Source organism: Helianthus annuus, chromosome 4 (assembly GCF_002127325.2).
Source record: "Helianthus annuus cultivar XRQ/B chromosome 4, HanXRQr2.0-SUNRISE, whole genome shotgun sequence".
Classification (NCBI taxonomy): domain Eukaryota; kingdom Viridiplantae; phylum Streptophyta; class Magnoliopsida; order Asterales; family Asteraceae; genus Helianthus; species Helianthus annuus.
In genome coordinates, this window is record NC_035436.2 from 72,719,801 (window position 1) to 72,791,889 (window position 72,089).

Below are 72,089 nucleotides of genomic sequence, written 5' to 3' on the forward strand. Positions count from 1 at the left end.
TTGGACCCCGCTACCAGGGGCTGCCGCCCCCGGACCCCCGCCAAGCTCGTAAAACGCAATGACTAAATCAACAACCCAGATCGTGAAAATGAAATTAAACAATTTCTTACATGGATCGAAGCCGATTTCTTCATCAATTGACGAAATTTGAATGATAGAAACACTTATCAACGCTCGAATCGAACGAATTGAGTGATTATCTCTAAAATCACCGGAAAAAACAAGTTTTTTTATGAAATTAAACTGGGTTTTTCTTCAAAAAAAAAAAAAAAGCTGAAGAACACGTTGATCGGGTGTTTGAATCATTGATTGGTGATGAAAATCGCACTATAATGTAGTGATTATTGAGATAGAAAGTGAAGAAATGGTTGAAGATAGTGGGTTTTGAAAATAGTGAGTTTTGAAATTACTGGGTTTTGAAAAGGAAGAAGAAAGGGTTGGATTGACTAAAATACCATTTTTCTTTATTTTAAGTGTTGCCATATGTCCTAATCCTATTGCTTCCTAAACTTCCTAGCCAAAATAAACTTCCTATTTGATCTTTACCCTACAAATAAAAATATATCAATTTAACTTAAAATATATAAAACAATAAAATAAATAAACTACCCTCTTCTTTAACAAAAATTAACCATTTTAATTTAAAATATATAAAACACTTAACTAAATAAAATTAAAAAAAAACTATTAACTATTATCCCTAAAAAACATAATATCCCACAAAAAGAAAAAGACATTTAACTGTTAAGAAATCTCCTCTTCTTCGTCTGATTCTTCCCCAAATCCAATAAATCTATTAATCCATAAATTCCAACAAGATCCATACCCAAAACCCCAAAAGAGATCCATAAATCCCAAAAATAGTCATCTCCAACGGTTACATTTCTTCTCTCTCTTCGGCAAGTTCTTAACCCAACCCATACCCCCCACCCTACCCGCACCACCGACCGCGGTGTGCGATAGCGGGTAGAGGCTACCCGTTGTGGCTTAACTGGGTGCCCCGAGTCCTCTAAGCATCAACAAATTTAATGTATGATAAGTGTAAATGTTACTAAAGTTAACTGGTTTAAAACCATTGGTCATTACATTGGTTACTTTATGGCAAAAAGGATACGATTAGGAAAAAAAAACAAGGGTAGTGGAGGAAACAAAAGATAAGTCAATAAGAAATCTAGATTTTTGCTCATGCATCTTTCCAACGTAGACTTTTATACAGTAAAAATAATAAAAACAAGAAGCAAAATGTGTTAAGTCAATTACATCTCAAATCACAAGAAAACTCAAAACACATCTCATTTTCGAAAGACATTGACCATTTCCTCTTACGAGCTCGAAAGACGGTGAATTTATATATATTATAATATATATGGATAAATAATCACCGACGATTTGATGATTATTGGTTTTGATCAGGACAGGAAGAATACAAAGAACAAACATCTAATTTACTTTTAGTTATTTCGTAAGGATTTTTCAACAGCTTCATCAATTTCAAACGGTTACATGGTTTATTCCTGCTATTTTTTTAGCTTCTCCATTTTTTTTTTATGATAAAAGGTTTTTTTTTTTTTACTTCAAACTCAAAACGATTACAAACTAATGGCAGGTAGACGAGCAACAAGCTGCGCCGCTTCTCCATTGATTCATTAAATGGTTAATTATATATATGACTTTTTTTTTGTTTAATGAGTTTTCGTAATGGATTATGATAATTTCACTACGTTTTTGCCTACCAAAGCTGTAAAGGCTTATGATGAACACAAAGAGCATGATGAGAATTCTATTATTCCACATATGTATTATGTTTGTATTTTTTGAACATCAAGAGTATAATGAACACGATGAACACAAAGAACACAATGTAATTCAACTGTTTTGATATATAGATCTACATCTTTCTTGTTTTAATGATTTTTGTATATTTCACTCTATAAATCTATATGATTAGGTTATCTACATACTAAAAGTGTTTATGGTATATTTCTTGTGTGTCGTATACAAAGAATCCCATACAATATATAGAGATAGCAAGGCTAACTAATCTCCTAATAATCTGGACCATAATAATCCTTTCCTAAAGTAAAACATATCTCTTCCGCTAATACTCCCCCTCAGGTTGAACGGGGGTCTGGACACACAGTCAAACTGGAATGAAAGCTTTGAAATAATTGTCTGGAAAGGCCTTTGGTGAAGATATCCGCATATTTGTAGGAGGCGGGCGCATATTTGTAGGAGGCGGGTACATGGAGAACACGAATGTGACCTAGACGAACCTTTTCTCGAACAAAAAGAATGTCGAGTTCCACGTGCTTGGTCCTTTGACGCTGAACTGGTTTTCAGATAAATAAACTGCTGAAACATTGTCGCGGTATACAAGAGTTGCACGGCGGATAGGGACATGTAGTTCTAGAAGTAGGTTACGTAGCCAACTTGTTTCAGCAACAACATTTGCGACCCCACGATATTCAGCTTCAGCACTTGAACGTGAGACTGTGGGTTGACGCTTCGATGACCAAGAGACAAGGTTATTTCCTAAGTATACACAGAAACCCGACGTAGAACGTCTAGTGTCTGGACAACCTCCCCAATTGGCATCCGAGTATGCTATAAGAGTAAAGCTGGTGGAGATTGATACATGGACTCCATAATGAATTGTTCCTTGAATGTATCTAAGGATTCTTTTCATGAATGCAAAATGTGATTCTCTCGGTGCATGCATAAGTAAACACACTTGTTGTACCGCATAAGATAAATCAGGGCGAGTGAATGTAAGATATTGAAGAGCCCCAGCAACACTGCGGTAGAGGGTGCCATCTTGTAAAAGAGGGCCGTCAGTGGCACTAAGTTTGGAGGATGTATTCACTGGTGTAGCACATGGCTTGCACAAGGACATGTTGGCACGATGAAGTATATCTCGAGCATACTGTGACTGAGAAAGAAACATATCATGAGAATTTCTTTGTACGAAAATACCCAGAAAACAGTGCAAATCGCCCATATCAGTCATGGCAAACTCACATGATAGGAGTTTAATAATGTGATGTAGAAGACCTGTAGAGGAGGCTGTTAAGATAATGTTATCTACATATAATAATAAGAAGGCCATGTTATCGCCGTGGCGATAAACAAATAAAGAACTGTCACATAAACTCCCCTTGAACCCATGCGAAGTAATAAATTTGGAGAACCGATTAAACCATGCTCTAGGCGCCTGTTTTAAACCGTACAAAGATTTACGTAGACGGCACACATAGTTGGGTTTAGACTGATCAATGAACCCTGGTGGCTGATGCATAAACACCGTTTCCTGTAGATTACCATGTAAGAAGGCGTTTTTGACATCTAATTGATGAATAGGCCATTGTCGAGATAACGCAATAGATCGAACTGTTTGGATTGTTGCCGGATTAACCACCGGACTAAACGAATCCATACGGTCAAGACCAACAGTTTGAGACTTCCCGTTCACCACAAGCCTATCTTTATAACGTTCAAGATTGCCGTTAGATTTGAACTTATGACGAAATAGCCACATACATCGAATGACCGGATGGGATTCCGAGTCAGGAACCAACTCCCATGTACCATTAGTTATTAAAGCATTATATTCATTGATCATAGCCGTTTGCCAATTCGGGTCGGTAAGGGCTTTAAGGTAAGAGGTTGGTAAAGGTGAGATGTCGGGTTGAGTAGCAGTGTGAAAAGTGTATTTAGGACTGGGCTTTGTGATGCCACCCTTCCCTCTGGTCGTCATGGGATGAGTGTTGGTGGGTTGTTGAGAAGGACCGAGTTGTTGTGGTTGGGATGTGGGTTGTGTGGCAGCGGTTGGTGACGATGGTGTGGGTGCTATGGGAATTGAAGTGGTGTGGGTGGTGCGGGATGGGGAAGTGGTTGGGGATGGTGGTGGTGGTGGGGTTGGGGGTGGGGGTGGGGGTGGTATAGGTGTGGATGTTACGGGAATAAAGGTATTGGTCAATGGTGTAGAGGTTGGAAATTGGAAACTGGATGGAAAGGAAGGTGCATCATCAAGGAATTGGTAGGCATTAGACGGTATGGGATCGGAAAATGGGAAGGAATTCTCGTCGAAGTCCACATGCCGGGAGATGTGAACACGACCAGTTAAAAGATCGAGACACCGGTAACCTCGGAAGTTTTCCAGGTAGCCTAGAAAAATACATCGACGAGATCGTGGGTGTAACTTGTGAGGTTTAATGGCCGCCATGTTGCGGTAGCATGCGCACCCAAATACTCGGAGATGGTCGTAGGTTGGATGACAATGATATAATGCGAAAGTCGGGGAGTTAAAATTAAGGCGTTTTGTAGGGATGATGTTGTGTAAATAAGTGGCAGTATTGAGAGCCTCCACCCAGTACATGGGCGGGAGGTGAGCATGAACGAGAAGAGCTCGGACGATGTCATTTAGACGTCGTATCATGCGTTCGGATCGACCATTTTGAGACGATGTTTGGGGACAAGAGAAGTGAAACACAAGACCATTAGAGTTTGCAAAATTATGAAAAGCATGGTTGTCAAACTCTCCCCCTAAATCACATTGAAAAGATTTTATATTTTTGTGAAATTGAGTTTGAACAAATTTGTGGAATTTGACAAAGGTAGTGAATGCTTCAGATTTAAATTTCAGTGGGTAGACCCACACGTAGTGTGAATAATTGTCAATCAAGACCATATAGTATTTATAGGATGTTTTACTTAATTGGTGAGGTCCAAAGGTCGCAATGAATGATATCAAACGGTGCATAAGTAAATGAATTTGACGAAACAAATGGAAGTCTTTTACTATTAGATAAGTGATAAGAATTGCAAAAACCAAATGAATTCTTATTGCAAGTAATCAAACTACGATTTGAAAGAAAATGTAAAATCTGGGAGCCGGGGTGGCCAAGGCGATCATGCCACTTATTTGATGATGACGATACAAGAAAAGCTTGAACCGGTGATGCAGAATGGATAGAGGTCGCCAGTGCTAACATGGTGTGAAAGGGGCAGTCCCGTCTTGAGATCCTTCAATGTAAAACCATTAGGGTCAAATTCAACATAAACATGGTTATCACGGGGGTAATTTTCTGACAGAAAGGAGGTTTTTAACGACACTGGGTGCATGAAGAATGTTGTTGAGTTTAAATGATTTATTAGGCTGTGTGTAAAAACCGTTCCCGGTACCCGTGATTGGCAAAGTTTGGCCATTACCGACAAATATATTTGCATTAATAGACTTAGATAAAGTAGTATGAATTTTATTAGTATCCGAAGTAATGTGGGATGACGCACCTGTATCCATATACCATTGAGGATCTTGTTGGTTGAAAGAGAGAGTACTGAGGGCTGCTCCAAGTTCAGTTGGGTTCAAAGGGTCAACATTGGACGGGCCTAGTTGTGTTGGATAAATGGGCTGAGGATGGTGTGGAGCCGCGAGCCCAAAGCCTGAAGCAGGTTGTTGTGGGTTGTAACCATTGTAAAATGCTTGTGGAGGTTGGGCTTGATTGAATTGCTGTGAAGGAGGTGTGTTGGGCCTAGTCCAGTTAGCCGTCCAAGGAGATTGCGCCGGATGAGGGCAAGGAGGTGGAGGTCCCCACCAACCGTACCCTTGACTCTGAGAGTTTGGAGCTGCACCTGATGCTGAAGAATAAGCATTTGGATTTGACTAGGTTTGTGGATAGTACCCGTTATTATTCCTGCCACGTCCACGACCACCGCAATAATTCCGGCCACGTCCCCGTCCTCTAGAGTATTGACGAGATTGAAATGGATCAAATTCTTGACCCGGGTGAGCCGAAGGAGGTGGTGGTGGAGCACCGATAGTGGGTTGCGACGTAGTGCTGTTACCCGGTGTCGGATTATTGTTACGTGTGGCCGCAAGGGCAGAGTGTTGTTGACGTGCTGCTTGTCTTCGCTGCTCTCGTTCAATCATATCACGTGCATTATCCCAGTTGGTGTTAGATTGATTGATGAACGATGCGACGGTGTCGTATTCCAGTGGAAGGCCCTGAACCATCTGCAAAACTAACCGCAATTCTGTCACAGGCTGATCGACATCTTTGAGTTGTTCTGCTATCTCCTTTAATTTCTGAAAATAATCATTCAGCGATTCACAGGAAGATAAAGTGGTAATAGTAAACGCATGTAATAGAGAAGAAGCTCGAGAGTTTTTGTTGTTTTGAAAAATTGACTGAAGCTTGTTCCAGGCCTGTTGGGCTGTTGTTTGATCCTCCAAAATTCTGACCAAAAGAGCATCTGATAGTGTTCCATATATCCATTGTAATACAATGGAATCGATCTTGGCCCAAGAGTCGTAACTCTCATCCGTTTCGGCTGGAGGTCCGGTGCCATCGATGTGTTGCAAAACTTCATAACCCTTGGCATGAAGCTTGAAGAGTTTAACCCATGCCGAATAGGTCACCTTGTAGCCGTCTAGGGTTCGCACCTTGTTTTGTATATTCGTGACAGAGTAGACAGGATGGAGATGTTTGGGTTCGGTCGTAACTGATGAAGAGGATGAATCATCTTTTCCTGTCATGATGCTGGAAAAAATAAAAAGGCGGTGGCTGTTTTTGTTTTAGGGTTTATGGATCTTATGCTCTGATACCATAATTGGTTGCATATATTTCAATCTAGTAATCTACATATATGTAAATGATCTTGTACGTGGTTGCATATATTGTTAGAACTTTTGAGATAGTTGATACTTGTGCTGGATTAGATTAGTAGTAGTTTGTAGCTAATTAGAATGTGCAAGGGCTTGTTTTGTAATTCTCTAATAGTAATGTTCCTGACCTAGTGTAGATAAGATTCCAGCAAATTTATAAATTTGCTGGCTGATCAGGAACACCATATATATAGCTCATGCCTTGTAACAAACTCAAGCTTTTGGCTCTTCAATGAATATTGGTGTTGTTACTTTCTCTTGTTGATCTTGTGCTCAAATATGATATCCAAGGTGTTTTATTCTTATATCTTATTGTTTGGATTCAATACAACACTTGTTGTATTCATTAATCCATTAGCTTCACCTTCATCTTTGATCTTTCTTAACTTTTCATATCTCAAACACCTAATCAATAGGTGTTATGGGTTAAAACAACCAACCACTGTGATCCGGATTCGTTTTGGGATCTACAATTTTGGTATCAGAGCCTTAGTGCTCTTGGTTATTGTGTTTTTGTTGAGATTTTTCATAGTTTTGAAGGTTTTTCAAAAGTTTCAAAGTTTTCAAATTTTTGGACCTCAAATGGATTGATTTGGTGTGTTTAATCGATAGGTTGTTGTTAATACATGATTAGGGAGTCATTTTGGACATTTTGATGTATCAAAACATGGTTTTTGAGCTGTTTTTGGGTGATTAGAGGGTTTAAGTTCGTGTTAAACCCTCTGTCCAGCGAAGTTAGCTTGAAGTCTGCGAACAATCTTTGAATGTGGCGAAATTAGTTTTTGAATATAGCGAAATTATTTTTGAAGATAGCGAACATAGCTTTGAACACAGCGAATTAAATCAAATCGCTGAGAAACTCATCGTAGAATCACTAATTTCGCCGATCATCATTCGAGCGAAATTACTGATCTTTAGCGAAATAGTGTCTAGTGTCCCTTGAGCGAACTTATCGAAGGCGACTTCGAGAACTGTGATACTGAACCACAGCGTTCTTATCACGGTTATCAGCGGAATTAACCTAACTATTGTCTGTGTTGTGTTTTGTCAGCGAAATTACCGTGATCGCTCGTGCAGGACTGCCCAAAATACTAGTGAAGGTCGAGGATCTATCAGCGAAGTTATTCAAGTGTCTTCGGTCATCGGCGAAATTAAGTTCATCACCGGTTGTCTGTGACTTGACAGCGAATTTATCGTCTGATCAGCTCCATTAACAAGCTAAGATGTCGTTGAATCAACTAAGTCCAATTGCTCAAGCGGAACTTGAGACTGGAACCACCACTCGTCCACCAAAGTTGAAAGGTGCTGAAGACTTTAGCACTTGGAAAACTCGCATTCAATCGTTCTTCGAGTACACGGACTACAATCTGTGGCTCTCTGTCACCGCTGGACCCCACATTCCAACAGTCGTTCGAGGAGATGCAGTAGTTGCTAACAATGATGCTACTACCTTTACTGATGAAGACAAGGCTCTTATCCAACGTGATCATCGTGCTCACGCTGCTTTAACCATGGCTCTATCAACCAACGACTGCAACATGTTTGAGGAACACCGAACTGCAAATGCACTCTGGAATGCATTAATTGAGTACTATGAAGGAAATGAAGAGTTGATCGAAAGCAAAAGAGACAAGGTGCAGAAACAGTATGACATGTTCTGTGGAGTTCGCGGAGAAAGCCTTTCTGACCACATCAGTCGTTTTCTGAATATGATGACCAAAATGAAGAAGGCGGGAAATCCTGTCACAAATCGTGCTGCAATAAAGAAGCTGCTAGATTCACTTCCCAAGGAATGGAGCCTACAATGCATGATGATCAAGAAGGATTTCCTCAACAATCCAAATCCTGTCACTTTGTCCGATCTGATCAATACCCTAAGAGCCTTTGAAATGGATGTCAACAAAAGAGAGATGAACACTGCTGGTTACCAACCAAAATCAACTCAAACCTCCGTTGGATTGAAAAATGTTGCATTCCTTGCTTCAGGGGGCACTACTCCACAAGCTTCCGACTTAATCTATGCGAACGCTTCCGCAAACGCATCAAAAGCTCCACAAGTTGTTGAGAAGACTATCACTGTTGACCCTCAAGCATTGAAAGTGTCCACTGAAAACGTGGCACTCTTCAACACATTTCTGAGCAGCTATGAAGCCCTGATGTCTGGGGAACTGAAAAAGGAGATGTTCACTGCTAAAGACATGTATCAGGTTGATCTAGATGATATGGAGGAAATGGATCTGAAATGGCAAATGGCCATGATCACTTTGAGGCTAAAGAAATTTCAAGATAAGACAGGGAAGCGGTTGGGTCTTGGAAAAGCTGGCTTTGACAAATCTAAAATCAGGTGCTACAACTGCAAGAATCTAGGACATTTCAAGCGTGATTGTCCTCTGTTGAAAGAAGGAAACAGTGAAACCACTCCTGCTGTTAGGCAAATCACAGTTGAAGAAAACAAGAACAATGCGTCTCCTAGCACGCCAAAAGCTTTAGTCGTCGAAGACTATGATTGGAGTGAAGAAATTACTGAAGCAAAGGAGCAAGTCAACAAAGCCCTGATGGCCAAAATCTCAGGTGAATCCTCTTCAAGGCAGTTTGAGAAGCAGACAGCTGGAATTCCAAAAGGAGACATTACTACTGACAAAGGTTTGAAAAGCATTCTAACTTCAGTGGAGCCTGAGAAGGAAGAGAAGTGTGGTCAAGCAGAGGAGCATGTTTCGAAAGAAGCACCTAAGAAGGACAAGGAAAAGGTCACAGCAGCCGCGATGAAAGCAGACTCATCAAAGGAGAAGGCTGACAAGGACTTGGTAAACAGTATTCCACTTAGTTTCAAAGAGAAATTATGCACACCTGCATGCGTTGATGTCGTGGCACATTACAAATTCTTAAATTTAGAATTTGAAAGACAAAAAGACAAAGCTTTAAAATTTAACAACGAGCTTAAAGAGAACGAGGCTGCATATCAGAGAAAGTTGAACTCAACTTTAGCTGAAATGCAAACTCTTAAAGAATTTGTGTTTAGAAAAGATTTTATGATTAATGATCTTACAGAAAGATTAGAAAAAGCTTTGAACGAAAAGAATAAATTACAAATTATAATAGATAAATGGAATGTCAGTCAAAAGGCCTTTACTGACATTAAAAACTGCCAACGATCAACGTTTGTGAAGGATGGGATTGGGTATAAGGATAGGCACGGAAACGAAAGAAAACTTTTCTTTCCTCCACATAGCAAAAACTATGTGCCCATGCCAACTCCTCATCCCGAAAACGATCTTATCAATGAAAAGGCCTCCGTTGAACAAAATGATTTTTGTGAAAATGAGACAACCGCTAACTGTTCTAAAAGCAATGCAAATCCCATTGTGTGTAAAGAAGATGTGTGCGATGAGGATGGAGACTGCAGCGGGTCTAAAATAGGAATTGGATATTCAGGCGACAGTTATTCGACCGTTAACTGGTTCGCCTGGAACTGTTCTAAGAAAAACAATGTTAAGGATGATTGTAATAGTTTAAGTAGGATGGATGACTGTAATGGCCGAGTGCCTAAATTTAAATCTTCGGATAACTGTAAGGGCCATGTGCCTACATTTGAGACCCGTGATCATGAACATTGTGTGTCTGAATGTCATGATTTGAATTATGCGTGTTGTGATGATAAAGTTGCCTGTAAATCTCCTGTATTTGTGCCAGAATTGAAAAAGAATAGTTTCGGAAAATTCCTCACAGAGGAAATTCCCGAATTTATTCCCTCTAGAACAGGTGTGATAGATTCAGAAAAGAGTGTCTCTGAAGATCATGGCAATGAAGTTTCAAACTCTACTGCCTCAGAAGACGAGCAAGGATCAGAAAGTTCAAGTGAAGATCAATCCACCAATGATGAAAGCTCCGAATGTTCAAGTTCTGAAACCATTGAAGATCAAGAGTCAGAAAGTCCAAACAAAGATCAAAGTTACTATGAGTCAAGTTACGAAGCAAGTGAAGAGCAAAGCTCAAGTGAGGACAACATGTCTGAAAGCTCATCCGATTCAGACAATGATGAAAAATACTCAGAAGATGAAAGCAGAGTGGACAAGAAAATGAAGAAAGCAGAAAGCTCAAGACTCTCATCACATACATCATCTTCTAACACCAAACGATCCAGACATAAAAGATGCTTTCGCTGTGGTCATTTGGGACATACAGCGAAACATTGTAAAACCAAGAAGTTTTCCAAACCAGAACATGATTTTCTTACAAACGTCACATATCATTTAAATTATCTTAAGAAATCTGTTAAAAATCTGGTGGAATCAACTGCCTATTTTTGGAAACAAAAAGAGGTCAATGTGGGTCAAAATCACGATAGAAGCCAGATGAAGCAAATTTGGGTTCCTAAATCTAGCTAATTTGTATATATTTTTTTTGTATATCAGAATAAACTGCAGAAATGGCTTCGGATGCTCATGGAATACATCTGGCATGTGGACAGCGGATGTTCGAGACACATGACTGGATTGAAGGAACTTCTGAAGAACTTTCGCTTCATTGATGGTGATTTCGTATCTTTCGCTGGAGACGAGAAAGGAGGAAAGATCGTTGGAGTTGGAGATGTAGTATCTGAAGCCCTCACGTTGGAGAACGTCAACTACGTTCCAGAATTGTGTTACAATCTTATGAGTGTCTCACAAGTCTGTGATAAAGGAATATCGGTGCTTTTCAATGACATGGAATGCTTGTTTCTGAAGCCCGGCTATGTTGTTCCAGCTGAAATGATCATGCTTACTGCTCCAAGACAAAACAACACATACGTGCTCAATATGAAGAATCCCAAGACAAACGACAATCTAACCTGCCTGATTTCTAAGGCATCAGAATCGGAGTCACTGCTTTGGCACAGGCGATTGGGGCATGTTAATTTTAAAAATATGAATAAACTCTCTAAGTTAAATCTAGTAAGAGGTCTTCCGGTTAAAGAATTCCCATTTTCTGAAAAATGTATAGCATGCGCCAAGGGAAAGCAACACAAGAAATCGCACAAGTCCAAAGCAGTGAATACGATTACTGCACCTCTTCAATTGATGCACATGGATCTTTTTGGTCCAATTAGTGTTAAAAGTCTTGCTAAAAGCTCTTACTGTTTGGTGATCACAAATGATTTCTCTCGGTTTTCTTGGGTCTATTTTCTTGAAGCAAAAAGCGAAACAGCTGAAGTTCTCAAAACATTCATCCCGCTGATTGAAAATGTGACCAAGCTGAAAGTGAAGTCGATCAGAAGCGACAACGGGTCCCAGTTCAAAAATCAGACCTTCATATCCTTCTGTGCTGAAAAGGGAATTCATCTCCAATACAGTGTGGCCAGAACTCCCCAACAAAATGGAGTCGCTGAACGCAAGAATAGAACGCTGATCGAAGCTGCATGAACCATGCTGGTGGACTCAAAGCTTCCAATCATCTTCTGGGCAGAAGCCGTAAATACGGCATGCTATGTTCTAAACAGGGTATTAATTGTAAAACCACACGGAAAGACTGCATACGAACTTCTTTTCAAAAGAAAGCCGCTCATTGACTTCTTCAGACCATTTGGCTGCTCGTGCACCCTTCTTAACACTCAGGAAAATCTCATCAAATTTGAAGTAGTGGGTGATATCTGCTACTTCATGGGGTATTCATCCACACAGAAGGCCTACCGTGTCTACAACAAAAGAACAAAGATGGTGATTGAATCCTACTATGTCGATTTTCAAGAAGGAAACTACACCAACACCGGAAGTACTCTTGATTGGTTCTATGATGTGGGTGTGATTTTCAACACCTTTGAAATTCCGGATGTAGTTCCAGAAACTGAGCCTATTGAAGACACTCAAGTTGAACCATTGTTTGACTCATCTGACATTGGTTTGACTCCATTTACCACCCGTCTATCTCCATCATCTGCTGATCCTATTCTGGCCGTGAATGAAGCAAATGGTGACACGTCGCCTGAGAACACCCAAGACAACGGTGCTTCTTCTTCACAGGTGAATGTGGATGAACCAACTCAAGAGGATGATCCACTAGTGATTTACGTGGATGAGCACTTCACCAATCTTCCGCAGCAGATTGAATCTATGACAAATGCCAGATACAAGACAAATAAAAATCATCCTCTTGAAAACGTCATCGGTGCAGTCGAAGAAGGAGTGCGTACACGCGAGCAGTCATCAAGCATCAACAAAGGGCTATTTGCAGCTTTTCTATCACAATCAGTTCCACGTGACATCGAAGACGCTATTCAAGACTCCAGTTGGGTTCAGGCAATGCAAGAAGAGCTATCTCAATTCAGGAAGCTTAAAGTTTGGGAACTAGTAGATTTACCTGAAGGAAAGTTTCCAATTGGGAACTAAATGGGTCTTCCAAAACAAGATGGATGATCGTGGAGTGGTAATCAAGAACAAGGCCCGACTGCAGGGTGTTGGGCAGGAAGAAGGAATCGACTACGAAGAAGTATTTGCTCCAGTTGCTCGACTGGAAGCAATCAGAATATTTCTGGCGTATGCATCATATAGAAATTTCAAAGTCTTCCAAATGGATGTCAAGAGTGCTTTTCTTTATGGGAAAGTAAAAGAAGAAGTGTATGTATGTCAGCCTCCAGGGTTCGAAGACCCTCATTTTCCAGGTCGATACTTCAAGTTGGACAAAGCGCTCTATGGTCTTCACCAAGCTCCACGTGCTTGGTACGAGACTTTGTCTACATACCTCTTAGAGTGTGGATACACCAGAGGAAAGATCGACATGACTCTCTTTACCAAAAAGATCGGGGAGGATGTAATGCTGGTTCAAATCTATGTCGATGATATTATCTTCGGGTCAACTAACGAGGCGCTGTGCAGAGAATTCGAGACCGTCATGAAGGCAAAATTCGAAATGAGCATGATGGGAGAGCTGAATTTCTTCTTAGGGCTAGAAGTGAAGCAAAAGGAGGATGGGATTCTTATTCATCAGGAAAACTACATTCGGGATATTCTCACGAAGTACAACATGAACGATTGTAAAGTTGCAAGCACCCCGTTCGCCTCTCAGACAGAGCTCACTCTAGATCCTCAAGGAAAACCAGTAAATAAATCCTTTTATCGCTCGATGATCGGTTCTCTGATGTACTTGACGGCTAGCAGGCCGGACATTATGTGGGCAGTGTGTCTTTGTGCTCGATTTCAGACAAATCCCAAGGAATCCCATGAAATTGATGTCAAGCGCATCTTCCGCTATCTCAAAGGAACTCCGAAACTAGGTCTTTGGTATCCTAAAGATAGTAATTTTGATCTTATTGCTTATTCTGACAGTGATCATGCAGGTTGTAAAGTAGATCGCAGGTCCGTATCAGGAGGATGTCAATTCTTGGGAAATCGTTTGATCTCATGGCAAAGCAAGAAGCAAACAACGGTGTCCACCTCGACCGCTCAAGCAGAATGCACCGCGGCCTATAGCTGCTGTTCACAAGTTCTCTGGATACAAAATCAGTTGCTGGATTATGGAATCAACATCATGAAGACTCCTATATTCATCGACAATGAAGCGTGTCTAGGAATTGTGAAGAATCCCATACACCACTCAAGAACAAAGCACATCGAGATTCGAATTCACGCAATTCGAGATGCTTATGAAAAGGGATATATTCAAGTGGTGCCAGTGGATACAACACAGCAGCGGGCCGACATCTTCACGAAAGCCTTCGATAAAACCCGATTCAACCAGTTGGTAACCTGGTTGGAAATGGTCAATTTCCTTGACTGGAAATGAATCTTGTGTTAAAAAAAACGTTTGTTGAAAGTAAAACAAGTATCGGTAAATGTCGCCCACCAAAAATATTTTCTTATTAAAATTTTATTTTCGGGCAAATGGACTCACGAGAATAAAGATTTTAGGGGGGATATATTCAGAAAATCCAAAAACGAATGCTTATGTCTAACTCCTGCTAGAGGAAGTGATAGAAAATTGCTAACACCTTGTCATTTCTTGCAAAAACAGAAAACAAAAGGAAATCAGGGTACCAAGCAACGATGTGTCGGTAGATTCAGCAACACCGACGAGTAAACTGCTGTTAGGGAGCAAAACATAATGTCTACACAAGAATTCTGGCTTTTCTCAGGCATTACGCATCTCAGTGGGTAACACGTTGCGGCATATGGCTTAATGGTCTTGAATCTTGCGTTGACAGATTGCCAAAATCTGAGATTTTGGGTCTTTATATTGGTATTTCATTCGGAGGATATCATAGGCGTTCTTCTGCTGCATCCAGATACATGCTGACCTAGACGCTATGATATTCTTTTAATAATAAGTGCCTTAAAAAAAAGGCCAAACCCTTACTAATAAGCGCCATTTTTGGCCAAAATCCATAATAAGCGCCATCTTTGGCCAAAATCCTTTGATAGATTAGTTTGGTAACTCTGCTGTACGGTGGTACTGACCTGTTCACCGAACTATCTATCTTAACCCTCGATAGCTCTTGGGATCTCTGTTGTACGAAAGTACAGACCTGATCTCCGTTCTATCGTTGAAGAGAATGAAACCAATATACTCACCCGTTATGAGGAATCTTTGTGCATACCTTGATCGCGGGGGTATGTCCTGATGTGGGACTCACGAGGGCGTAATGATTCTATTCTCAATAGCTTGTGTGGGGGCCATCGAAGACTTGTCAATATTACCGAAAACATGATAAAAGCGCTCTCCGAAGGCACGTTGAAAGAAGGATGCATGGATTTAAGTGGACAAGTATACTGGCAGTTTTTCTTGTGCCCTGGTTAGTAATTAATAATAATAATATATAAAGAATTTGGCGAGTGTTGGCAATATGATCTTCTGCAGGTAAGTTCGATGAGCATCGGATATTTCAAGAAAATTTGCATTAAATGGAACCTCCCAGAGCAAGAAATTTGAAGTTCGGAGTCAAAATGGCCCAAATTTTAGCAAAATTGTGAATATTTGGAAATAAATAATATTTCAATCGAAAATGGGCACGTTTTACGAGAAAGTTTGAAATCAACGAGCGAAATTAAAAATTGTTTGAAATCTAAGACTTGGTGGCGAAATTAAGATACCAGCGAAATTATAATTTCGCTGGTTATCAAAATTCGTATATATATACAGTTTTTTTTTAACCGTCAGTCAAAATTTTCAAACTTCTCATACTATTCAAAACGGCCTTCATCCTCTCCTTCTTGTTCATCATCGAACTCTTTAACATAATCGACACAAGATTCAGATTCAGTTAAGATTATCAGGTAATATCTTTCACTCAATCGCTACCCTCTCTTCGTGATCGGATTCGAGTTATGATTCCTGTTTAAATCAATGTGTGGGTTTTAGTCTAAGTTTTCTCTGTTTTGTTCTTGACATGTTTGAAATCTGTTATTGTTATGATGATTGTTTGTGGCCGATTTTCGTTACACTTCGGAACAACATGAGATTGCTTGAATCGCATAATGATGTGGGAAATCTGTGATTAAGTGGGTAAAACTGTTAGGGTTTTTAAGGAGGGTTTTATAAGAAAAGTTTGATGCCAGCGAACTTAATGATGAATGCAGCGAAGACAGCGGATTTAACCCTGGTCGCGGAAGATTAAAAGTCTCGAACGCGAGTTCGAGCACCCAGCAAAATAGACTAATTCTCCCGTGTAGCGATTTAGTCCGTTGTCCTCGCTGGTAGACCGTTTCCAAAAAGAAACTTTGTCATCGCTATGTTCGCTAGCTAATTTAGCACATGATCTGAGTAAGTTACCGACTAAGCTAAACCGGATCGCTAGCGAACTTGGTGAAGATGCAGTAACTAATCGGTCTGGTTCATCAGCGAAGACAGCGATGATCAATAGTCTCGAACGCGAGTTCGAGCATCCAGCCACATAGTCTAAATCGCTCGGGTAGCGATATAGTCTATTGTCTTCGCTGGCAGGTCGTTTCCGAAAAGAGACTTTGTCATCGCTATGTTCGCTAGCGAAATTAGGCTAGTCAGCGATGACCAATCTATGTTGCTGATCTAGTGTCCGATCTCGATAACCGGTACCAGCGAAGATATCACAGACCTGGCAGCGATATTAAGTCAAATTTTTTTTATTTTTTTTAATTGATGTAATATTATATTTAATTTAATCTTGTCTAAGGTCTGTAAATACTGTTTTGTGCATAGTTTCATGTGTAACTTCACCGTTCTAACTTGCCTCGTTTTGCGTGCCATGTGCAGTATGGTGAAGATCATCGAGTGGGATAAAACGCTGAAACATAATCAAAGCATCAACCTGGATGAAGTGCCTCTAGATTTTGAAGATGTAGCCAGATGGGTGCGTTCCACCAGAATTGGTCATGCTGTGGAGACAGCCGTTAATGTTTACAAGATTCACATACAAGAATTCTGGGAAAACGCAAAACCTGAAACTATCAACAACAAAAGAGGAATAGTGTCAATAGTTCGCAATAAAAGAGTAGAAGTAACTGAAGACAGGATCCGTCAGGTTCTGAAGCTGCTAGACAATGATCAAGATCCGTTACGCATGAGCAAAGATGATATTCTTATTGGTTTTCGAGGAATGGGCTACGCTGGAGATTTCAGTCAGAAGAAAGAAATTAAGAGAGGAGGACTCACCAGAGACTGGAGATTCATTGTTCATGTTATTTCTATGAGTTTGGCACACCGAAAGGGTGGTTTCGATGGTTTGAACTTAGAATGGTCGGCAGCTATGCTAAATCTGTGTCTTAATCAGAAGTTCAATCTCTCTGGCTTAATATTCAACTATATGCTTGAGAATGCAAGTGGAGCTACATGGGCGATGTATCCAAGATTCGTTCAGATGTGATCAATGACCAACACAAGGATCTTCCAAACGATGGAAATATTTATAAGTTCCACGTCTCCACTAGCCGTCAGTACACTGAGATAAAGACCAATGAATGGGTGCTGTTACATGATTGGATGTACCGAGCAGAGAGATTGCCAATAGTCAAGGAAGCTTATAAAAAGTACAAAGAAGCTGTTCGAGAAAAACAACAGCGAGCTGCTCAAGCTCAAGCCGAAGCAGCCTCAAAAGAAGAACGCGCTAAAGGAAAAAGGAAAGAAAAACAGGCGGCTGAAGACGAACCACCCAAAAAGAAAAGGGCGTCGGAAAGCACTGAACGATTTATGGAGGCAGGCATAAGGGCGGGCGAGTCAGAAGAACAACGCCAGCACATTAAAGATTTGAAAGCGATTCATGCCTTGCAAGAAAAGGAGAAAAGAGAAAAGAAGTTGAAGCGAAAAGAGATATCATCCTCAGAAAGACCAGAGACGGTGCCTGAGGAAATTCAAAGAATGAATGAATTTGTTGCCACCTTACTTGTTGATCCTGATGAAGTCCCAGCAAGTCAAGGCCCCTCCAAAGTGTCCCCTGTGAAGCCAACAAGGATTTCAAGGCCTCCAATACCTCCACAAAGGGTTCGTCCCTTTCAAGAACTCTATGACAAGCTAATCAAAGATACCGGGCCGTCAGTTGCAAAAGAAATCTGTCTGCTAAAGAATCAAGTAAACGACACAAACCTTCTGAGGGAAAAGATCAAGGATCAGAGGAAGAAAAACAAAGAAATGACTGCATACATGGCTAAGCAGTCCAAGTTCATCAGATTTCAGCAAGCAGGATTGGAGAAAATGTATAGAATGATGCGAAATATGTGCGAGAAAATGAAAGTCAAGCCCATGTTCACCTTCGAAGAAATCTTTGACTTCGACGCTTTCATAGAAGAAGAAACAGCTCGAAAGGAAAAGGAGGCTGAAGCTAAGAAAAAGCGTTTGGAATCGGTCAACAAAGTATCTGAGGGAAACGAAAGTGATGAAGAAGCCGTTGATCGAGATGATATGCCGGCAAAATTTCTCGATTGGGGTCTTGAAGATGAAGTTCTCTATGAACAAGAGAATGGAAAAACATTCGCTCCTGAACACCCTGAATGGTTCAAGAAGGAGAGAGAACGACTCCCGGATTTCTATCAAGTCATAACAGTGGAAAAGACTGAAGCCACTGATAAGATCATCAGCTGGATGTACGACAATCTTCGAGGGATGTTTGTGGTGAAAAGACGTGGTGGCGTTATGCAGTATTTTCAGACCGGCTTTGATCTTTTCTCTCTTCCTAGGTGGGATCTGTAGGAACTTGGTCGTCTAGACATATTAAACCCTGAAGAAAGAGGAATCGGGAGGGATTTCGAGCGAATAATTGCCAAAGAAAGTAACAAGGGTTTCCCGAATCATGCTCCTCAGCGTCCAAGACGCAGAGTGTCAAAAACCACCATCGATCCAGTAACCAGAAAGGGAAAAGTGACGTGGGTGATCAACCCAGCCACAGTTGTCACGAGGATTAAGCTCCCAGAAGAAATTCCTGTCGCCCTCAAGGATTTCAAGAAATGGTTTTACGACAGCAGGACCGGTGAAGCTGTAATAAGATCAAATGAAAATATGGATATTCGTATACTGGATCCAATGGATGTTTTTATGTTTGGGCTCTCAGATCTAACAGTGTTAAACGCTAGCCGTATAAACGTTGGAGCTGGCAATGCAAACATGGAGGAGGCAGCGTTATTTTAGAGAGCGGTGGAGCGAGCCTGGAGGTTGAAAAGAAAAATGCTGGATCTGGTTGATAAAATTGAGCAGAGGAAGGAAAAGGAAGTTAAGAAGAAGGAAGCTAGAAAGAAGAAGAAACACGAACGAAAGAAAGAAGGAACGTCTGCTTCTGCAACTGAACCCACCACTACATCACCACCTCCGGCCTCATCCACATATGAGGCCACTAAGGAGGACCAACCTATTTGTGAAGCCGTAATCATTCAAGAGACTCTGGAAGCACCAACTGAGACCGAGGCACCACCAGAAACAACAACTAACGAAGAAAATCCAATAGAGCCTGAGAAGCAAGCTACAGAGAATCCAGCCGCCACAACTGAAGAATGAAAAGACAAGTATGCAACGATCTAGGGGGGATATTGTTAGAACTTTTGAGATCGTTGATACTTGTGCTGGATTAGTTTAGTAGTAGTTTGTAGCTAATTAGAATGTGCAAGGGCTTGTTTTGTAATTCTCTAATAGTAATGTTCCTGACCTAGTGTAGATAAGATTCCAGCAAATTTATAAATTTGCTGGCTGATCAGGAACACCATATATAGCTCATGCCTTGTAACAAACTCAAGCTTTTGGCTCTTCAATGAATATTGGTGTTGTTACTTTCTCTTGTTGATCTTGTGCTCAAATCTGATATCCAAGGTGTTTTATTGTTATATCTTATTGTTTGGATTCAATACAACACTTGTTGTATTCATTAATCCATTAGCTTCACCTTCATCTTTGATCTTTCTTAACTTTTCATATCTCAAACACCTAATCAATAGGTGTTATGGGTTAAAACAACCAACCACTGTGATCCGGATTCGTTTTGGGATCTACATATATGTAATCTACATGGTTACATGTATGTAAAATAGTTCCGATCACTTATTGACCATACGATTTTGCTGTTTTTCCACCTTCAATTTCCTTAAGACTCTATCAATAAAACATGCAATCAGTTGTTTTTTCTATTGAGACCATGAGAAATTTAAACCCACAAACTTCCTCCTTTTTTGTTAAAATGCCCTTACATGATTTCAACCATAGATTAATACAGATTGGCGGTTGTGAATGGTTTTTCATTTTACCCAAAATTAGGGTTTCTCATGAACCATATGCGCATACCATTGGTTTTTAAAATGAAAATCACTTTCCGGCCATTCGATCTCTTTTCCCTAAAAATAGGGTTTCTCATGAACCATATGCACACACCCGTGTTTTTTTAAATGAAAATCACTTTCTAACCATTCTGTTTAGTAAAAAATTGGCACGATGACAAATTTGAACTTATCGCAAATTAAACATGTTTTATTTACCAATAAATACACTATGTTAATTCGCAATATTTTCATAACTAATGAAAACACATATTTGTAAGTGAAATTGAATACATGATAAATATACTGTGTATGCGCACCCACGAAGGTGTGTATATATTTCTATCTATACTAATAAAGTAAACCATTGGAGGGGGGGGGGGCACGTGTCACTCCCTCAATGAGTTTTAGTGTTTATTTTGACTAATTGACTTTTCCTTTTGATAAGATGCGGGATCCGAACCCGTATTCATTCACTCGCCTCTCTTCTCCATCAAACCCTAGCTCCTTTCTACCATGAAACCAAAACCCACAGACCAATAGCTTGCATCAGTCGATCGTGTTCTTCATCTGTTCTATTCTTCATATTTGATCGATCTTCAAATAGGTAATCCTTTGAAAGTTTTTCCGTTTATAAGTTGTGATATTGTTTTAGTTAACTGATTTATAGTTTCAAGAAATCTATGTTTTTGTTTGTCGCTTTATTCTTCTAAGAAAAGTGTTTGATTTAAATTAGTTGTTGATGTTTGTTGTTAAGATTATGTTTTCCAATCATAAACTTTAAAAACCTAATTATTCTTGTTTTCGTTTTAGGGTTTGAAATTGTGATATGTTGAATTCGATTAATGCTAAGTTGTACTCTATCATTTTAGGCCTATTTTTATGCAAAACATTGATGTAGTTTGAAGAACCCTAATTTCATAGGGTTTGTTACGGATTGTTAATGATGTCCTGTTTTTGATATTATCTTTCTTTAGGGGATTGTTATGTTCTTCATCCGAATATATTGAATGATCAAATGTTTTTATGCTTTTTATCGAAAACGTTTTTTCATGTTTATGTGATTTATTCAAATGTTGGTCGTCGGCTGAATATAATTGTTGTTATACTATTGAAATTGATTCAAGCATTTTTGTTATCAAAATTTTAATGGGAAAACTGGTTTGACAAGTTAACTACTTTTTCCCAAACTTATGGTAATATTGTCTTATAGTGGATTTTTTTCCACTGTGAATTTTGGCTTGGATGAATCATGGTCGCATAATTGGAGGAATCATCTATGTTACAATTTAGTATTTTTTATATGTTTGAAGTTGAGTGGGATTCTAAAACATTAATAGTACTCAATATAATGGCATCTAACCTGTGAATTGTTTTTAGGTTACAAATAAAGTTTAAAGTTGCCATTGGACCTATCATCAGCATTAGTATGCTACAACAGTATATTGATTAGTGTTCACGATTTTAATTTGAATATCTTGTCAATTTTTTCATTTAGGGTTTGTGGTTATTGATTCCGATATTGTATTTCATATTATTCTTAGGATTTGTTAGTGTTGTTATTAAATAACGTTTGATGCTAAGTATATTATTTTTTTTACCAAAATATATTATAATTCCTAGATGTTTATCATTTATCGGGTACGGTTAAATATTATAGTAGGTTACGTACAAGTTTATCTGTTACATCTATATTATTAATCTTTTGTTACATTCCTCTTATTGTGGTACATGTTAGTTTGTTGCTGATTTCGTAATGGCTTTCTTCAAAGTCTTGCGATTCCCTGAATTTGATCAATTGGTAATAGTAAGTTCGTAATCATGTTTATTTGTATTTTGACATGCAATTTAAAATTATTAACTGTAATAATTCAGGTTTTGCCTAAAGCTATGTTGAGAAGAACATGAGTGGTCCTTTTGTGAAGAAGAAGTTGATACTCAGGTTTGAGGGTAGGCGTTCATGGGCTCTTTCATTCGAGAAGGTATGTGATGGAGTATCGATTACAGATGGATGGCAAACTGTATTGGATCAGCTTGCATTGAAGATTGGTTGTTTGTTGGTCTTTACCCCTTTTTAGCCGTACAACCATTTTCTTCTAATGGCCTTTAATGTTGATTTTGATGTTCTGTGCAAAAAGACATCGAGGCTTTCAAATGTTTGTCTTGTGGATGATCCATTTGACAAAAATAGATCTTTTTGCTACATCATTCTAGATCGTTCTTGTAGTCGTGTTGTATGAATTATTTAATTTAGTATTTCCTTTAAGTAATATAAATGTTTAACACTAACTTTCTTTTGTATTTTATAGTTTTCGCCATCAGAAATTATTAGGGATCACCTTGGACTAAGTTGTTGCAATGTTGATTGCAAATTTTTGGTAGATGAAGAATATGCACAGAATATCAAGATCGAAAGGTCTGGGAATAAGTTTTTCTTCAGTCGGGACTGGGTTAAGGTTGTTCAACAAATCAAGATGAAGTTTGCTACTTTTGTTCTTTTTCAGTACATGGGTCAAAGAAAGTATAAGTTGATTGTTTTCATGAATGATAGCACTCAGCTCATTGTTTCACATCCACAAGCAAATCCAAAAGCTGCTCATGATATGGTAATAATATTATTTTAAATTTATATGTTTTCTTTTATTCTTACTGTAGCAATCGATTTTATACTAATTGTTGCATATTTCAAAGAATACCCTATGCAGGTTTATCATCAACTTATTCCACAAAATCATCAAGTCATTTCTACTTTTACCGTCATTGCAAGAAACAGATTTGTAATGATACTGCTTTACATTTAAATTTTCATTACTTATAACTAATTTACAGTTTGCTATCAATTATTGAATTAAACGAATTCTTAATAATTGCATTTTAGCGTTTTACCAACCAAAATGGCAAGAGTTGCAAGAGTAACAGTTTGACGAAGGATTAAAATAGGATATTTGTCTGGAGAAGTTGCTAGGGTGGATTTGAGGAAGGAGAAGGATGGTAGAAGAGGTCATCGTTATGCAATCCAAGGTTGGAGCCATTTCATTAAGAAAAATGTAATCGAAGACGGTGACAGATGCAACATTTTTTTCCTCATACTACAGGTATGGTTCATATCATAATGATTAGCAAGTAGTTTCATGGTGGTTACTTTAGACAATTAGGGTTTTTTATGGACAATTTTATTTTCTTTATGGTTTAGTGATAATATCAACTGATGAATGAGTTGATGAACAAAACTAACTTTATATTTTTGTATATTTTGACGTTTACTTGATATATATAATTGTTTTGTATACAAAGAAAATTTTGTATTTTTTTAATTTCATGGTTGTTATATCAACCGTAGTTATCATATGGTTTGAAATATATATAAACCTTACAATTAGCAGAAAGATTTATAGTTTGTTATCTTCAATTTAAACCGAGTTTTTTTTTTTTTTTTTTTTTATCTAAATTGAACCACTTTATAACATTTATTTTACCGTTCTTATTTTTGTTTAAGAAACAATTTTGGTTCTTTTTTCAATGTTTGATTGAATTTTATAAAAACATAACAGGTAATTTTGGTAATGAATAATTAATGATTACCATAACTATATAATTATATATATATATATGAAAACCTTTTTATATTAGTTGTTTCCAAAACAAAATATTAAAAAAAATTAGGTAAGTAAATTTTTACTAATATATACATTTACATATTATAAATTTATACATTGTTTCCATATTCGAGTTGTCAAGATTGTGTCAATAATGTTGTTGTAAAACCTAAACAGTTTGCTTCTTTACATATTGTAATCACCTTATACATATACATATACATATATATATATATATATATATATATATATATATATATATATATATATATATATATATACTAGTCGTTTACCTGCGCGATGCGGCGGGAAACATATCACTTAGGTTGGTGAGTTTAGGGCTATGTACGGGGCGGTTTGGTTTGGTTTTGTGCCATAACCAAAACCAAATTCGCGATGCAAAGGAAAACACAACACTTGTTAGTAATTCTAAGGGTATGCATGAGAATGTTCAGTTTAGTTGGGTCATAACTAAAATCTAAATCTTCGATTAAGATACTTCAAAACCTGTCATAGGGATTTAAAGAGTTTTAAAAGAATGTAAACAATCATGTTGCCTAGTTCTTTGTTTAAACAATCATGCATTTTCTCTCATTTGTTTTTCAAGCTATACCATTTCCAATCTCATTTACGCACCTTAACCTTAACATGTTGCCTAGTTCTTTGTTTATGACAAGAATTTTAATAACCAAAAGGAACCTAAAAAATATCACATGATAAAATCCAATACCAAACACACACAAACATGACTTGTAGTACAACGGCAAAATCAGGACTCAACCCCCTTTCATTTCCCTTTCTTTCATTTGATTTGAAGTTGGGTTAACCAAACTATATCGACCCTTACCAAAGCCACATAACTTAAGGCCGGTCTGAAGGAGGGGCAGGGTAGGCGACCACCTAAGACCTGCTCTTCCCATGGTCCGAAATTTTTTTAACATAACAAATGTCTAAATATATATTTTTTTTATTTTTTCTATATTTTAAGCTTTTTAATATGTTTTTTTAAAAAGGGAAAATGTCACATAAATGTAATAAAGTTTATCAAGTGTTTCAATTAAGTCATTCAAACTTTTCTTGTGTCTCTAAAGTAACTAAACTTTAATTTAATGTTCTAATGATGCGTAATTACCAGGTCATCAGGTTACTATTTATTTTTAATTTTTTTTGCATCTTTTTTAACCACCTAGAAATTAGGGATGAGTATAATACTAATAATATAATAATATAAAATATAATGTAAATTTGTATGTGTGCCATAGGTTTCTTTCAAACAAACGAGACTTGTTCTTTGATCTTGAAGATCACTACACCGCCGACAATTCGACGCCTTTCGCCAGCCACTCAACACCTTTCAAAAGATCCCCCGCCACCGGAATTGCCGGAATCCAGTTCTGAACCGTAGGGGCAGAATGCTCCGTCCGCCGCCCGCCATCGTCGGCTTTAAAACAGGTCCTTGCCGGAATCGGGCGTGATCGGTAGAAGTCTAGTCAAGGAGAGATAGTTTTTTTTAAACTTTGTGGTGGAAGAACCCTCACTGGTGGTGGCGGAATACGATGGTTGATGGTGGCACCGGCTTGCCGACGAAATGTAACGTAGGGGACTAATAAATGATGAATAAGGTGGGAAATTGATGTAAAAAATATAAAATAAAAAGAGGGAGAACTTATAGTATAGCCATGACGTTCTCCACTGTGTACGTAGGATGAAGAAGAAGCATAAGACCGCCCGTACTGGGGCGTGTTTTTTAAAAATTTTTCATTTAAAACGCTCTATAACGCCCCACATGCCACTACACCCGGCGTTATAGGGCGTTATTTTCGAGGAAAAAGTCGTCCGGCGTTTTAATTAAAACGCTTAAAATTGAGAGGGGGCCCACTTTTTGACCGTTGACAACGGTCATATTATTTATTATTTTTTTTAAATTTAAAATATTACCCACTATAAATATATACCCCACATTCTCACTTTTTTTTTTTTTATAAAAAACCCACTTTCTCTCCTACTTTCTCTCCCACTTTCTTCTAATTTTTATAAAAAAAACCCACTTTCTTCTAATTTTTATACAATCATGCATCCATACCGCCCCCCTTTTGGTGTCCCCGCAAGACCCACGAACCCGAACACAACACAACCCAACCGCAAACCCCGTACAACCTTCAAGACATGGACCCGAGCTTTTTAACTTACGCGACTTACTTGAGCGGCGCCCCTCCGTTTGTTCCTCCCACTTTCGGCTATGGTCAAGCCGGCGGGTCTCAACCGTCACAACCCGAAGCCGAACCCGATGTGGAAGTCGTACCGGAGACGCAACTCGAACCGGTGCAAGAAAAATCGAAACGCGGCAAAAGTTCGCATAAGAAGAAGGAAAAAGACGCACCGCGGCGTACAAAAAATATCATTAAATGGACGAAGGAAGAGGAATTCACGTTGACTCGGGCGTTTCTCGACATTTCGGAGGACGAAGATACCGGTAACTATTTTATATATATATTATTTTACTTATTTTGTTACTTTAATTTTTAACATACAACTTATAATTTTTTTTTAGCAAACTTTCAAACGGGCCCGGTTTTTTGGGATAGGGTTCGTGCACTCTTCTTTAGCACGTGGGGTCAAGGCGAACATCGGGACAAAGATTCCATTTCTAGCAAATAGACCGACATCAACAACAAGTGTCATGCGTTCCAAGAAGTCTTCCAACGTAACTACGATAATCGGCCGAGCGGTGAAGGTGCGTGGGGGTTTTAACGAAGACTTTGGAGGAGTTCGAGAGGACAAAATGCCCTTTCACGTACTATAAGTGTTGGGAGCTACTACGAAAAAGTCCAAAGTGGGCGGTAGTTAATCCAATGACGTCTAGTAGTAGACGTCGTGCTAAAAGGTCAAAAACATCATCCTCCGTTGACCCGTCAACTCCGACATCGGATGCCCGCAATGTTGATTTAAATGAGGCGGTGGACGTTGACGAGGGAATTCAAGAAGAGTTGGTCCGACCCACCGGTAGAAGAAAGGGAACCGGGAAAAAAACGGTCGAGTCGTCTTCCGATCTCGAGTTAAAGGAAGATTTCGAGGAGATGAACCGTCGTCTCCAAGACATTCGCGACCTCGGCCACCAACGTTATGAGATTATGAAGGAACGAGTGGCCGAAACCAAAAAAATTAACGAGATGCAAGAGGCGAGGCAAATGGAAAAGGACATTGAGTTTTTGTCCAAACCTATCGACCACCTACAAGGCAATGCGTTGATCCTTGCGCAAATGCGTCACCAAAAAGTTAGAGAAAAATATGGACTCTAGATCATGTTATTTTTTCTAAGTTTATTTTTTTTGTTTCGGTTTTTTTTTTCTGCTTTTTTTATTTTCTGTTTTTTTTTTCAGTTTTTTTTTTATTTTCTGTTTTTTTTCAGTTTTTTTTATTTTTATTTCAAGTAATGTAATTTTTTTTTAAATTAATGAAGTTTTTTATGTTTTAAATTAAAAAAAATAATTGTGAAATGATTGTGAAATGATTGAATGAGGGTTATTGGCATAATGCCCCACTACGCCACTTTTGCTATAATGCCCCATCGCTGATTAGGACGCCACGTGTCGGATAATGCCTCATGGTGGGGGCATTATACCACATTACCACTACACATGGTCTAATAAAAGGATGAAGAAGAAGCATAATAAACAGAAAAAGTCTTGTTAAAAAGATGACTAAATAAGTTTATGATTAAAGAAACAATCCAGTTAATCATGTCATTTATTTTTAGTGTTTGAGAATTGAGTCTTATAGGTTTTTTTCTAATCAAATTAAAAAAAATTAATTATAATAACGAAACCTGACACATCATCATTGTTACCTGTTAACCTGATAATTACATAGTATTAGAATATTAAATTAAATTTTAGGGACATTATAGAGAGACAAAAAAAGTTTCAGTGATTTAATCGGAACACTTAAAAAACTTGGTTACATTTCTACAAAGTTACCCCTTTTAAAAACCATATTTTAGGGGCTCGTTTTTTCTACTCGCACCGAACGCTCAAATTTTTGGGGATTATAGGAAGGTCCGTGAGACAACTAACTATCGAAAGATGCCTACACAACTACCATTAAATGACTTTGAAGTACCTTTGGAATGTAATATAGAAACAGAAAGTGTATAGGATGGTCTTTTATGCAAAAAGCCATATAGGGGCAATTTAGTTAATTTATCAGCTCCACATCTGAAAGGAGTATGATCTTTCATACCCTAACTTTTAATGCCATGTTGAAAACAAACTTTATATGTTCCTTAAAGTCCCATGCCTCATACAAACAACAAAAACCACCAAAGCATTCCACGGTCTCAATATATGGGTATCAAAAAAGCACCAAAGCATATTCCATTGTCTCAATATATAGGTGTTTGCATCAGCAATGTTAAGGGTCTACTGGCTCCCTACTTCAATAATTAAAACCTATGTATTAATTTATTGTATCATAGAAGTTACTAATGCACATTGAAACAACATAATTGGCATTCAAAATCCAATTTTAATAACTTTGAGTTACTCCAATCAGCCAAAAGCTAACAGACCTATAGATCGATTTCTCACATTTTCGTTGATGGCAACTAAAATACATTTTCTAAATTCTTCAGTATCTTAAATTAGAAAAAATGGATTGATAAGCCAACAGAAATCATGAATCCTCATTTCTCCATATGCATTAAAGTCGGTATTTTGATATATTTCTCACATTTTCAGGCTACTAAAATATATTTTCCTAATATCCCATCACACAGATTAACACCTTTAGGCTTTAGGGCCATGAGAAGCAATTTCAGGTGGAATAAGGTGTTGTTTGTTTTTTCAGAGGTAAAATGTCTGCAGTCTGCGGACCACATCTGCAGACATCTGCAGCAGAAGAGGTGGACCAAACCTCAACAGTCTGCCAGAAGAAGACTGTTTGTTTTTTTAACTTCTGCAAGCTGCTGAATGTCATACAAATTCTACACCGCCACCGCGATTGCACCACCATCTCTCTCTACATTCCGGTTTCCCTCTATGCTCTTTATTAATATATACGCATCAAAAATCTAATTTGATGATTCCAAATTTAAGTCATTCAATTAAACTTTATAGCTAAAACGAAATTCAAATTAAATTGGCAAGAGAATTGAAATGACATCACAGGCACAAATTCCAAATTATACAAGTTCATGTGTTTCAATTTAAAATCCATATCAGTAAACACGTAACTTCTATTTAGCAACAACAAGAAACAAAATATGAACCAGAAATTGAAAACGATTCTAATAGTTACTCGTCTTCATCGTTCTTTTTGCCGGCATCCTCACCATGTTCTTCAATTCATCTTCATCTTGTTCATTTATAACACTATAGTGTGTGTGAGATAGAGTAGAGAGAGAAATTTGGCAGAGACTTGTTTCCGGCAGCAGCTGTGACTACAGTATCCGGTCAGACGACGAAGATGGAAGCCGGATCGACGGCGACTAGGGTTCTGCCATGAACCTCAGAGGAGATGGTGTTGCAAGCTCCAGATCTGCCGAACGAACTTATATTCCAGATCCGTTGCCGTGAGGAGGGAGGGTGACGATGTGGTGTCGGACGGTGGGAGGGTGACGATGTGGTGGCGGCCGGTGGGAGGGTGCAGCCGGTGGGAGGGTGGGTGGCGGTAGTTTAGAAGATGGGGTAGAGGAGAAGGGTGGAGAGGTGCTAGGGTTTTGTGGAGAAGAGAGTCTGCAGACCCAAGAAGACCTTGATCCATGTCTGCACCAAAAAGAGGTCACACAGACCTTTTTTAATGAAAGGTCTTCGAGAAAACAAACACACTGCAGACTCAAACGTCTGCGCGTGGTCTGCGTGGGGCAGACATAAGAGGTCCTGAAGAGCCTTTCACGAAAAACAAACACCCCCTAAGAGGTGATAGTGATCCTAACATTAAGACATCTCCAACCAGAAGTGTGAACTGAATGATTTTTGAGAGCTTTAATCACTTGCAGGAAATAAGGATGCTTTCATTGGTCAGAGTATTCTTGACTTCTTGTCATTTAAAAAAAAAACACAAATTAGGTATTTGATCGATAAGGTCAACCCCAAGCAAGTAACACCACCCTCTTTCAACAATATATATAGTTTTTAAAACCACATTTTTGAACCATTTCGTTCACGGAAGTTCCTTTGTAATATAAGTTAACAATTAGGCTATTGTTTAATGATATATATTGTGTGTTGTAATAGAAGTTCCTTTGTATCCTAAGTGTATGTTTAATGTTTACAGGCTCAAATTAGGTTACTGTTTAATGGTATATATTGTGTGTTGTTATCGTTTTACTAAGTGGGTCGATACGACCCGTTCTGGTTCAAACCCTTGCTAAAAACATTAAACTGAGACATGTTTTGACACCTTAACCAACCTACCTATCTATATTCCACCTCTAGTTTCCAAGGATACAGATTCAGGAGTATGAAAGCTTATTATTAAACCATTTCAAGATGCTCCTCTCTATGGTCACAGGTTTCTTATTTCCTGTCCTTAAGGATTATAGTTCCTACAGAAAACAAATTAAAGGCCAACAATCAATACCAGTGTCAAATTGTGTTTGTGAATGCATGATTGATTTCTACTTTTATATGTAGTTATTGATCCTCCCCATCTATTAGATATATCCATACGAATTTGAAAATGAGAGTACATCTTACCAAGGTGGTGCATAGTGGAGAATATCACTTGCATTCTCAGAAGTTGAGATATATTTGTTTGTTGCAGGTTATAAAGCTAAAGCAAGAGGATTCTTCTGTACACCAAGGTAATCATGGACGCCATTGGTGTGAGCAGCATCTGGTTTATTTCGAATCACCGGAGCTCCGTAACGACAACCAAGCCTCAAACATCATGATATAACAGTTATGGATTTACTCGAGTAAGAACCTTAACCGCCGCTATTCACCACTGTTTTGACATCTCGAACCACCATTGCCGCCGCCTTGGGTGGCGGAACCCTAAATCGCCAGGTCAGAACCACCGAAAGCTTCACCTACAGTAGAAATAACATTTTATCAAAGAAGCGATTGCAAGACACCGACAGTGTGAGTCCACTAAATTGTCTGCAAGCTTTTGTTTCACATTGTCTTCCGTGCTGATGCATCCAATTTAACCTCGATGTGTACATTGTTCAAAACCCTTGAAAAAAAACTTCAAACAATATCAAAAAAACAAATTGCAAAACACAAAGTCGAGAACGAAACCATTACCTTCAACCCCTATTTATTGACACAGTTATATCCACTCAGATTGTTGTATATGCTCTGCCTGCAACCGTTCAAACCTGTTCTCTGTCATAGTACATCTCCATTAATTGGGTTTCAAAGAAACAAAACCCCTAGTTCTAAACATTAACGAACAACTACAACACATCATGACATCAAAATTCAAGAACGTAATATACAATACACAAAACACCAGAATGCAAACACATAAATACAAAATTATACAGCAATCCAACTTGTATAACAAAAACTATAACCTAACTATGATGAAACCCTAGAATTACATTGTTATTTATAAACATGATCAAATAATAAAATTCAACACTTACAAGGCCTTTCAAATCAATCGAGTGGTCCAGACATTGAACTGCAATTCTCAACAAAATAACTAAAAACTCAGAGTCGCATCATCAAACCACAAAAACTGCATCACAACGGGGAATATTAGCTGAATTCATGAAGAGACAATCGTAACTGGACAGTTTATCTTAAAATCATACCTTTAAGTTTGCAATAAAGATAGAACAACAACCGGCAATGACCTGAAAGAAAAATAAAATCGACCCAGGTATTAAACTCGCTCATGTAATCAAACATGTATCAAATCGCAATATGATAAATCAAACCACTAACCTGTAATCGTAGTTAAATCTTAAATTCGTGATAATAATAACGGCTAAGGATCTTAGATGTGAGATCTTCATTGGTCTCTTTTGGTTATGGATCTGCAAGGCGATGGATTGGGGAGGAAGTAGACTGAAAATGAAAAGAAGATGAGGTGTGGTTTTGGCAATGGAAGGAATCTTGTCTCAGTTTCCAGTTTCTGGGGGAATAAAACTTGTTTTAAAATTCAAACAAATTGTGGTGGAGCCAAAAGTGGGTGGCAGAGATCACGTGGGGGGCTAAAACTTGATTCAAAATTCAAAACCAACTAAGATGGAGCCAAAAGTGGCAGGTTCTTTATCCCGCCTACGTGTTTTGAAAAAGTGTTAAAAAGACTTTCAACACATTTGTGCTAAAATGCTTGTACAATGTGTTTGGTATGCTTGTACAATGTCAAATGACCAAAACTGCCCTTCCTATATGCTTATTAAAGTATATATATATATATATATATATATATATATATATATATAGGGAGCCGCTAAAATAGGAACCACCCCTAGTTGTAAGAACCGTGAGAACCACTCTCAATCAATCATATTATGCCAACATAAAGGATATTTTGGTCATTTACCCCATATGTCAAATCTCCCCAACCTCTCTCTTCATTTAATTTCACCAGAGATTTCTCTCTCTTCAAAATATAAACCCTTCATGTCTGTCATTTCTTATGCATCATCTTCTCATCCTCTCTCTCCTTATTTTCCTGCAACACACACACACACAAGCCACACCCATACACACTGCCCATTTCTATCTCCTGCGACACTCGGCGTCGGGTCTCCGGCCACTCACACACCTCCCGAACCACTCACCTTCCTATGCTACACACCATCCTAACTGCACCCATCTTTCTCCGATGAGATTTCCATGAAGCCAACAACGACTCCAGCAACCTGCCGGTGATGACGTTTCCAGCCACACTTATCCTTCCCCATCCACTCATTTCCCTCTTGCATACGCACTCTCTCTCTCTCTCTGGTCCACTCTCCTCTCTCCCTCTTCTGTAAATACAATCGGCCACCACGATGAATGGCGGCGGTGTCAACTGACAACATCATGGTGACGGGTAAGGTGATTGATCTTTTCGGGTTCAATTCTGGGTGTTGGGTCTCGGAGCAGGAAAGAGGCAGCAATAGACAACACATACATACTTCTTCAGTCACGAGTATGTTCACCTCTGATTATATTTTCATTCTTTGTAATGTTGATTTTTGGCATGAAAAGTATACATAAGAGGAGACAAACTGTTAGTGTAGACTACATATGCTTGTTGACATGTTGAGCTATTAATTTGGGGTTTTTCTGTACATAAACTTGCTGTGATTAAATTAGGAATTTGGAGTTGAGAATCTACAACCACCATCATCTCTCATCAGATCTCTCTTGATTTTTGATATTGAAGATGATGATGTCTATTGCTTCGGGTTCATGTTCGGTTCGGCTGTCGAGTTAGCGGGTCAGATTTCGGGTCGGTCAACAACGGTCAACAGACTCGGTTCGAAGTCCGCCGGCAATTGGTCAGAGATTGTTCGGGTTAAGCTTGGTTCGGTTATGGTTCAACGAGTCGGGTTAGATTGGTTATGGGTTCAGGTCAACAAAGTCAACCTTGGTCAGCGGCTCGGTTAACTGTGGTCAACGGCTTCGGTTCAGGTCTCGGGATTCGGGTCAGTTTTGGAATTCGGGCAGCTTCAATTTCGGGCTCGGTCTGTCACACCCCCAACACGCGGAGTACTACCGCTTGGGAGCGTGACTGACCAGGATCAAGCCACCAATCATATAGAACAATGTATATAGTAAAAGTAAATGTCATTAAACCAAACCCATCCATACGAAAGGTGTTCAAAACATAAGTAATAGTTCAACGTTTAGTGGAAGCAAATAAGTAAAAGCCCAATCATAAATAAGTATGTAATGTCATAACGTTCAATCATAGCATTCACGATCCTTGTCCACAACGACTTGCTCCTCCCTGTGCAAGCTCCATATGTACCTAAGGTCCTGCAAGGCATGCAGTAGAGAGTCAACAACTAGTTGAGCGAGTTCACAGAAAGTAAGTTCGTAGCAGTAATTCGTATGTTCATTTAGTGGGGGCTTCCCACGTATGTATGTACTAATAGTGGGGGTTTCCCATGATTATATTTATTACTAATGGGGGCTTCCCATGTTTATCCTTACTAGACTATTGTAACCATGTGTTCTTCTTAATCCGAGAACAGGAATACGTACAAGGTCACGTAGGTTTTACGTGAGTGCCCTTCCCCAAGGACAGTGGTACGCGTGGGGTTTACGTAGGTTTTATGTAAGTGTCCTTCCGACCCGGAAGATAGTAGTAGGTATGAGTTTACGTAGGTTTTACGTAAGTGTCCTCCCGACCCGGGAGACAGTGATAGATACTAGTTTACGTAGGTTTTACGTAAGTGTCCTGACTAACCTGAGGACGATGGTAGATAGTCTAGCAATAGTGTAAGTACGAGTAATTATCCATTTCAAACCTTCCAACCCAATTCCCAACCCGGGAATCCCATGGCTTGGCTGTGTGAACTCACCTTGGTTTGCTCGGTATGTTAAACTATGTGCTCACGGATAATCAATCACATCCTATAGTATGCATGTATACACAATCAGTTAAGTTCTCAAGGATTCACATGCAATATATGTCACGAAGTGTCTTTAAGCAATCATCGTCATGCAACACATAACAGTTATATTTCACGTTCATCAAATTATGCATCATATGGCAGAGTTCTTGGTCAATTCTAACGTAGTTAATCAATAACACACTTTACGGATCATCAGGCTAAACAACAGTTACCTGCTTTACATATCTGACGAATATAACACAGTTAACACTTAACAGGTTAATAACTTAACAGGTTAATCACTTATCAGACAACAAAACTCAGATCGTATGTTCATGCATAGGAGTCAGACCAAGAGATCATCCACCAAAAGTTCGGACTAGGCAATAATAGAAAAGTCGGATTCTAAATCAACAAAGCTCGGATCACGTGTTACAATTAAAGCTCGGACAACAAGCATAAGCATGAAAGTCGGACAACATGTATATTATTAAAAGTTCGGACCACCTTATTTGAACAAAAGTTCGGATCCCCTTGTGTTATACAAAAAGTCGGACTCCCCTATATATCACTCAAAGTTCGGACATCCTGTTAGGCATAAAACTCAGACTATCAAGCTTACAAAATTCGGACCCCAGTATCCCCCACAAAACTCGGACAAGGCTTTTTCCTTGTCAAAAAGGTCGGACCCTCACCAAGCACAAAGGCCGGACCCCTTACACCTTATGAAAGTCGGACTAGGTTAGCCACAAAAGTCTAATCATGCTAATTATTCATCAAGGTCGGACCTTGTGTCCAATTTACAAAAGTCGGACCTCTTTATCCAAATAAAAGTCGGACTAACCTACTTCTTTTAAAGTTCGGACCTTGTTAATACTTTACACAAAATTCGGACAAGTATCATCTTTAAAAGTAAGACAAGGCATTATGTTCAAAACTCGGATCAATCAAGCATGAAACTCAGACAATAGAAATCATGCAGTAACCAAAACCAAGTCTCAGTTTATCAACGTAACAGTTATGTTTTCTACGATCAAGCAAACCCTAATTTCATTCATATGTGTTGCAGTAAATCAAATCAACGATCAGCATTCTATCAAAATAGACACCTAACATTCAGCAAATGATTACACAACTGAACATTAACCGTTTCACAATGATCAAAATCAATCAAACACAGAACTATCACATGTAGAATTAGGGTTTCTATGAATCACATAATCAAGAATTGATAACAACAACAATCATTAAACAATTACCTTGGATTGATTCTAGATGGATTGAAAGACCAAGATTGATGCAAAAGACTTGTGCCAAAGATGAAGCAAATGATTGTAGGAAATGATCAGAGATTGTGGAAGTACGTGTATTGGATTTATGTGGTGATTAGTGAATGATTAGGGTTAAGAATGATTAGGATTCACTAATTACTCTATACACCGCTAAGTATCATATTTTACATAAGTACACCATCTCAAAATAGTTCACAGTTTCACCACCAAATTCATACATTTGACAAATCTTTCATAATTAACACATAACCATGCTCAATATACAATATACGTAACTGAATCAAAACGTTACAGTTTCACAGCAAACAAATTGTGCAAGTAAACCACTAAACAAACAATGAACGTGCAATAAATGTGAAAGTAAAACCTTGGAAACTCGAGTTGTCACATTATCCCCAACTTGAAAGAAATTTCGTCCCGAAATTTAGCATGCGGTTACTGAGGAAGCTAGGTAAGTTGTATTGTTTACTGGTTTTCCTGGGGTGTCACATCATCCCCCCGTTGATTTGGAATTTCGTCCCGAAATTCTGCAGTAGTAGCTTCAGCCTCAGTAGTGGTTGCACGGTTTTCGAATAACTGGGATACTTGAGTTCCATTTGATCTTCTCGCTCCCAGGTGTACTCTGGGCCACGACGGGAGTTCCAACAAACTCGTACAAGAGGTATTCTAGTTTTCTTGAGGACCTTGACATCTCGGTCCGTGATTTCAACTGGTTCCTCGACGAACTGCAACCGCTCGTCGATAGTGAGCTCCTTTAAAGGAACTATAAGGGTCTCATCTGACAGGCACTTCTTCAGATTCGACACGTGAAAAACATTGTGAACTGCACCGAGTTCGGCTGGTAAGTTTAGTCTGTAGGCCACTTTGCCTATTCTTTCTGCAATTTCGAACGGTCCGACATACCGCGGATTGAGTTTGCCCCGTTTGCCAAAGCGAACCACACCCTTCCAGGGTGAGACTTTGAGTAAAACCCGGTCCCTGACCTGAAATTCCAATGGCTTCCTACGCTTATCCGCGTAGCTTTTCTGACGGTCGCGAGCTGCCGCCATACGTTGTCGTATTTGTGCAATCTTTTCCGTGGTGTCCACTATAAGTTCTGGACCCGTGATTTGACTATCCCCCACCTCTGTCCAACAGAGAGGTGACCGGCATTTACGCCCGTACAATGCCTCGAATGGAGCGGCTTGTATGCTGGTGTGATAACTGTTGTTGTATGAGAACTCCACCAAAGGGAGATGTTTTTCCCAGCTGTTGCCGAAATCGATGACACATGCCCGAAGCATGTCTTCCAGAGTTTGAATCGTGCGCTCAGACTGCCCATCCGTCTGAGGGTGGTAAGCCGTGCTCATATCTAACCGAGAGCCAAAAGCCTTATGCATTGCTTGCCATAGTTCTGACGTGAATCGTGCATCGCGATCCGAAATGATAGAGGTGGGCACCCCGTGCCTTGAGACTACTTCTTTCAAATATATATCTACTAGTTTGGAAAACTTGTCTGTTTCTTTGATTGCCAGGAAATGAGCAGACTTGGTGAGTCGATCCACGATCACCAAAATAGTATCGTTCCCACGCTGAGATCTAGGTAGGCTTGTAACAAAATCCATGGAAATTTCCTCCCATTTCCACTGTGGTATCTTTGGTTGCTGAAGTAAGCCTGCTGGTTTCTGATACTCTGCCTTGACTCTTGCACAGGTCAAGCACTTGCTGACATAGGTAGCGATGTGGGCCTTCATGCTAGGCCACCAATATGTAGTTCTAAGATCGTGGTACATTTTATCCGAACCTGGGTGTACCGAGTAGCGAGACTTATGAGCTTCATCCATCACGAGTTCTCGTAAACCGCCATATAGTGGGACCCAGATACGTCCTGTTACATAGTAGGCGCCGTCTTCCTTCTGTTCTAATCGTTGCCTTGAGCCGCGTAAGGCTTCAGCCCTAACGTTTTCTGGTTTCAATGCTTCCACCTGAGCATCTCGTATTTGTGCAGGAAGATCAGACTGAATAGTGAGCTGCAAAGCTCGTACACGCCTAGGTAGAGGGTCTTTCCGACTGAGAGCGTCACCACAACATTGGCTTTGCCTGGATGGTACTTGATAGCGCATTCGTAATCATTAAGCAGTTCGACCCACCGTCGTTGACGCATGTTCAATTCCTTCTGCTTGAAGATATGCTCGAGACTCCTGTGATCGGTGTAGATAGTGCACTTGGTACCGTACAGGTAGTGTCGCCATATCTTGAGCGCGAAAACAGCAGCTCCCAGCTCTAAATCGTGCGTCGTGTAGTTCCGTTCATGAACTTTGAGTTGACGAGAAGCGTAGACAATAACTTTATCACGCTGCATCAATACACAACCAAGCCCCTGTATCGATGCGTCACAATAGACCACAAAATCATCCGTGCTCTCTGGCAATGAAAGAATAGGTGCGCTGTAAAGTCTATCCTTCAGATACTGAAAAGCCGTTTCTTGTGTATTACCCCAATGATAGGTAACACATTTCTGTGTCAACATTGTAAGCGGCTGTGCGATCTTGGAAACGTCTTTAATGAACCGTCTGTAGTAACCCGCCAAACCCAAGAATTTGCGTATTTCCGTTGGTGTACGCGGTGCAGGCCAGTTCCTGATCGAATCTACCTTGGATGGATCGACATGAATCCCATCCCTGTTCACCACATGGCCTAAGAAGTGGACTTCACGAAGCCAGAACTCGCATTTTGAAAACTTAGCGTACAGTTGTTCCTTTCGTAGAAGTTCCAAGATAAGCCGTAGATGTTGCTCGTGTTCCTCCTGACTCTTGGAGTAGACCAGGATGTCGTCGATGAAAACGATGACGAACTTGTCTAGATAGGGTTTGCACACCCTGTTCATTAGATCCATGAAAACTGCAGGCGCGTTCGTAAGCCCGAATGGCATGACTAGAAACTCGTAGTGACCGTAGCGAGTTCTGAATGCTGTTTTAGAGACGTCCTCATCCCGGACTCTCAGCTGATGATAACCTGACCTCAGATCAATCTTGGAGTAGTAGCTCGACCCTTGCAACTGGTCGAATAAGTCGTCAATACGTGGAAGAGGATAGCGGTTCTTCACTGTGACCTTGTTCAGTTCGCGGTAGTCTATGCACATCCTGAAGGTGCCATCCTTCTTTTTCACAAATAGTACTGGAGCTCCCCAAGGCGAAGAGCTTGGACGAATGAAGCCCTTATCCAAGAGCTCTTGTAGTTGCTTAGACAGTTCTTCCAGTTCGGTTGGAGCTAAACGATACGGTGCGCGAGCTATAGGTGCTGCTCCTGGAGCTAGCTCGACTTGAAACTCGACCTGACGATGAGGCGGTAGACCAGGTAAATCTTCAGGAAACACTTGAGGAAAATCGCGTACAACTGGAATATCCTCTATCCTTTTCTCTTTCGTCGATGCATCAGTAACTAGTGCCAAAATGGCAGTGTGACCTTTTCGTAAACATTTCTGAGCCTTGAGAAAGGAGATGATGCCAACTACTGCACCACTCTTGTCGCCTTGAACTTCGAGAGGTTCTTTACCAGAATGAGGAATGCGAATGATCTTCTCCTTACATAGGATCTCTGCTTGCTGCTTGGATAACCAATCCATACCAACAACGATGTCGAAACTACCCAGAACTATAGGAATGAGGTCGATGGAAAAAGTCTGACCAGCGAGGATAAGATTACAACCCTGAACTATGTGTGTGGCCTCTAGACTTTTTCCGTTAGCTAACTCTATGACATGTTTGGTGTTTAAGGGAGTGGGTGCACGTTTTAACATTTGACTGACATTAAGAGACACATAACTTGTATCCGCACCCGAATCAAACAAAACAGTAACGTAAAAGTCGTCGAGAAGAAACTTACCCATGACTACGTTAGGATCGTTCCTTGCGTCACCTCGACCCAGCACAAAAGCACGACCCCTAGCTTCATTGCCGTTATTGTTCCCACCGTTGTTGTTACCATTGCCTTGGTTGTTGTTGTTGTTGCGATTCTGGTTCTGGTTTAACTGGGGGCAATCACGCTTGAAATGACCTTCAGCCCCACACTGAAAACATCCCCTGTTGCCCCGCTGTTGTTGCTGTTGCGGGTTTTGTGGAGCTGGTAATTGCAGTTGCTGGTTCTGATTCGCAGGCCGTGGACTCCTACAGTCTTTGGCCTCGTGACCCATCTTGAGACACCTTTGGCAACGACCCTTGTTGCACTGGCCGCTGTGATGCCTGTTACAGTTGTGACACTTGGGGTGAGATCCTTGATATCTTTTCTGCCTGTGACCACCAGAAGATTGCTGACTAGGACTCTGGTAGTGATCAGTCTTCTGCTGTTGAGCCTGAGACTGAACTGTTGCTGAACCCTTGCTAGAATCCCCCTCCCACTTTCTTTTGTTGTCACTGGGGGTAGTAGGAGTAGCGGCTGATGTGGTAGTAGTAGTAGCGCTGATACGTTTGGGCAACTTGTTCTGTTCCACCGCCTGATCTGTGAGGCGACGAGCAAGACGCTGAATGTCTTGGATATTGTCGAGATTAGCCGATGTCACATGGCTCTGAATTTCTGATGCTAGACCCTTGAGGTACAACTCAATGCGCTTGATCGGAGGGTCCACCATGGTTGGACACAAGATGGCTAGTTCGTTCGACCGTTTCGTGTAAGCTTTGATTTCTGACCCTATCATTTTCAGATGGTAAAACTCATCTTCCAACTTGTGGATGTCATCCCGTGTGCAGTATTCCCTCTTGATAAGTTCCTTGAAATCGTTCCAAGGGGTGGCGTTAGCAGCTGCCAACCCTAAAATCTGAACTTGCGCGTTCCACCAAGTTAGCGCAATTCCTTCCAGCGTGCCAGTGGCGTACTTCACCCTGCGATCCTCAGGGCATTCACACATTTCAAATACCGACTCGAGCTTTTCGAACAATGGAGTAGTCCCACTGCTCCCTCTGTGCCACTGAATGTGTTTGGACGACAATCCATGAAGTTCTTGAATGTGCAGACAGGTTGTGGGGCGTGTTGACCTGCTTGTGCGGCTGCAAGTGCCGCAGCTACTTGTTCATTGATAAGAGCCGTCAACTGGGCTTGAGTCATGTTCACACGTCCAGACATGATCTTCATAGTAAAAGTAGAATAAGTGAGAATGGTTCGCGAGTAGTGCGATGACAGAAGAGTGTAAGCACATAGGTGTTCTCATGTAATGACGCATAGTAAGCAATGTATTCTAAGCATACTGCGAGCAAAGTTCTATGTAATTCTAGCATGTAGGCAATAAACATAAACCTTATTACCTAGGATATTGAGTCTTGCACGTGGAGCGAAGCGTCGTTGTGGGTCGTTGAGCACTGTACTGGTTATAGTCTGGTTTTAATAAAAACGTTTTCCCATATTAAAACCAAGTTCTCTATAACCAATGGCTCTGATACCAATCTGTTACACCCCCAAAATCCACACGCAGAGTACTACCGCTTGGGAGCGTGACTGACCAGGATCAAGCCACCAATCATATAGAACAATGTATATAGTAAAAGTAAATGTCATTAAACCAAACCCATCCATATGAAAGGTGTTCAAAACATAAGTAATAGTTCAACGTTTAGCGGAAGCAAATAAGTAAAAGCCCAATCATAAATAAGTATGTAATGTCATAACGTTCAATCATAGCATTCACGATCCTTGTCCACAACGACTTGCTCCTCCCTGTGCAAGCTCCATATGTACCTAAGGTCCTGCAAGGCATGCAGCAGAGAGTCAACAACTAGTTGAGCGAGTTCACAGAAAGTAAGTTCGTAGCAGTAATTCGTATGTTCATTTAGTGGGGGCTTCCCACGTATGTATGTACTAATAGTGGGGGTTTCCCATGATTATATTTATTACTAATGGGGGCTTCCCATGTTTATCCTTACTAGACTATTGTAACCATGTGTTCTTCTTAATCCGAGAACAGGAATACGTACAAGGTCACGTAGGTTTTACGTGAGTGCCCTTCCCCGAGGACAGTGGTACGCGTGGGGTTTACGTAGGTTTTACGTAAGTGTCCTTCCGACCCGGAAGACAGTAGTAGGTATGAGTTTACGTAGGTTTTACGTAAGTGTCCTCCCGACCCGGGAGACAGTGATAGATACTAGTTTACGTAGGTTTTACGTAAGTGTCCTGACTAACCTGAGGACAATGGTAGATAGTCTAGCAATAGTGTAAGTACAAGTAATTATCCATTTCAAACCTTCCAACCCAATTCCCAACCCGGGAATCCCATGCCTTGGCTGTGTGAACTCACCTTGGTTTGCTCGGTATGTTAAACTAAGTGCTCACGAATAATCAATCACGTCCTATAGTATGCATGTATACACAAACAGTTAAGTTCTCAAGGATTCGCATGCAATATATGTCACGAAGTGTCTTTAAGCAATCATCGTCATGCAACACATAACAGTTATATTTCACGTTCATCCAATTATGCATCATATGGCAGAGTTCTTGGTCAATTCTAACGTAGTTAATCAATAACACACTTTACGGATCATCAGGCTAAACAACAGTTACCTGCTTTACATATCTGACGAATATAACACAGTTAACACTTAACAAGTTAATAACTTAACATGTTAATCACTTATCAGACAACAAAACTCAGATCGTATGTTCATGCATAGGACTCGGACCAAGAGATCATCCACCAAAAGTTCGGACTAGGCAATAATAGAAAAGTCGGATTCTAAATCAACAAAGCTCGGATCATGTGTTACAATTAAAGCTCGGACAACAAGCATAAGCATGAAAGTCGGACAACATGTATATTATTAAAAGTTCGGACCACCTTATTTGAACAAAAGTTCGGATCCCCTTGTGTTATACAAAAAGTCAGACTCCCCCATATATCACTCAAAGTTCGGACATCCTGTTAGGCATAAAACTCAGACTATCAAGCTTACAAAATTCGGACCCCAGCATCCCCCACAAAACTCGGACAAGGCTTTTTCCTTGTCAAAAAGGTCGGACCCTCACCAAGCACAAAGGCCGGACCCCTTACACCTTACAAAAGTCGGACTAGGTTAGCCACAAAAGTCTGATCATGCTAATTATTCATCAAGGTCGGACCTTGTGTCCAATTTACAAAAGTCGGACCTCTTTATCCAAATAAAAGTCGGACTAACCTACTTCTTTTAAAGTTCGGACCTTGTTAATACTTTACACAAAATTCGGACAAGTATCATCTTTAAAAGTCAGACAAGGCATTATGTTCAAAACTCGGATCAATCAAGCATGAAACTCAGACAATAGAAATCATGCAGTAACCAAAACCAAGTCTCAGTTTATCAACGTAACAGTTACGTTTTCTACGATCAAGCAAACCCTAATTTCATTCATATGTGTTGCAGTAAATCAAATCAACAATCAGCATTCTATCAAAATAGACACCTAACATTCAGCAAATGATTACACAACTGAACATTAACCGTTTCACAATGATCAAAATCAATCAAACACAGAACTATCACATGTAGAATTAGGGTTTCTATGAATCACATAATAAGAATTGATAACAACAACAATCATTAAACAATTACCTTGGATTGATTCTAGATGGATTGAAAGACCAAGATTGATGCAAAAGACTTGTGCCAAAGATGAAGCAAATGATTGTAGGAGATGATCAGAGAATGTGGAAGTACGTGTATTGGTTTTGTGTGGTGATTAGTGAATGATTAGGGTTAAGAATGATTAGGATTCACTAATTACTCTATACACCCCTAAGTATCATATTTTACATAAGTACACCATCTCAAAATAGTTCACAGTTTCCCACCAAATTCATACATTTGACAAATCTTTCATAATTAACACATAACCATGCTCAATATACAATATACGTAACTGAATCAAAACGTTACAGTTTCACAGCAAACAAATTGTGCAAGTAAACCACTAAACAAACAATGAACGTGCAATAAATGCGAAAGTAAAACCTTGGAAACTCGAGTTGTCACACGGTCGAAGATTGGTAAATATTTTATGGCGCGATTTATTTCGTTATTTTTATAGTTCTATTTATTTTCGTGAAAACGAGCTCGAACCGATTCGATCAAAGTATTCATACGTTTTGATATAGTTGACAAAAATTGATATTGTGATTGATTATTGAATTTTGAAAATTATAACGACAACTTGTGTTGTCAGGGCGACCAAAAACAGAGGAAACTCTGCCCATTTTTTTGTAACGTAAAACGTAAACTTTTTAACGTAAAATGTAAATTTTTAAATAAATGTAAAACGTAAACTTTTTAACGTAAAGCGTAAAACGTAAAACGGAAACTTTTTAACGTAAAACGTAAACTTTTTAACGTAAAACGTAAAACGTAAACTTTTTTAACGGAAAACGTAAAACGTAAAAAGTTTAACGTAAAAAGTTTAAAAAGTTTAACGTAAAACGTAAACTTTTTTAACGTAAAACGTAAACTTTTTTAACGTAAAAAGTAAACTTTTATGTAACAACTATTTAACGTACAACGTAAAACTTTTCTACGTAAATTGTAAAACATAAAAAACCGTGATAAAACGACGTCTAAACAAGGGGCGTGAATACGGGCATAAAAAACGCCACGAAAAAAAACGGGACGTAAAAAACGCCGCGTTAAAACGGACGTAAAAAATGCCGCGTTAAAAAAATGATGCTTGAAAAAGCCAAGCATAAAAAATGGCGTGCAAAAACGACCCGTTAAAAAACGATGCATGAAAAAAGTAGGGCGTAGAAACGGAAAACGCAATTTTTTAACGTAAAACGGAAAACGTAATTTTTTAACGTAAAACGGAAAACGTAAATTTTTTAACGCAAAACGTAAAGTTTTTAATGTAAATGACGGCGCGTTAAAAAAAACGACGCCTGAAAAAGCCGGGCGTAAAAAAAACGGCTCTTCAAAACGTTTTTTTTAAACAGATCTTAAAAAAAATATAATAAAAATCTAATTTCAAAAAATTCTTTAACAAAAAAATCTGTTTCTTAATAAAAAAATAATTAAGACAAAAAAGTAATTAATGAATAGGACAAAAAAGGTAATTAAAAATTAATATACATAAAAAGACAAAAAAAAAAACAATTTTACTTATATACCCTTTAACAATAAAATATTAAAAACATAATAATAAGACAAAAAGTTTTTAATATTAATTTTATCTACTTTCAATCTCATCAATCCATCTTCTTGATCTAATGGCCAGAAAGTAGTTCTCGTGGTTCTTACAACTGGAGGTTGTTTTCATTTTAGCGGTCCTATATATATATATATATATATATATATATATATATATATATATATATATATATATATATATATATATATATATATATATATATAAAGTATATCGTACATTACGGGTTAACGTACTTTACGCACAACAACGTGTGTGATTTGTTCTATAACATGCGTGATTAATGTTTTCAATATGCGTGATTATTATGTTTCAACATTCGTGATTTTGGATTTTTAAGTTATAACGTGCGTGATTTTAAAATGAACGTGCGTAATTACCTGTCATACGTGATGTACGTTAAGCCGTAATGTACATTAACCTTCCTCTCTCTCTCTCTCTCTCTCTCTATATATATATATATATATATAGGACAAAGATCCGTTAGGAACCACCCTTTATTGCGAGAACCAATGTGAACACAACCAAAAATGCCTAAAAATAGCTAAAAAACACACAAATTTTTTTAATATTTTTTATATAAAAATCGCTACTTTTAGTAGCAAAAAAAAAATAAAATTTTTTGGCTACTAAAAGTAGCGATTTTAACATAAAAAATATTTAATTTTTTTTTTAGATTTTTATATATTTTTTTAGATTTTTTTTAGGTTTTTTGGGGGTTTAGTTTTTAGCATTTTAGCTTGGGGGTGGGGGGGGGTTAGGTTTTTTTAGGTTTTTTGGGGGTTTTAGTTTTTAGCATTTAGCTTGGGGGGGGGGGGGGGTTAGGTTTTATTTTTTTGGGAGGGGGGGGGGTTAGGTTTTTGGGGGTGGGGGGGTGGGGTTAGGTTTTTTTAGCTATTTTAGGTTGTGTTCACATTGGTTCTCGCGGTTCTCGCAATAAAGGTGGTTCTCGCATGAACCTTACCCTATATATATATATATAGTGGAGGATTCAAATGAGAAGAATTTTTTTGTAAGAAGAAAAAAGAAGAAGTTTCAACCAATAAGAATGCTTCATTTTACTTCATTTAATATTTGCATTTAATTTTAATATAAGGGTATATTGATAAACTTACAAAAATCATTAATTTGTATTTTTCTCCTTTAATAACTAACTAAATTAAATTTGTAACTCCATTTCAAAATATATATACTTTTTTCAAATTAAAAAAAAAAACTTAATTTAAAGTGTAGAATAAATTAGTAGTTGTGGAGGATTAATTACGAGTTGTGTAGGATATATTTCGAGGTGTGTAGGATAAATTTGGACTGTGTAGGATAAAATTCTATAATGTGTATGATATATGTAGGAAAATTTTGATATGTATAGGTTTTGCAGATTATATTTAGGATAATTAATGATTAGTTTACTAATTAATTAAAGAGTTAAAAATTAATGATATGAGTTATAAATGAAATAATATTTTACTACTATGCCCTTTCTTCTTTTTCTTTCCACATTAAATTTCTTCTCAAATGAACCCTCCCCTATATATATATATATATATATATATATATATATAGGATTAGGTTCAAGAGTGAACACTAGTGTAGTTTGCGAAATGAGTGAACTAATCCTGGCCATACACATGTGTAGATCAATGGTCAGGATTTGATGATGAAATACACTAGTGTATTTTATGAGTTGATGATAAAATCCTAGTCATACACGCATGTAAATCAATGGCCAGGATTTGTTCACTTAGTTCACAAATACACTAATGTTCACTCTAGAACCCCCACCCTATGTATATATAGGTCACTAACGTGCGTGCGGGTGTCTATATTTTTTAGTATATTTTTAGCTCTTTTTACTCGCCGATTCAAGTTTTAAATTTATAAAGCACGATATTCCACTATCAATCTACACACACGCTAGGGCAAGTGCACCCATCGCGGACGTAGTATAGTGATGGCAAGATACCGAGGTCGTCCAAGGACACAAGGGCTTTTAATACTGCCTTATCGTCAATGTCTAATCGAACCAAACTTTGAAGAAAAGTTTTTTTTTAAACTATAAAAAGATAAATTAAAAAGCAAAAACAAAATATAAGGAAAAATAGATAGACAAGAAAGAATCACTTGGTTTCGACTTATCTTTCACGTATCCTTTTGATGATTTCCGCACTTTGGGTATTTTAAGAAATTATCTTAGTTATAGTAGTAAGCCTCCCTTGTGAAGGCGACATTACCCTCAACCTAGTGGTCTGAGTCAGCAAGGATACAGTACCACTAGGTCGGATTGTTGAAGGATAATTAAGTAAGTTATTAATGCGAAAAGTGATGGGCCCCCTTCCAGGCAGCGATCACCCTCAACCCTTGGTCTGAGTCAGCAGGGATACAGTCTTTGCAGGGTTGGTTTAAAGTTTTAATAATAGTCTATAGATAACGGATTCAAGCTTTTGGCACTTCTCCCGTGGTGGGTAATGCCCGCCCCGACTCGTGAAGTGTTACTAAGCTTGAACCAGGTTCTCGCAGGATCTATACACTGAACGAGACATAAAATTTACCCAAACCCCTTCTAACCCCCTTTCAGACAATTAACGCACTTTATATAGACCGTAAAGACACGAATATGTGAATCAACAACATATGAAGAATGATTAGATAAATTTTCCTTCAATATAAAAAATTAGTTATTAAAGTCATTAATACATACCCAATTAAAAAGTTGCCAAATATTGGAAATCATAAAAGAAAATACATAAAATATTTGTCTTCACCAAGTGATGTAAGAGTTTAGCCAAGCATGGCCTTTGTTTGACAAAGACTCTTACTATCAATCTTGGATCATGAGACTACTACACACACTTAAATGATGAAAAATAGATGATGGTGGTGGATGAGGGTGTTGTAGTGGTGGTGGAGTGGTGGTAAGTGAGAGAGAAATGGTTTGCCAAGGGATGGTTTGGAATGGAATCAAGCACACCTATTTATAGCTGAAATCAGTAGCTTCACCACGACCCGTGCCCACCAGGCACGGCCCCGTGGTCATCCCTCTCTCTTCCTCATTAACTGCTTGTCAGATCTTATACTAACACGGCCCCGTGTGTCAACAGCACAGGGCGTGGCCAATGTACTTGCTATACTATCACAGATTCTGAAAATCTTTGAGTTGGCCACGCCCCGTGTTGGCTTAGAACAGCTCCAAGTTAGCTGCCAGATTTGTCCTTTGTTGTTATCTTTGCTTCTGCACAGCATCCAGCCTTGGACACGGCCCGGTGTCAAGTCTTCTGATCTTGCTATTCTTGTGGTTTGGATGTGAATTTGGGCATGGCGAGTTGCGTCAATTCCTCCTTCATTGTATTTATGTTGGTTTTTGCTGTCTTTTTGCTCCTTTTGCACATTTAAGCTCTTTTGACCATGTAAATTAAAAAGGAACAGAAAAACAAGATTTTCCATTATTAGTACTGAAAAGGGTTGATTTTACGCCATATTTGATATAATTTATATGTTGTATTTTAAGCACATCAAGTACCCCCACACTTGAATCTTTGCTTGTCCTCAAGCAAAACTCTATTACGTGGCTTACACACCCAAACTGAATAGGTATAAGAGAAGGTTTTGCTAGAAACATTTTCATCTTTTAAAACGCTTTCAACTACCTTACTTACCACCTCTGAATCACCAACATCATCAGATTTGGAGTAAGTTACGTCAATGTTATCTGGCAATTGATCAACCATGTTGAAAGCTTTTGCCAGCTTTTCGCCATCATAGAATGTAAACTTTTTCTCAAACGGTGGACCCTGATGATATTCTGAACCAATTCCTTTTTTGTTTTTCTCAGAATCATTATCATCCGGTTTAATGTTGAAAATACGTTCAAGAATGTATGAAGAAGCATGATAACTATGCAGTTTATTATTTTCTTTTTCTAATTCAGCCATTTTACATTTAAGCTCAGCAACTTTATCAATATATTGATTTACAACCTGTTGCTTTATTTTATATTTATTTTCAAGAAGTTGTGATGTTTCAGAATATTGTGCAAGTTTAGCTTGAAAACGTTTCATTTGACTTTTCACAGTTTCATAAGCTTCATTTTCTGTATGATATGAAATTTTCATTACATCATATTCTTTTTTCATTTCTTGAACCGCATTTTCTTTTAGTAAACATTGTTCACTATCTGCTGCACTTTTGTCTCAAAATCTCATTTTTTTCAAGAACTTTACATTTTCGTGTCAGCACTTCATCTTTTTGTTTCAAAACATTTTAATTTTCAAACATTTCTTTATATTTTTCTTTGAAAACTTTTTCAATTTTGGTAAATTCAATGTTTCTAGACCTTAAGTTTTCATCCTTTTGAGTACAGGCACTGCATGTTTCCATGCACTTCCTGCACTGTTCATCATTTGTATTATCAAATTGTTCATTGATTTTATCATTATTACCCATTGATTCTGTTGGTGCACTGATGTCTGTTAACTTCGTCTTTATAGAGTCTTGTATTGTATTGAATAGATCAGGGCACAGAAATCGAGAAATAGTATTTTAGGGTAATTCCGCACGAAATTACACTTGGTGTAATTTCGCACGGAATTAGGTGTTTCACACGGATTTAGTAATTCCGCACGGAATTAACTAATTCCGCATGAACTCTTAATTTCGCGTGAACCATTCAAGCGGAATTACAAGCCCTATAAATACTTATGTTGCCTGTTCATTTCATACGGAATTACTGTGTGTGTTTGAGAGCCGAGGTGCTGCCGAATTGTTATCAGAATTGTAAAAAGCTCAGAATCAATCAATAAGAAGATAATTAGAAAGGGACAAGCTGTGTTACGTCAATTACATTGATTCCGCCTTTGTTTTTTATGCTGAACTCTTCAGATTAACTCGTTAGGGTCACACGACGATCCAACTAGTGGTATCAGAGCTCAGGACGAGGAGTTCATACCAATTCAGCTTGATTTCACCGGATTCTCTCACTTCTACTCCTTCTTTTCTGATTTGAACTAGATTTAACAGTTGAAATGGCTTAAAATTCACATATATCACGTAAAACAAAGTTTTAACTAATCCTTGGAAGATTTAGACTTTAATTCGAACAGAATCTGATAAAAAGTATTAATTCCGCTTGAAAAGTTGTTCGAATATGCTGACATCATCCTAATCCCGTTTGAACTAGCTTTGTAATTCCGCACGGAATTATACATTTGGATTGATTTCGCTTGAAAAGTGCTGTTAATTTCGCTTGAAATTTAATTTCGTTTGAAACGTTCAAACGAAATTACTAATTCCGCTCCAAGAGATTAATTTCGTTTGAAATTAATCTAATTTCGCACGGAGTTAGATTCTCCTTGGTAATTTCATTTGAAACAGTGTGAACAAGTAATTCCGTGTGAAAGATTGATTCCGTTTGAAAGATAATTTCGTTTGAGTTCATAATTCCGTTCAAACTAATCTCGTTTGAAAGTGTTAAAATTTCAAAAAATTTTCTAAGTGTTGGTTGATTGTTTCAGGTACTTGAAAGATGGATGATTTCATGAATCCTTTCAGTGATATGTTTGCTTTTACTGGTGGTTCTGGAGATGCTACATCAAGCAACACGAATGAAACTACACCAACACCAAGTGCAAAGAAAACTCTCAATGATGCTTTGAGTGTAGAGAGTGCCTATGGGACATACAACAAACCCCCCAAGTTGATGGCTATTGAAGATTACAATAGGTGGGCTACAAGGTTTGACGAGTGGCTTCAAGCTTTTGCATATCCAAGCTGGAAGAGTTTAAAGAATGGTTACATTAGAGGAGGAAGGTTTGGTGAAAGTTTGACAGATAATGATGAGATTGAAAGATATGTTGCTGAACAAAAGTGCATCGCGTTGATTCATCAGTCTGTGAGAGATGATATAATTTCGTTGATTGAATATGATAATTCAAAAGATCTTTGGGAGAAACTGAGGGTAAAATTTGTAGGTAGTGCTGAGATAGTCAAAAACAAAAAGAAACTGTTAAGAAAAGAGTTTGATTTATTTGGTTGTTTAAAGAACGAGTCTGTTTCCAAGATGATTGAGAGATTCGGGCATCTGAAATTGGAGCTGGCAAGACATGGAATCACTTATACTCAAGACGAGTTGGTCGACAAATTGTTTGACTCGCTGCCAAATGAGCAAGACTGGCAATACTTTGCTTTGATGTTGAAGAACACCATCAAGCCGCCAGAAGTTTTGACAGTGGATCTGCTTATCGAAAGACTGGAGAGTCATGAGTTAGAAATCAAGAAATCCAGCAAAGTCAACAACTCATCTTATCAGCAGAATGTGGAGCTGTATTACAGAGGAAGCATGATTCCGAAATCTGCATCACCTAAGACAGCATTTTCCGCAGAAAATTCAAACACTGTGAATCATGAAACTCCTAGCAGTGGCTATCATGGTGGTTCATCGTCAAGTACTTCGAATCAGTCTGCATCAAAGAATCTGTTTCAATGCAACATTGCTGTGGATTTGAAGAACGCTCAAAATTTCAGTGAAGAATCTGCGAAACAACAAATGGTGTTTTTAGCCTCAGTGCTAGAATCGTACGAGAGTCTCGTGGCAGCCAAGATTGGAAACACTAGTCTGACTAAGGAAGACTACGATCAGATTGACCCTGAGGAGATGGAACTGATCGATATCAGATGGTGTATGGCTAGTGCAGTCCGGAGAGCGCAACGTTTCATGGAAATTACTGGAAGACATTCAATTGGAGGGCCGTCGACCAAGTTAGGATTTGATAAATCAAAGGTCATGTGCTTCAGGTGTAAACAAAAAGGTCATTTCAAACGTGAATGTCGAAACGCTCCTGCTGATGATACTGCAAATCCATTCCGCGAGGATTACTACAAAAGAGCGATCTATCATCAGAATAAATCAGAACCGCCCAGAATGAAGCAGCTTGAGGATGCCCCCAAAGAAAAATCAAGAGCTCTTGTTGTTATTCATGATGACGAAGGTTTTGATTGGAGTGAATTGTTACCAGAGGCAGATGCAGTAGGATACGCTTTCGTAGCAGAAAAAATTATTCCTTTCAAAGACACCAGAAATGAAGAAGAAAAATACCTCAGCAGAATACAAGATGATCAGATTATCTAAGGTATTCAGTGAAGCCAAGAGAGCAAAGAGATGGGATGCTGATAGAGAATGTTACCTTGATCCTCAAGGAAACATTGCTATTGATACGAAAACTCTTAGTCTAGAAGCTTTTAATGAGCAATTTGCTGAAGAAGAAGCCTTACAGAGAGAATGGTGAGGAGGTGGAGAAGAGAAAGAAAAAGAGAAAGAGTCGCAGCCTAAGAAGATTGATGATGGGATTATTGATACTTCACAAGAATTCACCGCTGAAAACTTGGGAAAGATGGCTGACAAAGTGCTTGCTGCAAAGGAACTTGAGGTAGACTCTAAGTTTGAAACTGAGTCTAAAAGCAAGGTCAGTCCAAACGTTTCAACAAGTGAGTCAGGTAAGAAAGGCAAAGGTGATAGTGACTGCAAAAGTTGCATGAAAAACTGCAAGTTTTGTAGTACACTCACTTACCTTAGTGATACAAAGGTTGAAGAACTGACAACAAGAGTCAGAAAGGTTGAAGATCAGATTCTAGACCGTGATAAAATGCTAAAAGCTTCAAATGATCGAGCTAAAAATTTAACTGAGAAAATTGAAAATGATAAAATTGAAGTAGAAAGAATTAAGAAAGAAAATGAAAAATTGATTCTTGAAAATCGTAAAATTTCAGAAAATTTTGAAAAACTAAAACCAACGATAAAAGATTCTGATGAAAGAAACGGTAAAACCAATAAAGAAAATGAGCATTTAACTGTAGTACTTATATTCAAAGAAGAGCAAATCAACCAACAACTGGATGAGATTGCTAAGTTGAAGCTTAAGGTTGAAGAAACCAAGATTGAGAATGAGCGCATCAATCTGAAACTAACCAGTTACAACTCCGCAAGCTTTGTTTTACAACACATTGTTCCCAAACCCATCGGGAAAAACAAAGCAGGCGAAGATGTTAACTTGGATGGAACTGGGGTTGGGTATCATCAGGTTCCACCGCCAGTGTTAAAAAATTTTTCAAAGAAAAAGTCCGGGTTGGTTAATGCTGAAGATGAAACAAATGAAATAAAACTTCCAGAGTCAATTGATGTTACATTTTCTTCATCATCATCTGATGATAGTGTTCAAACTGAGATTGTTAAAGGCATGGCTGAAAGTGTTTTGAAGTCTGATAGTGATTCAATTGAGGATGAAGAGTGTTTTCTGAACAATTACATTCCGAAACCAAAATCCAAAATCAACTTAAATGAAGAACCTACTCTTGTCATGTACAAGATGTCGGGATCGGATAAGTTGTATTCGGATTCTGAGTTTCCTCTGGAGAATGTTAATGTGGACAAATTGACAAACGTTTTCAAGTTGGTCGAAATTGATATGTCGGAAATTGAAAGTTTGAGTCAGACAAAGAGGCAAATGAATTTTGAAAAAGATAAAGCTTACTACAAGAAGTCTGTTGTTCCACCACGTTTTTATAACAACAATCGAAACAGATGGTCGGGTGGTAATCAGGGTGGTAAGAATTTTCAAAGAAGGAATGTTCAAAATTGAAGGTTTGCTGAGAAAAAGGTGTTTGTGACAAGTTAAAGTTCACTTTCTGATGAAGAATCTGAGATCTTTTCAAAATCATACAAAGAGTTCTTTGAGAAGAAGGTCTCACAGCCTCAGTCCGAAGGCACCAGTCGAGTAGTTGATACTCGAACTTGCTTTAAATGCAATCAAGTTGGACATATTGCACGAAAGTGTACCAACTTGAAGCCTAAGACTGAAGTTGTGATGAATCCAAGGAAGAAAGATGATGTGAAGGGAAAAGCTCCATTGATTGTCGAGAAAAAGGTTTTGAAAAATGAAAACATCAAAGTCAAAACTGAACCTGTTAAGAATATGGTAACTAAAAATGACAAGTTTTATAAACGGGTTGCATCGTCTCAACAAACATGGAAGCCAAAAGTTGCTGAGAAGAAGACAAGTTTTCAAAACCAAAGGTTTCTGAGATTGAAAAACAATCATCTTCTACCACACCGGTAAAGATGAATGTTCCTTTGGATTATTATGAGAAACTTGAACCACGAGAGGCTACTACTTTTGAAAAGAAAAATATTTCAAAGAAAGACCAACCATCTGTTCAACCTCAAAAAGATGAGTTTTTCTTATACAAAAAGGTTGAGGTTGGGTCAGAAGAAAGCTTAAAAATGAATGATAAAAATTTTCCACCATTGATCCTCAAAAGAACTGTCGTTAACGTTGAGTTACCTAAGTCAAAAGAGGCTTGGGTAGCATCCAAATCTAACTAAAGTGTTTGTGATATGTGCAGGAGCTTCCAAGATCCGTTTCGCGATGGATTATGGATAGTGGAGCTTCTAGGCACATGACTGGGAAAACAGCCCTGCTGTACGATGTTAGATATTTTAATGGAGGTTATGTAGGTTTCGCAGGCAATCAAGGAGGTCGAATAGTTGGTGAAGGAACGTTATCCAATGGGATTGTTACGTTTGAAATAGTGAATTACATCGTCGAGCTTGAGAATAATCTTCTGAGTATTTCTCAGATTTGTGATAGAATGTATACCACTCACTTTACTGACAAAGAATGTTTGATCTTGAAACCAGATTTTGTTATCCCCGAAGAATGGATTATTATGAGAGCACCAAGAGTCATTGATCTGTACGTGTTGGACATGAGTGTAGCAACTACTACCACGGGTCAGGCTCATTGTTTTGTGTCAAGAGCAACTGAGAAGGAATCGCAATTGTGGCACCGGAAGATGGGTCATATACATCTGAGGAAAATGAATCACTTGGTGCACAATGATTTAGTAAGGGGTGTTCATGTGAAAGGTTTTCATCTGGAAGGGGAGTGCATTAGTTGTGTCGAAGGCAAGCAGAAAAAGAAATCACACCCTCAAAAGAAAGTCAACTCAGTCTCAAGACCTCTAGAGAGACTTCATATGGATCTTTTTGGTCCAGTGAATGTCAAAAGCATAACTGGTGATCTCTATTGTCTTGTAGTAACTGACGATTATTCCAGATTCTCGTGGGTATCATTTTTGAAGTCGAAAGATGAGACGTTTGATAGTTTGATGGCGTTGTTCAGAAAAATTGAAAACCTGTACCAAAGGCGTATCAAAAGAATCAGAAGTGACAATGGTACTGAGTTCAAGAATAACAAGATGGAAGAATATTGTGATGAGAGAGGTATATTGCATGAGTTTAGTGCTCCTTACACTCCGCAGCAGAATGGAGTCGCTGAAAGAAAGAATAGGACGCTAATCGAAATGGCCAGGACGATGCTTGCTGATTCCAAACTACCTGTCAACTTTTGGGCAGAAGCAGTGTCAGCCGCATGCTATACGCTCAACCGGGTTCTCACAGTGAAGAAATTTAACAAGACGTGTTTTGAGCTAATGAACAACCGCAAGCCAAACCTAAAGTATCCTGAACCGTTTGGGTCTCCCTGTACTGTTCTAGAACCTTTTGGTAAATTTGGTCCAAAGAGCATCGAAGGGATATTTGTGGGTTACTCAAGTCCTCTAAGACGTGTCTTTGTTCCAACTTAGAGCGGATCATCGAAGCATCGAATGTTAAGTGTCAAGGTTACACAATGCCACCGCAGAATCCAGGCGATTCATGGCGTTTTCATTATGACACTTTGTGGGATTCGTTTGACATGGAAGAAGAAAAGGAAGAAGAAGAAGATTTCTTTGACAAGTTGGATATTCTGAGAGAGTATGAGTCTTCGTAGGAAAGGTTCCCAGCTGAGTATTCAAGGCGACCACAACAAACTTCAAATGATAATAAAGCAGGTCCAAGCAATGCTGGAGAACATGATGATATCCAACAAAATGAAGTTGCTCATGATAATCAGACGGCAGTCAATGATAATCAAGAATCTGATAGTATGCCAGTATTTGATCATGGTGATTCAGACTCTGAGGGGGAGCAAATCCATATTTCAAGTCAAACAAACCCAGTCAGTGAACAAGGTGCAAATCAGAATGTTACTAATCTGGAAGGTGAGGTAGATGTTCCAGGCGAGGTGATGCCAAGAACTCTTTCATACCATCCAGAAGAGCTGATTATTGTAGAGTTACAATCAGGCATCCGCACTAGACATCAAATTGACCAAGGCCTTACTTGTTTTTATTCTACAGTAGCTCCTTTACAAACTGAGTTTTCACTAAGTTGTTTTATTTCGCAGATCGAACCGCGAACATACAAAGAGGCGCTAACTGAAGATTCTTGGGTCAGTGCGATGCAGGAGGAACTGAGCCAGTTCGAGAAGTTAGGAGTGTGGAAGTTAGTAGATTTGCCTGATGGTCACAGGAAGATCAACACAAAATGGGTGTTTAAGTGTAAGAGAGACGATCGAGGGGTTATTATTCGAAACAAAGCTCGACTCGTAGTCCAGGGTTTCAGTCAACAGGAGGGTATAGATTTCACCGAAGTGTATGCTCCTGTGGCTCGACTAGAAGCGATCAGAATCTTCCTAGCATTTGCATCGTGGAAAAATTTCAAAGTTTATCAGCTAGATGTGAAATCGGCTTTTCTCTATGGGAAGGTAAAAGAGGACGTATATGTCGGACAGCCACCGGGCTTTTCCGATCCAATCCACAAAGACAAGGTCTACCTACTAGACAAAGCGCTGTATGGTTTACACCAGGCCCCGAGAGCTTGGTACGAGACATTGTCTCAACACCTGCTAGCCAGCAGCTTCATCCGTGGAAAAGTGGATGCCACTCTCTTCACCAAAGAGGTCGACGGACATCTTCTGATAGTTCAAATATACGTGGACGACATCATATTTGGTTCTACGAATGAGAATCTGCGCAAAGATTTCGAAAGAGTTATGAAGCAGAAATTCGAAATGTCATCGATGGGGGAGATGAAATTCTTCTTGGGACTTCAAGTTGATCAACTACCCGAGGGAATTTTCATACACCAGACAAAGTACGTTCATGATATTCTAGAGAAATTTGGGATGTCAGGTTCTACTCCAGCGTCAACCCCTTTCGCGACGAACCATGGGATAAACCCAGATCTCACCGGAGACAGGGTAGATGAAACGCTTTATCGTTCCATGATCGGATCGCTGATGTACTTAACTGCTTCAAGACCCGATATCATGTACCCAACGTGCCTCGCAGCAAGATTTCAATCTAACCCGAGAGCTTCGCACGTGGTGATTGTGAAACGGATATTACGCTACCTGAAAGGAACTCCATCATTGGGGTTATGGTATCCAAGAAAAGGCGATTTCATGCTCGAAGGGTATTCAGAGTCCGATTTCGGATGCTGCAAAGTTAACGCAAAATCAACAACAGCGGGTTGTCAGTTTTTCGGACCTCGTTTGGTCACCTGGCAATGTAAGAAGCAGACCTCTGTGGCTCTATCCACATGTGAAACCGAGTATGTATCTGCTAGCAGTTGCTGCTCTCAGATCTTGTGGATCTAGCAACAGATGCGCGACTACGGTTTGCAATTTCTTAACACCCCTATCTTTGTTGATAATGAGGCAGCGATTAATATTACGAAAAATCCAGTACATCACGCTAAAACTAAACACATAGAAATTCGTCATCACTTCATCCGAGATTGTTTCGAGAAGAAGTTGATACGAATTGAGAAAATCCACACTGACAATCAGAAAGCTGATTTACATACCAAAGCTTTTGATAAAACACGTTTTAAATATCTTTTAAAACTGAGTGGTATGATGCTTTTCTCGGTGTCGGATGGAATCATTGGCGTTGATGAAGGTACTGTTGTAGATGACGATGAGAAGCAATCTGCAATGGTTTGTCGATTTTTTACTTGTTTTGGTATTTAGGGGGAGTAGGTTATTTTCAGAAAATACAAAAACAGTAAAAATTCAAAAATCTAAAAACATGAGAAAATTTTAAAAATCCAAAAATAATATAAAACTGAAAAAGAGCTTGTGTAAAAAGGGAAAATGATAGTACATCGGCATGACAGTTACAGTACGCTAAAGATTTGTAAAGTATAAAGCGTTAAACAGTCTCGCTGATGATGTGCCGATAGGTTTTTACACATTTAGTAGGTTTGTTCAGGATATAAATATAAAAATTCAAACTTGCTTATTTCGTGGGGAACACTACTTGGATATATAGGTAACCCCTGAAATCTCGTTTGAAAGGTCCCTCTTTCTGAGATACTAGGTCTTTAAACTCAGTGATATCTGGGGTATTATTCCGGGACTTCTGATAATGCAGAAGCAATGGCCTAGTCCCCGAATAATACTTTCTGCATTGCTTGAAATATAGCGCCGCCCTTAGCATAAAAAATGATGGAACATTGAAAAATGCTAATCATGTGCTGTTGAAATAAAAGATCCTCTAAAGGGGACACACCAAAAGTCAAAGCCGTCATCTCTCTGCTGAACGGAAGTTCTGACCTGAGCTCTCACGGCCCTCGCAATTAACCCCTTACAGATATCATCTGTGGTATACTCACCTGTAAGACTGAATATTGGGAACTAGATACGGGAGTATATTCAAGAGGTGGGACACATGAATAAGTTTAAGTTCTTAATTCACCTAATTCGTATCCTGGACAGATTGAAAATTGTGTGAGAATTTAAGTGGATTAGCATATCGACAATCTAAGCGAATTGTTTAATTCTGAGTATGAAATTAAAGATTAACGGTACTAGTGACTTGTCTGATAGCTGATATGATTCCCTAACACGCTCACCAAAATATGTTTGTAAATAGTTTACTTTTATTGCATTCTATTCCAGTATTTCATTTCTAGTTTAGAAACTATATTGAAAATCCAAAAAGATTTTATTTCTGCTTTATTTTCCAATAAACGAAAGTAGAAAGTTGATTGTCAGATTCTCAAAGTTGAAGCAGATGCAGGAAGTTTCTGGACTGGAGGATGAGGAGAGCTTATCATGTTATAATATGTTTGTTGAAAAGTCAAAAGCAAGTTCATTAATTTGAAACTTGTTATTTTCAAAAAATGTTTTGAAAAAAAAATGATGAACTAAATCAGTTTTGTTTTTGTCTAAGATCAACCAAGGTCATTAAGTTGGACTTGGTAGATAAATTGAGTAATCAGGGTCATTAACTTGGACCTGAATACTTAAGTGGATTTCTAAAACTGATGAATAGGTAAAAGAAGTTAAAATGTGAATAGTTTGTAATGTTATATGTTTGAGTTACAGGAATCAAAATCCCCACGACAGAGAAAATGTCAAAGTTTGAACCAGAATTTAAGTCCCAGCTGATCGAGAAGGGGAGTCTGTGAAAGGGGGAGTCAGAATTCTAGATCAACATTTAAAGGGGAGATTGAAGGTTAGAGTTTGAAGATAGAAGATTGAAGGATGCTTTACAAGTTCAAGACAATTTAGGACAGAGAGTGATAAATCAAGACTAAAGACTGAAGACAGGATGCTAAAGACTTCATCAACATCCAATGGGGAGTCTGTTGGTGCACTGATGTCTGTTAACTTCGTTGTAGGATCGTGATCTGACCCGATTGAGTCGTTCAGAGGCGTTCTCCTATGTTTCAGGTGCGGAATAACAAGAAATGTAGGTAGAAATAGCTTGTTCTTCACTTTAATCTACTGTTTTATTGATTTGACAATGTTTACAGCTTAAACGTCACACCGGCAGCACTTCGGTATGGAAATCACACACTTACTAATGAGATCAGCTTATGGGGTATTTATAGTGCAGGTAGGTCCCCACATACGACATGTACGTATAAGCAGACCTGATCAAATAGGTTCCCATATACGGCATGTACGTATAAGCGGACCTAACCAGATAGGTTCCCATATACGGCATGTACACAAAAGCGGACCTCCTATGTCCGTATAAGCGGACCTACTCTCTAAATCACATATTCTCTCCAGTTTTCTCGTAAAACGCGCCCTAATCTATACAATACAATGCATAACATGATCCAAGATGAAATCAACAGATGTAGTGCACCAACAGACTCCCCCTCAGATGTTGATGGAGTCGTTCATCGATTCACGACTATGCTGTGTCTTCACATCTTTAGTCTTGATCAGCCTCTGGGCTTTTCTCTCTCTCTGTCTTCAGACTCCCCCTCTCGATTTACTGGCATTCCTTTGTTCTTCAGTAACATCTTCAGGATCGTTATCTGACCTTCACAGAATCAAGATTGATTTCCAGGATCGAAACTTGGCTTTTTCAATCAGAGGTCTTCAGGAATCGAGACCTGGCACTCTATCTTCAGATCCAAGATCGAAACCTGGCTATTCCTGCACATTCTTAACCCAGAAATAAAATTTCTAAATTTAACACTTTGTGTGCACCAATACTAACTCCCTCTCATATACAAGTGCACCAACTACAACTTTTCCTCAGATTACTTTCTCTAAGATGAACCACTTGTTGATTAATCAAAACAAAATTATTTTGACAATTTAGACGCACTCCACTCCCCCTCACAACAAGATCATCATGTCTAGCACTTTGGAATTTTGAAGATCAGCTTTCCAACATCAGTTGTCGAAAATCTTTTTGCTTTTTCAAAAATTTATGCTAAAACACACTTTAGATTTTCTGAAAGAAAGTAACTGACACCATTTGTAAAAGCACGAGAATGTAGAAATGAAATGTTTACAAACATATTTTTGTGAGTTCGTGTTAGAGGATCATATCAGTTTATGAGACATGTCACTAACACCGTTAAGCTTGATTACATTTTTAGTTCAAAACAATTCACCTAGATTGTTAGTATATCGGTCCACTGAAATTCTCACACAAAGTTCAATTGATCAGAGATACGATGTTAATGTCTTAGATACTGACTTATTCGTGTGTCTCACTACTTGAATATACTCCTGTATCCAGATCCCAATATTCAGTCTTACAGGTGAGTATACCAGAGCTGATATCTGTATAGGGGTTAGATGCGAGGGCCGTGAAAGCTCAGGTCGATACTTCCGTATACGTAGAGAGATGACGGCTTCGACTTTTGGTATGTCCCCTTTAGAGGATATTTTTATTTCAACAGCAGCGACTATCAATTTTATTGTTTCATCAGCATGCTGAGGGCGAAGCTATGTTTCAAGCTTTTGCGAAAATCATTATCCGGGGACTAGGTCAGTACTTTCATACAGCAGAAGTCCCGGGATAATACCCTAGATATCACTGAGCATAAAGACCTAGTATCTCAGAATAAGGGACCTTTCAAACAAGATTTCAGGGGTTACCTATATATCCAAGTTTGTGTTAACCCACAGAACAAGCAAGTTTGAAATTTAGTTTATATCTCGTCACAATTTACTAAATGTGTAAAAACCTACTGGCACATCCTCAGTGAGATTGTTTATCACATTTTATCTTTACATTTCTTTAGCATGTTGTGACAGCCTACTGATGTACTATCATTTCCTCTTTTCACAACAAAACTCATTTTTGAATTTTCTCATGTTTTTGTCTTTTTCAAATTTTCAAATGTGTTTGGATTTTCTGAAATTTCCCTACTCCCCCTAAAATGCAAACACATTTCAAAGGAAATTTGAAAACTACTAGACTTTTGACCCGCTTGAAAAATAAAAAGTAAAACAAACTGTACAGAAACTTGACAACTGACATCGAATCACATCAAATCGCCATTCACTCGGCATAAACAATCTGAACTCCCCCTATCACAAACCATTTTCTCATTTAGATCTCAAAACACTTAAGTTTGTTTTAATCGAAATGATTTTTCCGGAAAATGAGTTTGTTTTTACCACTTTTTAAATTTACTACTTGTGAAGCATGGGGATATGGTTCATCATCTTGTTTATCAATCTCATATGTATAATAAATCAAGTACAACTTAATGTTCCTGATTTACCATTTTCAGTTCAGAAACCTCTGTATCACTTGTGAACATAATCTCTTCAAAGTATAACCAACAAATACCACTTGTAAGAAAACCAAAAAATACCACTTGTAGGTTTTCTGTAGGAATGAGACGTCTACAGAAACCTCTTTACCACTTGTCAAATTATTCAGAAAGATGCCGATTCCTACTTCTCAATTACCAACCTGGAAGCTCCGGCGTAGTCCTTTAATCTGTAAAAAATTTCAACACATGTTCAATCTAGGTTGAAGGACTATTTCACAAAACCACTTTTATAAGAATGATGCCGATTCCTGATCCACGATATAAACTTGGGATCTCCGGCATAGTCCTAAGACTTTAAGGGAAACAGACTTCCATCCAAGTCTTTTCAGACTTGATGGCTTTCAACTCTTGCACAGTGGGGTTGTATGTTGCCTTTTTAGTTGCGTAAAAATCTTTAACCCCCTTTGCTTTCCCATTCAACATTTTCCCAAAAATTTTCTTTACACTTCCATTAAATGTTTTCTCGACATCAAATTCTTTTTTCTCAGTGTAAAACTGTTTTGAAATATCAACTTTTCCAATTTTCTTTTTAACTTCTTCAAATTTCAGTGATGGAAATTCATCATCATTCACTGAAATTTTCTCCTCAACCTGTGGCTCTTCTGGCTTTGTGGAACCAGATTCATCGCCGACATTTTCATCATTCTTTTTAACAACCCACACTTGGTTGTCTTTTTCTTTCTTTTTGTAAAAATTCTTCTTCGAACACTCACCAACCTCAAATATATTGAATTGTCAAAAATTTTAAGTCTATTGGTTGGTGGTTCAACATCAACAACTTTGTCTTTTAATTTCTGAGAAACTCCATGTTTTGTTTTTGCATTTGTCGAACAGTTCCATGCAATGTGACCAGCTTCATTGCACTTGTAATAGGTTCGAGTCTCTCTTTGATAAAACACTTCAGTTCCATTCTTCTTTCTTTCAGCAAGAAACTCTTGATTTGACTGTCTCCAGAATGGTTTCTTCTGTTCATCTTCTGAGCTTCCACCTGACACAAATTCTGTTTTTGTTTTAGAATTTTTATCATTTTTATAGTTTTCTGGTGGAACAAAGCCTAATCCTTTCTTTTTGTAGCTACGATTTTGGTTAGGTTTCTTTTGAAAACCAGAACCAGAATTGTAACCCTTTTTCTTGTTTAGACGTTGTTGAAATCTTGAAGTGTACTTTTTAGGTTTTTCAGTAAGATTTAAATCTTTTATTTCAGAAATATTGATTTCTGTCATTTTGAAAACCTTTTTGATCATGTCAAAGCGAACACTTCTTATTGGAAACTTTTTGTTGTAATATAATTTGTCAGAATCATTTAAAGTGTATACAACTTCAAATGTTTCATCATCCAAATTTGCTTTCGATAATAAAAATTCTTTACTGTAAGACCGTTTAACCGACGAATTTTGACTGTTGACTGACGAATTTGACCCTCCAAACTCAGATTTTGACTCAGACTCCTCATCAGTATCCAACACCTGATCGACCACCTTTTTAATTAACTCAGACTCATGATCGGTATCGGACGAGGTAAACGTGACATCAATGTTATCTGGTAAAACGTCAGTTGTGTCGGTTTTTAGCTTTATATTGACTACTTTCTCAAGTTGCTCCTCGTTTGGTTTTCTAGGAGAATACCCTTCCCAAATTGGAGGCGGACACTTGTTATAGCTAACAGTCGGTTTCTTACCACAATCTTTCTTTTTCTTCGGCTACTCGTCTTGAAAAGCTTCCATTCCTGCAACAGTTGGGTAAATACGATCAATGAGATAATCAGAACTAGAATAACTTTGTAATAAACGTCTAATTGTCTCATTCCCGATCTTCTCAGTCTCCAACTCTTGCTTCCATTTAGCACTTTCTTCGATGTAAAAGTTGATGGCTTTCTGCTTTGTCATCATCACAGCATTCATCATCGTTAGTGCTTGTTCTCTCTCTGAGTTTGTCTTTTGGAGACCAGTTACTGTTTTGTTCAAGACATCATAAGATTCTTTTACATAGTTGAGATTGAACAGTAACTGCTCCTTCTTCTTTTCATACTCAGCAATGATGTCGTCTTTTGCTACACATTCCTTGCAACCTTCCAAACATTTCATGCAAGGCTTGACGACTTCAACAATCTTCTCAACCTCGATTGTTTTCACCACTTCTATCACTTTTTCTTCTTCTTTCACCTTCTCAGCTTCAATTACTTTCTCAACTTTAGTAATCTTCTCAGTAACACTTTCAACATTTTGAACATCATCTTCAGATTTCTTTTGTTGTTCTTTAGCAGCTCTTTTCTCCTTCAGTTTCTCCAGGCGTTCTGCAAAATAGAAATGAAAGCTTTCAGGAGAAAGATGAGATTTTGCAACATTTATATGTTTCTCCTCCTCATCATCACTGTTACTGTCAACTGGTGATTGATCAAATCGTACAGATTTTTCAGAATCAACATCTGATACACCAGAATTAGACGGTGTTTGATCAAATACAACTTCCTTTTCTGAAGTAACATCATTCTGTGCACTCTCATACGAACTCTGTAGACCTTCATCAGTACTTTCTGAGCTTTCTTCAGATGTAACAGACTGCTCCTCCACACTTTTCACTATCTCTCCAATAGACTTCATCCAGGTAGCAAACATGTCTGGCTCTCTGACAATCTTGGCAATGAAGGCTTTATACTCTCCTTTTTCATCAACGAACATATCCCAGCTGAATCCTTCAGGCAGTCTTTCATCATCTTGATCAACTATACAAGCATTGCTGTCAGATGATATGTAGTTGCTCCAGCTGAAATCTACTAAACATGCTCTCTTTGAATCCTCAATCTTTCTACCATGAGCCGTCTGTGAGTCTTGTGATTGACCAACTTGCTGATAAATGGCTTTCTTGTAATAGTCGTCTTTACCAAACGGATTCTGAGCACCGCTAGCTTCTCTATTCTTACATTCCCGTTTGAAATGCCCTTTCTCCCTGCATCGAAAACAAGTAACTTTAGATTTATCAAAACCTAAAGTAGATACATGAGCATCAAGAAAATCATTTCTCCCGGTAATTGTCTTGAACTTTTCAACACGTCGAAGAACACTTGCAAGACACCATTTGATATCCACTAATTCCATCTCTTCGGCGTCTATTTGATCGTAATCCTCTTTGGTGAGCATGGGATTTCCGATCCGACCAGCTACTAGCCCTTCATAAGATAACAATACAGAACCAAGTAGAGCCATGTGGTCTTTAGCAGTGTCTTCTGAAAAGCTTTGGCCTTCTTGAAGATTTAGCGCAATGTTGCATTGAATCACATATCCATTTCCCGTTTTTGTGCTTTGAGACTGAAAACTTGAATTTGACTCTTTAGGATTAACACTCGGAAATGATGAGAATCCACTGCTGCTTTTGCCAGAACCCTGATCAGCCTTTTCTGATGAATCCCCAGCACTGAACGCAATTTGAATTTTCGGACTTCTCTCAGCTCCAGGAACTGGAATACTACCTTTATAGTACATCTTCACATCCTGTTGACCACTCGGACTATTCATCCTCGCGATTTTTTGTTGTTCCAAATTCTGACTCTCGATCTTTTCGATAAACTGTGAGATTGTCAGCCCATCATAAATACCCGTGTTCTTCAATATCATCAAATACGTTCCCCACTCTTTCTGTGGTAGAGCATCGGCAAGCTTGTCCACCCATTCTTCACGATCTTTTGTAATACTTAACATTGACATCGATCGCACTAGGTGACAGTATCTCTCAATCAACTTCTTTGTGTCCTCTCCCGGTAAGCTGCTGAACAGATCAAACTCTTTCTTTAGTAATGCCTTTTTGCTCTTTATGATATTCTTGCTTCCCTCGAATTTGACTTTAAGTGCATCCCAGATTGACTTTGCAGTTTTATCATGTTGTAATAGAATGAATATGTCTTCTTTGATTGCTTGTTGCAACAGACTAATCATCATTTTCTCAGCTTTGTACATCACCCGTTCTTGATCTGTGAACTCAGATAGCTCTTTGAGAACCTGCAACTCCGTTCTAGGCAACACGTACTTTTTCAGTATACATTCCCATGATCTGAGATGATTTGCCTGAACCCAGTTCTCGAATCGATCTTTCCACCCATAGTATTCTTCGATACTCATCAATTTCGGGGGTTTCTGGGTGGTTCCCGTCTCGTTCTCTAAATTCATGGCCTGAGCAATCGCAGCTGGAGTAGACGGTGTTGCAAATGCGTTGTAGAACTCGGTATCCATGTTTCAAACCTTGTTTTGTCAGTAAAGCGGATCTATATTGACCAAATAAGCGAACCTATTGACTTTGTCACTAAAAGCGAACTTGATTGATCTTAAAAGCGGATCTACTGATCTAGTGACTTTGGAGCGGACCTATTTGCAATTTGGAGCGGACCTATCAGATTAAATGACATTGAAGCGGACTTGAATGCAATTTGAAGCGAACCTAATGCACTTTGAAGCGAACCAGATGTGATTTGGAGTGAACCTATTGAAAATGTGTCCGAATAAGCGGACTTGAAGCAGTCAAATGAGCGGATCTACCAACTGACCGAAAAAGCGGACCTAATTCCGAAGATGATTTCACCCATTTTTCATCCGAATTTCAAACTCAAACTTTCAAGGGTTTATCTATGAACAATTACCTACAACCTGTGAAATTTTGAGCGGATTCCGACCGTTAAATCTCGTTCTGATGAAGAAAGAAGTGTAGAAGTAAGAAACAATGTTGAAATCCAGCTATTCTCTGTAGAAAACCTCCTCCCAAGCTCTGATGCCACTTGTAGGATCGTGATCTGACCCGATTGAGTCGTTCAGAGGCGTTCTCCTATGTTTCAGGTGCGGAATAACAAGAAATGTAGGTAGAAATAACTTGTTCTTCACTTTAATCTACTGTTTTATTGATTTGACAATGTTTACAGCTTAAACGTCACACCGGCAACACTTCGGTATGGAAATCACACACTTACTAATGAGATCAGCTTATGGGGTATTTATAGTGCACGTAGGTCCCCACATACGACATGTACGTATAAGCGGACCTGATCAAATAGGTTCCCATATACGGCATGTACGTATAAGCGGACCTAACCAGATAGGTTCCCATATACGGCATGTACACAAAAGCGGACCTCCTATGTCCGTATAAGCGGACCTACTCTCTAAATCACATATTCTCTCCAGTTTTCTCGTAAAACGCGCCCTAATCTATACAATACAATGCATAACATGATCCAAGACGAAATCAACAGATGTAGTGCACCAACATTCGTCTTTATAGAGTCTTGTATTGTATTGAATAGATCAGGGCACGGAAATCGAGAAATAGTATTTTAGGGTAATTCCGCACGAAATTACACTTGTGTAATTTCGCACGGAATTAGGTGTTTCATACAGATTTAGTAATTCCGCACGGAATTAACTATTCCGCATGAACTCTTAATTTCGCGTGAACCATTCAAACGGAATTACAAGCCCTATAAATACTGATGTTGCCTGTTCATTTCATACGGAATTACTGTGTGTGTTTGAGAGCCTAGGTGCTGCCGAATTGTTATCAGAATTGTAAAAAGCTCAGAATGTGACATCTGTGCTTGTAATCATTGTATACAATTCAGTTATCAATGAAGTAAAGTTATTTGATCCCAATGTTTGTTTGTTTATGTTTGATGTTTTTCATGTTTTGACTTTTATTCAATTTCAAACTCTATATCGCTTTCTGGAGAATTATATGCAAATTGGTGCGTAAACGTAATCAATTAAACGCGACAAATACTCCGGAACATCAATTTATGCTTAAAATACCTTAAATAACCTTTTCATAACTTAGAAATAAGTTTTGAAGGCTTTGGTATGGCAAAATCAAGTTAATTCGCTTACAGGGACTAAAATTGACAAACTGCGAAAGTATGTCGATTTGAACTGTAACGAACATTCCGGAACATGATCATAAGTTAAACACACCTTAAATATCCTTTGCATAGCTTAGAAATAGGCTTTAAGGGGTTCGGTGTGCTAAAATAAACTTTATGCTCATTCAGGGACTAAAAGCGCCAAAAAGTGCATAAGTTTGAATTTTCGCACATAACTTACGTTCTGAATACATCCGGACATTCAAAAATTTATGTAATCCTTAAAATATTATGTTTTAGTGATTGGCTTGTTAAAAATCCATTCGTCGCGCAATTTGGACCGTTCTTGCGTCCGTTACGACTTCCGTCATAATTAACCGAACAACACGATCGTACGGCCAAACGAACTGATATCCGATATATTTTTGAGCATATTTTAAGTTCCCTACACTTTAACTTCATATTTGAGCCTTAAAATGAGGTTAACGGGGATTACACGTGTCAAAACGCATCAAAAATCAAGTTCGGAGTCACAGGGGCCTGTTCTGCCATTTTTTAAACATTGCTGGTCTGCAGGGTCCTTACGGACCGTATGGACCTTCTTACGGTCCGTAAAGCTTGCCCAGAACAGCAGAAATGCTTTCCAGCTTGATCCAGCTGTTCCTCACTTGTGCACATGGTTTTTGGGTATCTATGGGCTGGTTTAGAGGCTCCCCTGGTTTTCTAAAACAATAGGCTCGTGGTGTACGGATGAGATTAAAACTCGGATAACAAGGGACGATCTTAACGGTTCTACTACACCTATAAATACACCTTCATTCACTTGCTCATTTCCTCACATTTGAATCTGATTCAAGCTCTCTAAGTGGAAGTATATGCTTCCTGCCTGAAAGTGAATCGGGTCAAATCTTGCGGGGACCTTCTGTAAGTATTCTTTCGTGCTTTTCTTTCGTTTTAGCGTTAAAGTCAAACTGCGTTTGACTTTCTGCTTTGACCAGTCAATGGTCAACGTGAAGTTCGTTTGAACTTCATAACGTGAGCGTAATCACGATGGTTATAGTCCTTAGTGACTATACCTACTGATTACCACGTTATCTAGGCTCAGTGACGAGTCGTAGTTTCGGCCAAAATGTGTATTCTTGCGTATTTTGTAACCAAACTACTTGTGGGTATCAAGACCCTTTGTCTTGATATCAAACCTGTTTTAAACCTCATTAAACATGTTCTAACATGTTTAACTCGTCACTTTTAGAATTGTGCTTGTCTAGGGTCGTAAGGGTAAGCGATCTAAACAATTGCTTATGCTTTCGAACCCGACCCATTTAGTCGATCATTAGGATCTGACCAAACACTTTAGATGACCATAGTTGTATAGGGAATAACCTTCCGAGGTTATACCTTATGGTCACATCATTTAAGTAGTTGTATGATAAGTAGTTCCTATGCCTTAGGAAAATTACCAAAATACCCCTTTTGCGCCAAAATTCATTTAAAACCTATGTAACATAACTTTTGACATATAAACTGATTTGGCAACTATATTAAACATGTTAAGGCATATCTTGCTTGTCATAGGACTAGTTAGGCATTCCGATCACGTTTTACGCGAACAACGCTTTAAAGTAGCATAAGCTACCTAAACGGGTCGTAACGGGTCAAAAGCACTTAGGATAGGTTTCGTTTTAGTATGTAGGCTTTGTTAAACCATATTACATAAGTTCCCACACTTATTTGGTTTACGAACCCTCGTACTACCCGATCCTCCAATAGGTCCGTTTATTAATGTAGATACCTATGTTAGATGCCGTTTGAATCCGTGATCTTCTAGCTTTGCTTGGTGGATATCTAAAGTCTATTGAGCAATCTCAAGTGAGTACATAGTCCCATCTTTTACTGTTTTTCAAACATTTTGGGGTAAAACACATGTGCCTACTTGTTACTTTCGTGCTTTCCATGTTTTCATATCATATGCTTGTTATGTTCATTAGTACACTTATAGTACATGATTTCATTGTGTTTTTGCTATGTATGTTTTTTGTTGCATACTTAGTACATCGTTTTACATGACATTTTATGTTATGTATGTTCATTTAGCGCATACTTAGTACATTGTTTTTATTACATTTCACGCTATGTATGGCCATTTAAGTGCATACTTAGTGCATTGTTTTACATTACCTTTTCATGCTATGTATGTTCATCATACTTAGTACATTTGTTTTACATCACATGCTATGTATGTCCATTTGTTGCATACTTAGTACATTTTCATTACATCACATGCTTACATTTTGGTATGACATTTGGTTTGTGTAAATGGGACCATATACATTCATTAACATTAGCTACGCCGTTCGTTAGTAGGTAGTGGTACCGTAGGAATTGACAACTCCCATTCCTAACATCCTAGGTATGTTTGGATGAAAGGAATGACCGAATTCGATATACATAACTCAGATAAACCTTTAATTTGTTTAAAGATTATCGCCACAGTCGCAAGGCTTGAATGTATGCATTTTCACAATACCGCATAGATGTTTGTATTCAGTATAGCACGCATTTCCACAAAACATGATATTGATTTAAACCACGTTTTACTTCAATATATTGTTTTGTGCATTTTTACCTATGGTTCAGTTGATATATATATATATATATATATATATATATATATATATATATATATATATATATATATATATATATATATTCACTTGCCATACATGACATTTTGTTTCATTTGACATAGACAATTTGATATTGATATACACATTTTATGGACTACATTTTGACATAAACATTTTTGACATATTTTACACAAAGACATTTGACAAATGATTTAGACATGGGCAATTTATATTGGTGGTTGGTTTAAACATGAACATTATACATTGGTGGTTTGTTTAAGTGACTTAAGTAACGAGACGCGTGTAGTATGATACAAGCATGGTGGATACGTCGCTTTTCAAATAACATATTTTTTCACAAGACTTATGCATTTTATACAAATAACATATTTTTCAATTTGGACTTATGCATTTTATACAAATAACATATTTTTCACAAGACATTGTTTTACAAACAACTTATCTTATACAAACTCATTTTTTACTTGGTTATTCATTTAACCTTACATTATTCTTTCAAAATACATATCTATCATCGCTTTTCAAATGATCTACAAACAACAAAATTAACAAGGTTCATGACTGCATTTCAATAAACATTTTTGTAAAACCTAAGTCATGAATCCTATTTTCATAAAACCTATGTTACTCACAGACATTTTTATGCTGACGTACCTATTTTCACATGTGTTTCAGGTGCTAATGCATAGGACGTTCGTGACACGCCAGGGTGGACTTGGGCCTTAATGACATAAAATGGAGCTAGACTAGTTAAAACATGTTATGTACTCTTTGTTTCAGATGTTTTAAGACAATGTAACTCGTTTGTTTGATTCAATAAAATATAACTTTGTATGCCATGGTTGTGAAACAATAATTCTGTTACCACACTCCCCGACGTTTCCGCAACAATTTGATGTTTTACGTGGTCGGGGTGTGACACAGAATCAATCAATAAGAAGATAATTAGAAAGAAACAAGCTGTGTTACATCAATTACATTGATTCCGCCTTTGTTTTTGATGCTGAACTCTTCAGATTGACTCGTTAGGGTCACACGACGATCCAACAGATTCACCCTTGTTTGACGACTCAGAAGATTCAGTTTGAATTTTTACCTCAGTTTGATCTGGCACCTCAGCTTCTTATGTCGTCTCATTCTGATTCTCGTGAATCTTTTCCTGACTCTCATCAATGGCTTCTTCTACCGGCTTCTTCAACTCATCAACCTTCTGTTGACTTTCATCACTAGCCTCTTCTACCATCTTCTTCAACTTTTCAACCATCTTCTCAACGTTTTCTTTAATGGCTTCTTCTTCTTTCTTCTTCAAACTTGCAAGCATCACTTCTCTTATTCGCTTCTCCATGTTTGCAACATAATTTTTATCCTCAAATTTCTTCGTGTAAAGTTCTCCAGCAGTAGGAATGACATCAAGCAGTGCTTTATAATCTACACTCCTTGAATTCACTACCGGATTTCTTTGAGGATCTGTGTAACATTTTCTCTTTTCATCCCATCTACCAGCTCGTTTGGCTTCTTCGAAAGCTACAGACATTTCATTCAATTTGATATCCGCAATGAGTCTTTCTCTTAAAGTTTTCTCTCTGACTTGATCAAATTTCACCTCAGCAACCAATGCATACTTTTCTTTTGGAATGTATTTATTCCAATTGAATCCTTCGTCATCTTGAGTAACCACCAAAGCTTTCTTTCTTTCTTTCTTTTGAAGACCCCTCATCAATTTGTTTTTGATTCATCTTTGGCAGTTGTTCATTGATGCGATGGTAGATTGC

The 72,089-nt window shown here is 38.5% G+C and overlaps 2 protein-coding genes and 1 long non-coding RNA gene across 10 annotated transcripts; 1 reads left to right on the forward strand and 2 right to left on the reverse strand.

Moving 5' to 3' along the window:
* Nucleotides 1-5,662: 5,662 nt before the first annotated feature.
* On the reverse strand, nucleotides 5,663-6,535 carry LOC110897898. The gene has a single exon (XM_022144631.1). The coding sequence runs from the start codon at nucleotides 6,533-6,535 to the stop codon at nucleotides 5,663-5,665; it is 873 nt and encodes a 290-aa protein (XP_022000323.1).
* A 14,217-nt stretch (nucleotides 6,536-20,752) lies between these two features.
* On the forward strand, nucleotides 20,753-25,607 carry LOC110897271. Of its 7 annotated transcripts, none has more exons than XM_035988976.1 (6): nucleotides 20,753-20,944; nucleotides 22,076-22,138; nucleotides 22,213-22,417; nucleotides 22,647-22,943; nucleotides 23,029-23,114; nucleotides 23,216-23,630. In XM_035988976.1, the coding sequence occupies exons 3-6, from the start codon at nucleotides 22,349-22,351 to the stop codon at nucleotides 23,259-23,261; spliced, it is 498 nt and encodes a 165-aa protein (XP_035844869.1). In that variant the 5' UTR covers nucleotides 20,753-20,944; nucleotides 22,076-22,138; nucleotides 22,213-22,348; the 3' UTR covers nucleotides 23,262-23,630. The 7 variants fall into 7 exon arrangements, 5 of the variants coding, with proteins under 5 accessions (XP_035844869.1, XP_021999718.1, XP_021999716.1 ...); XR_002568528.2 differs by lacking the exon at nucleotides 22,076-22,138 and having other exon boundaries at nucleotides 20,763-20,944; nucleotides 22,213-22,319; nucleotides 22,647-22,753; nucleotides 22,842-22,943; XM_022144024.2 differs by having other exon boundaries at nucleotides 20,766-20,944; nucleotides 22,213-22,319.
* Nucleotides 25,608-30,619: 5,012 nt separating this feature from the next.
* On the reverse strand, nucleotides 30,620-32,108 carry LOC110902377. Of its 2 annotated transcripts, XR_004891268.1 has the most exons (4): nucleotides 31,696-32,107; nucleotides 31,525-31,619; nucleotides 31,181-31,261; nucleotides 30,620-30,963 (listed from the first exon to the last, which is right to left on the reverse strand). It is a non-coding gene; the product is annotated as an uncharacterized LOC110902377 (long non-coding RNA). The 2 variants fall into 2 exon arrangements; XR_004891267.1 differs by having other exon boundaries at nucleotides 31,181-31,619; nucleotides 31,696-32,108.
* Between the last annotated feature and the right edge of the window lie 39,981 nt (nucleotides 32,109-72,089).

Coding starts and splice junctions, on each gene's coding strand:
- LOC110897898 (XM_022144631.1), bottom strand. CDS start 6,535: ATGACAGGAAAAGATGATTCATCCTCTTCATCAGTTACGACCGAACCC.
- LOC110897271 (XM_022144024.2), top strand. CDS start 22,242: ATGAGTGGTCCTTTTGTGAAGAAGAAGTTGATACTCAGGTTTGAGGGT. Junction 22,320..22,646: donor GGGCTCTTTCATTCGAGAAG/GTATGTGATGGA, acceptor TGTATTTTATAG/TTTTCGCCATCAGAAATTAT. Junction 22,944..23,028: donor CAAAAGCTGCTCATGATATG/GTAATAATATTA, acceptor CATATTTCAAAG/AATACCCTATGCAGGTTTAT.